We start from the raw sequence: 65,192 nt of genomic DNA, 5'->3' as shown, positions 1-65,192 counted from the left end.
AAAAAACATAAAATAATGTTATTAAGGTTTTAGTTTTCCTGATTAGGATTAAGTGGAGTGATTATCTTAAAAGAGATACATGATACTATGTGGTGGGGGCTATACAAATATCATGAATCTAAACAAATCAATGTATGTTATATATTACATATAACATATATTTATATATGACATGTACTATAGAGTCGGGTTGGCTAAGGGGTCAATCCTAACCCAACCTGAAGTAAAGTCGGGTTCATGAATTTCAACCCTAACCCTAACCCGAACATCAACCCGGCCCAACTTTTTCAAGTTGGGTTAGGGTTGGGTTCGAGCCAACTCGGCCCCAGTTGCAACCTTACTTCCGATTAAACGTCATATGCCAAAATCAAATTTAACTTTTATGATTTATATACCAAAATCAACACAAACATTTGCTTTATAATAGTATAGAACTATAGATGCATGGGTGTTATAAACTATTTTTAGGTATCCCCAATTCAATCATCTCATGCACTTTTTGATGGTTATAAACTATTGCATTGTTTTGCAATGTACTTTGTGTCAAAACATCCCATATTCTCAATTCCTGGTTTCATGATTTAAGTTCAAATATTGTCTCAACATCAACTTCTTTAGGCTTTTATCATCACAAAATTGAAAAAGGCTATCAGGTCATGGGTCAAAGACAGGTTAAGGAATTTAATAAAGTTCATAAACCTAGTATATGCTTTTTGATGGAAACCAGAATTAATCCAAATAGATCCAAGAATGTTGCTAAGTCTTTTTGTTTTGATGATTTTTCTCTTGTTGAATCAGTAGGATTCTCTGAAGGTCTGTGGGTTTTTTGGAACAAAAGTGAGTACAATCTCCAAGTTATTTTCTCTAATGATAGAATGATCCATGCAGTTGTGGCTGAAAATGGTTCTAACAAATCTTGTTTTATCACCTTTGTGTATGCCCCTCCTAGTAGGACCGAATGACACATTTGGAACTGGGTAAGGGAAGTTTCTAATACTATTAATGGGGCTTGGTACATTATTGGCGATTTCAATTCTTTTAGAAATAGCAAAAACAAGAAAGGGGGGAGACAAGTTTGTGTTAGTCAAATAAGAGATTTCAATGATCTTATTGATGATGTAACCTTATGGACTTGGATATGAAAGGCCTCATACTCAAATGGAAAAACAAAACCACATGGAAATGCTTAGATTGGGCTCTAGTTAATGAGGAATGGAGGGTCCTATTTCCTAATACAAGCCTTGTTAATCTTCCATTTCTTGCATCTGACCACACTTCTCTCTTGCTTAATACTGATTTTATGATGCCTTGTGGTCCCAAACCATTTAGGTTTGAGACTATGTGGTGCTTATATCCAAATCTAGAGGAAACAATTAAGCATGCCTGGAATTTCGAATCTAATGGATCTAGAACCATGCAATTTGTTAAGAAAATAAATAATATGGTTCAAACGCTTAGAGAGTGGAATAAAAAGAAATTTGGAAATATTTTTAAAAGAAAAGCATAAATTATTAAGAGGCTTGAGGAGGTTCAATAACAACTAATTGAAAATAGTGAGAATGCTCATGTATCAAACTTAGAGAGGGCTCTCCAAAAACAATTGAATAACTCCTCTAAAGATAGAGAAGACTTGTTGAGACCAAAAATCTAGAGTCAATTGGATCAAGTTAGGAGATAAGAATAACAAATTCTTTCATACAATGGCCACCATTGGAAGAGCTAGAAATAGGATAATTTGTATCAAAGATGATGAGGGGAATTGAATAAAGGATCCACTTGAAATCTCTAAGAAGTTCCATAGTAAATTTTCTCAACATTTCTATATTGGGGGCATAGGAAATAATGAAAAGGTCATTAGTGTTATTGAAAACCATAAAAGTGAAGAGCAGAATTTTGACATTAATATAGATGTCTTAGATGAGGAAATCCTAAATTCCCTTCGTTCAATGAAAGACCTTAAATCCCTTGGGCTTGATGGTCTTAATGCTTTTTTTTCTTTAAAAAATATTGGTCAATTATAAGTGAATCGATATGTAGGGCTATGAAAGCTTTCTTCTACTCAGGGAAGTTGTGTAGGATTTTCAATAGAACATTTATAGCCCTTGTTCCAAAAAGAAAACCCATAAACTGTGGACAATTATAGGTCCATAAGTCTTTGCAAAGTCATATATAAAATCATTTCCAAGATTCTTGCCAACAAAAATAAATCTCTATTGGACAACATGATCTTTCCATTTCAAAGTGCATTTGTTCCTAATAGGCAAATCAATGATATTATTTTGACTGCCCATGAAATGATCCATTCCATGGGAAAAAGAAGGGTAAGAGGGAAATGATGGCTTGTAAAATTGATATGGAAAAGGCCTATGATAGATTGGAATGGGATTTCATTGAGAATGTGTTAAAAATATATGGTTTCCATAAGAGATGGGTTGGATGGGTCATAGAGTGTATTAGATCTATATCATATAAGATTCTTATCAATGGAAAGCCTTCTGATGAAATTGTTCCATCGAGAGGCATAAGGCAAGGTGACCCCCTCTCTTCGTACATATTTGTTCTATGTGCTAAGGCCCTTGCCAAAAGACTTGAACAAGAATCTAATGAGTTGGGAAGCCCTATTGGAGTCAAAATTTCTAAGGATGGGCACAAGATTCCTATTTTACAGTTTGTTGATAATTGTTTTATATTTACTAAAGCCACTATTCTAGCTGGCCTTAAAATTAAAGAAATTCTTGATGAATATGCAACTGCTTCCGGTCAATGCCCTAACTTTGCTAAATCTACAATCATGTTTTCCAAAAATATGCCTGTAAGATGTAGAAGAATTCTTGCTAAAATTTTAAAAAGTCCAATTGAGGTTAACCCTTAATCTTATTTAGGGGCTTCCATAATTAATGGTAGAGTTTCAAGAGATATCTTTAAGGACCTAAGAGAAAAAGTTATTGGTAAATTGGCTAGTTGGAAGAACACTCTTTATATGGTGGGTAGAACTACCTTGATTAATTCTATGGCAAATATGGTCCCTCATTACATTATGAGGTCTTTTAAAGTTCCCAAAAATGTGATAGATGACCTAGATAAATGTCAAAGAAATTTCTTATGGACCAACTCAGAGGATAGAAAACCAATTCACCTCTTGAGCTGGGAAAGGGTTTGTACCCCTAAGAGTCAAGGTGGTATGGGTCTTAAAAACCTGCTATGGGTAAATGAAACTAATTTAGATAAATTGGGATGGAAATTTCTCATTGAAAAAGGGTAACTTGTGGGTTAAAGTTGTTAAAAATAAGTACATCAAGCAACAAAAAAAAAATTGGGACTTAAAAATTAAAAAAGGGGATTCATGGGGTTGGATAGGAATCTTAAGTCTAGGGACCTCCTAAACAAGGGTATTGGATGGGAGATTAGTGATGGTAAATTAGTGAGCTTTTGGAATGATAAATGGGTGGGGGATGGGGAGGTATTTGAAATGATCCCTCAAGCTACCATTGAAAATGAGAGGCTGATGGTCTATTATGTGCTTGACCAAGATAGAAAGATTTGGAATAAGGAGAAAATCTGTAGTCTTGTTCCAAAAGACATTTGGTTAAAGATTAAGGCTACTTTCATCCCTTCTAGTCTTAGGGATGATCGCATGATTTGGTGGTATAATAGTAATGGAAAGTTCTCCACCAAATCTACTTACCATCTCAAGTGTAAGCATGTGGTGAATCTGGTGAGTGGATTGAATTGGAATTAATAATAATGTTGGGAATCTTAAATGCCCACTAGAATTACAGTTTTTTTTCCTATACCTTTTTTTAAATTATAGGTTCCCCTTGGAATATCTTCTTAGGAATAGAGGTGTCAATGTTGATGGTGATTGTAAGTTTTATAGGGAAGAAGAAAATGTTAATCACATAATTAGAAGATGTGATTGTGCTAGACAAGTTTGGTTGATGGTAAATCCATCTATTCAAGGTTTAGATGATTAAGAGAAATCATTTAGGGATTGGTGGTTAGAAATTTAAGGGAACCAATTGTGTGAATAAGGGTGTTTAAGAGAGAAATATGTTTTCTTGTTGTGGCATCTTTGGAAAAGAATGAACCTAAGAGTATTTGAGGACATTTCAATCCCCATATCTAAAGTTGTAAAAAATGCCTTTTTCTCTTTTGTTGAATACCAGGAAAGTTTTTCTAAATCCAAAATTCAGCAAGGCTCTAACTGCTATAAGTTGGTTAGGTGGAACCCTCCCCTCAGATTGAAACAATTAAGATTTGATGCATCCTGTGGAAATGGGGGCTTGTGCACCATAGCTACTCTAGCTAGAAACCATCTTGGTGAGGTGTTGGATTGCAAAGCCTATAAACTGGGTATTACATCCATTAATAAGGCTAAGGCTCAAGGATTTCCCTCTAGTTATTGAAAGTGATTCCAAGCTCGTAATCTCCTGCCTTAACCGTGTGACAACGGCCCCATGGAACCTTAGGAGGATCATTCTCGACTGTTGGGAGCTGAATGAGAAATGCGAGGAAGGTATCACCTACAGACATGTCTACTACGAAGTGAATCAAGCTGTTGTAATTGATCGGCTCATAGAGCCCATGAAGCTCAAATGTCTGACCTAGATTTTGTTTCAATTAATCACTGTAAGCTTCCTTTGCCTTTTGCTTTCATTTGTTCTAGTGATGTGGAACATGCTACCCCCATCTTGTGTATCCCCATCTGGTTTTATAAAAAAAACTAGATACACGAGGATAAACATTTTCATTGGTAGTGTTGTGCATCCAGAAAAGCTTTCTCTTATTTTCTACTTCTAACAACCGTTTTATTCTTCCACATAGAAATATGGTAAAATCAAAATACCACCAAGTTTTGGCTCTGATGTTTGATCTTGTGGGCTCTACAGTTGGGCTTGAAAGTCTTGAATGGGCCCAATGCTATTGCTAACGCATGGTTAGTTGGTTAAACATATTACCACCCCAGTGTGCCAGTGGATCGACCACATCCCATGTTAGCTAATGGCTAGAATCACGTCTATCAGAGACAAAAGTAGCATGGCCAAAAAAAATTCTTGTTTCCATTGTTTTTCTACAAGTAGCCACAACAATCATGTCTATCAGAGACAAAAGTAGCACGATCAATGTTGGTTGAGCCATTTGGGAACTATAGAAAAATAGCTATAAGATCTCATTTTAGAACCCATTGTTTAAAAAAAAATTATTTTAAGCTAATTTTAGAGCCACTGTTTAGAAAAATGGCAATAAGATCACATTTTGCAATATGTATAACTAATGGGTTTGGAACATTCAAGCCAGATGATCATATTGTTGAAGTTGAACCATAAAAAAAAAACAATCATCTACTTGTTTTTAGAGTATATTGTGTAACTAATGGCAATAAGATCTCAGTTGCTACCTGGATCGATTTTTAGAGCATTACCATAACAAAAAACAATGAGGCAGTCATATACTTGTTTTCAAATCATGGGGGATAGAATGTCAGTAACAACAATTGAGGTCGATTCTAACAACTGAGAAAATCCAACATATCGACGGTAGATAGCTGCGTTAGAGGAGAGATGCGGAGGAGGAGAGCTTCGGCGGTGGAAAGCTCTGTTGGAGGAGAGCCTCGGGGGAGGAGAGAGGCAGAGATCTTCAGCTGCCGGTGAAGACCTTCAATAGTAAACTGATAAGCAGAGTAGGGTTTTGGGTTTTGGGGGAGTGTGTGAGGCATGGGATCAAACTTAAACCGTGGACCAAAACAAATTGCATGAATATGCTGTGGCTGAGAAATTGGGGTGCAAACAGGGCCAGTCCATGATATAGTATGGACTAGTCCTGTCCACGACCAGTTGAACATCGTGTTTCATCCCGTGGTGTGGACTGAAATGGTCCATCCACGAGATGAACACGGTGCTGAACACCGCCTTTGTCTTTGATAAACAAGAATTTTGGACATAGAATGGATGCATGGGTTGAATGAGTAGTCTTACTTAAGTTTTATTTAAAAATTAATGAATAAAACAATAATAACAAGAGGAAGAAGAACCATTACTTAATTGGAAGCCATGATATTGGATGCTTAAACATGCTTGGCTTATTGCCATGTTGAGATAACACAATGATATAGGTCGAGTAGGGGAAACCTCTTTCTATCCAGCAATGGTGGACTAGAAGTATGGGTAAAGAAGATTTCAGATGTGAGAAAGGGTTAAGTCCTGGACTAGCTGTAGATTTGAATATGGATTTCATATCTGATCACTTGCAAGTAAAATTCAAGAAAAATTACAAGGCAACAACCATTAGGAGAGAACGAGGGTTTGTGGATTAAAGAAGCAGCAGGCTGCCTCCCTATCTGATCTCTTGCACTAGTGCAGCAGCCAATAGGGATCTTCACTCTGCAGTAAAATTCTAGTCTAAACTTAAACCTTTTCTCAATATATTTATCATATAAAGTGCAAAAATTAAATATTTATAATTAATTGTGTAGGTCATTCATAAAATGTATATGAAATACATGAATTCAAAAAGTGTGGTGTGGAATGGTCTACACTACGCCTACAAAACGCCACTGTAGATATAGACTGATCCAATCTACAGTCTAAAGAGTCTGTCCACAATTCAGAATAACTATAAACTATGATATAGTGTAAATTAATCCTTACCACAATGCACACCCATCAATTTCTCACCTAAAGTGACTCATAAATATCCAAAACCAACAAATATCTACATGATTCGGTTGCATTCCTTGCATAAAAAAATATCTTACATCAAAGTCGGGTCGAGAATGGAGTGGGAGATAAATCCAAGAAAGCCACTTTCATTTTATGGGCTTGGGCTTCGACTCCGGGACTGTTGGGGTGAGGGAGCCGGTCATTGGGCCAAATGTAAATTGCATTTTGTTTCAAATCAAGATGCTCAACCCAACACCGTCGGATTGAATTTGTGAATTCATCGTATAGATGCTAATCGGAAGGTTGAAAACGCGTGCTTTTAGAAAAGCACATAACCGCAGTAGCATTATCGTTAAACATCATGAGTTCATGATATATCTGTATTTCAATTTGTTTGTTTAGTCACTACTAGATAGAAGCCTGTCGATTCGATCCTGACTTTAAGTAACTGTCTCTCATGGATGATAGTTGTTCTCTGCGTGTTTGATGAAATGGAAGACGGTGAAGAGAATACCCAAGTTCTGAAGGACTGGGAACAGGTCCAGCACTTACCTCTCCATTCTTCTTCTTCTTCTTTGAACCAAGCCCGGATTGTCTCCGAAGCCGGAGCGGAAGCGCAGACCCATTCCATGGGATGGGAAATGGTGGTGCTTAGACAGACTCTATACGGCGATGATTGCACCGTCTTTCCTCCAAGAAAACACGAAGGTTTATTACCCGACGATCAGCGCCAAGAAGAAGAAGAATTGGAATCAGAACCGCCATCGCCACCGTCTGGTGCTGATGTAGAGGACCTTACACATCCGCGCCAGCCGTCCGATTCCCGACTCCGAGTTGTGGAACACATTGTGAAGTGCTTGAATTTGGGGTTTGAGCTCTTCTATTACAAAGTTTTCAGCATCGTTTCTTCGGTCCGCACTTCTTGTAGTGCCGGTAGTCGGGCAATTTGGTCATTTGCTTCGTCGACTGGAGCCGCTGCGACCCTGATGCTGTCGTTGTTTTTCTTACGGGTGCACCAGCGGCGTCGAAGGTTACGGCAGGAGAGGAAGGATCATATCATTCTTCTCCTAAAACAGCAGGATGAGGTACGTGTGAAATGTTCCCTTGTGGTCGCCGCTTAGCCTGTTGTGCTTTTCATGGAGATTTTATTACTGAATATTACTTCTTTGGACTCGTTTGGTATTTCCAACATTTCAAATCCATGTCATATACTGGACACCGGCCTTCTTGTATACTGGCTACTATACTACTGATTTGATTCTTCCATATGTTTGTGGAAATGCCAATCAGAGACAATGCCCAATAACCTGGCTTAAATTTCCAACTATAGAAACCAGTTTGTATTTGCCTTTCGGGAACCACCAAAACTTGATGCAACGCGGTGAAACTAGTGAGAATAAATTATGTTTGCTAAAGTGCAGAAAACAGAGAGACCATTCAGGCAGAGTAAAGCCAGAAAAATTGAATTCTCCACCATTAATCTGGTTTGGCCACTAGAGTGTTGGTTTCTCTTAGTAAAAATGCACGGTGGCGTTATGTTAGATCAAGGGGATTAATTCAGCTGTGTTTGTGACGTATACTGCTATTTCTTTTACATAGCTTCCTATTTACCAAGGAAAAAGAAACGAAAGAAACTGTTTACCATTCTGTTTTTCACCCTTTTCTTCCAAGTGGGCAAGTGGATGCTTTATATATAAGCTGGTATTGTCTATTACCAACAAAGCAAACCGGCCAGGTCTTTTAGGCTGTGTTTGGTTTGAAGGAAAAAGTAGGGAAACCTTTACAAACCTTGTATTAGGTTTCCCTTACTTTCCTACCTTTTCCTTCATACCAAACATAGCCTTACTTTAAAATTTTTGGGTATCGACCATCAGGGTAAGTTTGGTTTTAAATGGTCTGATCTTCTAGTTCCGGAGCACTTGAATAGTTGTTTTGTTGGAGTAGGTTAACCTAAGTCTCAATCTTCCATGGGTGGGACAGTGAAAGTCTCTTTTCTCTCCTGCTTTTGATGTTAAGCAAGCAGAGGAGGGTTTCTAAGCTCATACTGTTGACTGTAAACTGACATGTAATAAAGGTCCCAGAAGGAGTAAAGGGGATGCTATAAAGGTGTGCAACTTTGAGCTGACAGAATGAATTGAGATCTTTCACCATGCGCTTAATGCTTAAGCTGTAAATTATCTTAGTAGTTGAATTTTCTGCTTGGGTTCTGATAGTTACATTCTTCTACTGGTATTGAAGTTTAATTTGCTTCGTTGCAGAAGCTGAGCCAGCTCTTGTATCAAATTGCCCAGATAAATGAAGCATTATCAGCCCGTCGCAGGGTTCCAGTGCATAGAATTGGTTGATGGATCCTACAGAGTACTCCAGTTGGAGGACATTTTAATTGCTTACTCTCTGCTGGAGTCTGGAGCTTTACTTTCAACAATAGCTTATTTATTGACAGTAAAAATTAAAAAAAAAAGTTGTATAAAGTTACTATGATATAGGGTTCAGAAGAAATTTGTGACTGTTTTTCTTATTCCTCTAGTATAAAGTTATTATGCTTTCAACGATCACTTAGTTGATTGGTACAACCTATCTATGTAACCATATGCATTACCAAGTTTTGGGTCGGATTGCTGGCTGGTCACAAAAGGAAAATGCCCAAAGGGATTAATCGTTAATGCCTGGGCCAGATCTTGTTCGGGCCCCACTGTTGGGTTTGGTGAAATTAATCCAAGATCTTGGCCATCAAAGTGGCCTATTAGGATCGATGCATTAATCTCAACCATCCAAGTGATATATCAAAATTAAACCGATTTAGGACATCTGAAAATGGAGTGCAATTCGGGTTAACATTTTACACTATTTCCGTATTTCGGGCTTGGGCTTCAATCCAGGCCCATTCAAAATTTGGCAAAAGCCCAGCCCAACCCGAGTTCGCTCATATCTATATTTTACGAAGTAAGGTATCAAAACTTAGAGTTACCGTCCATTTGAGTAATGCAATAAAAATTCTGAAAAACATTTCTTTTTGAAGAGAAAAAAGTTGTGGAAATATTTAAAACCAAGTAAAATGACGTACCAGATAAGCCTAACATCTATTCTATGCCATCAAAATGGCCTCAGCTCAGTCAATTAATTTCAGCCAGTTTCATGGGTTCAATCACTTGCCATCATTGGTTTTCACTATTTTCCAATACTTCCCCCATTTAAGCGCTGCTTATCAACCCATGAGAAGTATTAAAACTTACAGTGATAGTAATAGACTGACATTAACCTACTTCTTTATGAAATTATTAGTTATGACAAATTTTCTTGAAGGGGACAAAAATCTGCGATGCACGGAGGTTAGGGGACATGCGAGCGGGGAGGGATAAGATTGCTGTGTGCCTGTGTCAGATCAAGGCCCTTGACGGGTTTGGTCATTCAGTCATTGGTAGCTCTCAACTCTGATGCAGAGTGGGGTGGGGTAGGGCCACCAAAAGTAGATTCTCCAGTTGAAGGAAGAAGGAAAAACTCGTGATCATAACAATTCATTGGTCCTTTCCTATATAAAGAAAACAAGAATAAGTCTTTATTGAGTTGTTCATGGTACCGGAAAAGCTTTGACCACTGTCAATTTTGATTATTGGTCGCCCGTTTTATAATCCCAATTAATTGGTTGGTGGTAAATTTTTCCTGTATCAGGTATATATATTAAAAAGATATATTTAACCAATATGCATTGATCTTTCTAAATTTACAGTATTCTTCTTTTTTTTTTTTCACAAATAAAATCTGGGTGTCCAGAAATATGCATAAGTTTGTTTTTTTAATTAACAAAATAAACTATTTCTGCAAAATCATAGTGGTGAGCAGCTGGTTATCTGATAACTCGTACCTTAATCCAATCAATATGCGGTAATATCTGATTAACGTCTAAAAAGATTGAAGAAGAATTTCTGATCATAGTAGGGGGGGATGTGTAACATACCAACAGTTTGTAGTATCATCGTTTGATGGTTGTCGTGCCGTCGTTCCTCAGGCACAGCTGGTAAGCATTTCTGATTAAGTGAAACAGGTGATGTCAAACTAGATTTTTGTTTTACACAAATCATTGATGCGACAACTTCATACAACATGGAGTGTAAGTTTGTTGGTGAAAGTCTCTGGACTCTGGCTGGTTATAGCGGAGACCCAGGATGTGGATGTTTTCTTTGGTTAAAGGTGCCAATTGGGCTTAAATGATGAAATAGCAGAACTTCCAATTCGGATTTGCTCCTTAAACTCTCACAGAATGTGTCTCACACCGATCTCACGGCACCTTGCAGTTATACATTAGGAATATCTCCCATACTGTGAGGATATGTTTAAGGATGCAAATGGATCGGATCGGATTCTAATCAAGGTCGAATCTGATCTGACACTATTCATTTTAGTTTTGATTCGGTTGGATTTGATAGATCTTGATTTAAATTTAAATCCTATCGGTAAGTAAGCTTTTTGGATCTAATCCGATCTGATATGTTATTTTAAAAATTAATAAATTATTAAAAGAGAAATAAAATATACCAATTTAAATAAAGAAAAAACAAAAAATATAAATATTTTTTATTATTTTCATCATATATACATGTTTTTTTTAAAAGATAAATAATATATATGTATTTATATATATTTATATTTATAAATATATAACATATATTGGATTGGATCTTCTCGAATCGGATGAGGAGGGGAGATCCAAATTTGATCCGATTTATGATTGGATCCTATTATCCGATCCGAACAGGAGTGATCCAAATTCGACCAAATAGGATTGGATCATGCCCTGATCCATTTGCACCTCTACATATGTTCCCACTTGCTGAGATTCAATTCCATCTTCACCCCTCCCTAGCTCCCTGTCTAAATCAAGTTTGATTAGGCTGTGTTTGGTCTGATAGAAAATAATTTGGCAGCTGTTTTTATTAGTGTTTTTAAAATGGATACTGGATGGTCAGACCAGAAAAATCAGGAATCAATCACTTAATCGGTTCCGTTTCACCCTAAAATCATCTTTTGGCCAAAAACCGTTGATTTAGTAAGCGAATTGCTGACCTGAACGGTCAAACTGTTGACCCAGACAACAATTTTGATCGTTTTTTATTATTTTGTCAGAGCAAACTGTCTGTTTGATCCAGGAACCGGACCTCAAAATGATTCCCTGTTCGGTCTGATTTTAAAAACCTTGATTTTTATTTTAGCAATAACAAAAACCATTTACATTAACGAACACCCTTTTATAAGTTTTATAATTTAAACCATGGATTTCTCCTCAATTTTCCGCTTATCTTGTTTTCCACCAAACCAAGCACAGCCTCAGCGAAAAGTATATTAAAAAAAGAGCCTTCTTAGGTTGTTCCCTCACAAAAAGCCTTACATTTCATCTCAGTTTGAATTTTGTGATTCTAGAACATCCGGAAGAAATGGTGCAATTGGGTTTCCTATTCTTCGCTCGGCAGTAGCTCAGGGAAAAATGAACCCATAACCAAATGCATCATCTAGAGACATGTATTACTACCGTAGAAGGATAACTTAGCTAAATGCACTTCCAATATAATCAACAAACTACTCTTTATTCTTACCATATGTATACTCGACTCTAATTAAACTCCTCGTAGTCGTAGGTATTGAGATGTTATTTCCAAGTATTAATTCAACCCCAATTATATATGTCAACATATTTTAAAGACACAAGTTGGACAAATTTAGGGGTGTTCAAGAACATGGTTGGTTTTGTTTTTCAAAACAAAAACAACTGTCACATGAGCAAACAGTTGTTTTTGTTCTGAAAAAACAAAATCATAATGTTGAATTTGGAAACACCCCATTAGGCTCACATCACATGTGCCTTGCTTGAATTCAGATGCACATGCACCTCGTCTGGCTTATTATCATGTTTCAGCGAATTATATTTGAATGTTGATGTTGGATGTGTAATTTATTGTAGGTTATATCTAAGGTTGTGTTTGATACAATTGTTGTTTCTACCTGAATTGTTTTTGGTTAATCAATACACTGTTGTTATTTGAGTTAATGAAGGCATAGCTTAAAAATGCATGTGTAGGAAGAAGCTGTTTGTAGAAAATGTCATTTTGATCTTGATCTAGGGTCGGGCGGGTTCAGCAGCCTTGTCTATGGCCTATGGGACTTTCGCTTGAAATGGAAGATTAGAAGCGTTGAGCTATTTAACACACCATTCTTACCAATTAAGTAATCAAGTTTTTGAAATGTTTTAATTTTCAAAGTTACCTCTATAAAATTTCTGTTTTTTTTTTTTATCTCACCTTTGGAATTTAAGAACCCCTGTGCTTCAGTTTCTCTTTATAGCCCTAAAACACTGATTACGGGGAGGGGGGTGCAAACAAGCCGGATTATGTTCTGATCCGAATTTAGATTCGATCCAATGTATCGGATTTTTTTTGGGTCGTATCAGATCACAATACATTTAGATGGTTAAAGTTCCACTTGCAGAAAAGTGTAATGCAAGAACTATCAAGGATATGATTTTTCCTGTGGTTAATAGCTCTTATTATTGATGGAAAAAAATCTAAGCATATTGGATTTAGCTTGCAATACAAGTCATGCTCTTAACCTTTTTTTCAATCATTATTATCCCAAATAATGTTTGTTGTGTGTATAGAAGACCATCAATAACACTGAAAAGTGTGTTCTGTTGCAAGTAAAAGGGTTAGGGTAGAGCAAAATAAGAAATGATTTAAGTATTAAAGGTAGTTAGTTATTAGAGAACGGAACGGTGAAGCAGCATTCGTGTAAACGGCCCATATATAATTGGGATAAAGGATTTGATGATGATGATAAAGGGTGGTGCTGTTCATCCGAGAAGACATGAATAGTGATGAAGCGCGATTTGGCCTGATCTAGCAACAGGGGGACACGTGGATGCAGCCTAACTAGTAAGATGACAGTTCAGCCTGATATGCCGAGTCCGCAACAGATCGAGCTCGGATAATCAAACCACCTTGGGACGAGTTCATCTCGGTATAAGGTCGGATCAAGACTACTTCGATCCCAAGGCACTTCGGCGTTCGCCCCAAGCCGGATCTAAAGAGCGGTAGCTTGGGTAATGTTAACCGACCACTACGTGGCAACCCCGAAGATCTTGCCATCAGATTCCGGGCCTCGCGGGATCACGCCACGTAATAGCTAGCGTTATCTCCCTCGACCGATTCGGGCGGACTCGATAAGCCCCATCAATTATCCCCATTATCGCGAAAACGGATCTCATCGTGTCGAGGACCCCGAAACCACTCCGCGAAACCCGCAAGGACTCCACTATATAAAGGCTTCACCCCCGGGGGTGCAGGGTATGCGTGATTTCCTGCTCTCAAGCTCTCTCATTTTCAAGCAATTTTAGCTCGCTACTAGCCTACTGACTTAAGCATCGGAGCGACCTCGCCAGGTTAGCATCCCGGGGTTCTCTGATATCCTTGCAGGTTCAGTTTGCCATCCATCTGGAAGCCAAGTCACCTCCAGCTAGGAGCAGCCAGATCGCGCTCAATCAATTGGTGCTGTCTCTGGGAAGCGCTACTAGAAGCCTCTTTCCACCAAAAATCTCAAACTTAGAATCAATGGCATCCTCCAGCAACGCCGGACAGAACGGAGAAATGAATGTCTCTGGGGGGCAACCTCAGATCCCGATTGTGTGCATCAGTCAGTTCACCAAACTGCTATCCGCGGGTGGGATCCCAACGCTGACTATGCCTCAAGCAACTGTGCCCATGAACGCCCCACTTCCTCCTGTAGTGGGTGCAACCTTTGCTAAACCATTTGTGGTTCCCCCTAGAGTTGGACAGAATTAGCTCGATGACCTGGTACACTGCGTGCGGGCTATTCAAGCCCAAATGCAACTGGTCCAACAATTTTAGCATTACCAGTAACAGGTTTTGCACCACATTTACCAGCAGTAGTTCCCACCGCTGCAGCAGAATCAACAGCCGGTTCCACCTCGTCATTTGGCAGGACACCAGAACAAGTCTTGTCGTCAGAACAATCGCCCTCCTTGCCGGGGAGAGACTTCCCAGATCTAGAATCCTCTTGGGAGCCAGGTCTCGTCTCGCGACAGGAGGGAAAGACAAGTTACCCCTCCTGCCTCACAGCAAGTGAACAGGTCGGGAGACACTCTGCTCGCCAGAGCTACTTCACCTCGGCCCTCGCAATTAGAAGGTTCGCTTGTAGGGAACCAGTTCGGGGTTCTGGCCGCGGACTCCAAACGAGGCCCCTCTGTCCACAGCAGCCAACGTCAACAGTCCGAACCACTCCATGCCAGGACATTGCCCGACAACATGGAGGTCAGTAGCACCAATGCAGAGCCAGTCAGGAAGCAGCAAAGGCGGCGTCCTAAGGCACGTCGAGCAGTAGCTCCAAGCCAGCTCGCTGGACCTAGTCAGCTCGAGCAGCCTAAAGGAAAAGAGGAGGTGAGCTCGGAAGCCACGAAGACCGCTCCCCTCCTCTCAGTGTCATCTCCTTTGTCCTCCGAGCTCCTGGCCACCCTGATGCCAAAGGACTTCAAAGTACCTCCGTTGGATAAGTATGATGGGTCATTCGACCCAAATGATCATATAGACTTCTTCCAGTCCCAGATGCACCTAGCTGGGGCTGAGGAATATTGCATGTGCGTTGCCTTCTCTACGACCTTCAAAGGGCTGATGAATCGTGCAGATGTTCACCTCACACTTAATCACCAGCAAGAAGTGTCTGAGGTCACAAGAAAGCCTCCTCAACATAGTCTAGAGGGAAGGGGAGTCGATTCGAAGCTACATCAAACGCTTCAATGACACTTGTTTGCAGATCCCCGACCTGGATCCCGCTGTAAGACCCACGGCAGCAAAGAAGGGTATTACCCATAGGGAATTCAAGTGGCACGTAGTGGCAAACAAGCCCAAAGACATCACTGAATTCCTCAAGCTCACTGATCAGTTCATCAGGATCGAAGAGGAGATGAACCATAAGATTGAAGCCCCGACGGAGAAGAGAAAAAGGGAGGATGACAACCCGAACAACGGTGGCAGCAAAAGAAGAAAAAGCAAGTCCCCAACCAGGGGAGGAAACAAGTCAGATCAGCGTTCCCGAACTCCTCCGGTTGAAAGGACGAGCTACACGCCCCTCAATGCGAAGCGGGGAGAAATCCTCATGGCGATCAAGGACGCCTCTTATGTGAAGTGACCACCTCGGTTGATGGGAGATTCCGCCACTAGGAACAGAAATGTTTATTGTCATTTTCATAAAGATCACGGTCATAGTGTCGAGAATTGTAGAAATCTCCATGACGAGATAGAAGAACTCATCCGTCGCGGATACTTAAAAAATTTTGTACAAAAAGAAAACAAAAACCAGACAGATTGGCAGGGGGAGCAAAGGAGAAATGCTCCTGAGTCCAGCAGCAGACAAAGTGAGTAGCCGTAGAGACAGCTGACCGAAGAGAGACCGATCCGCGGAGTAATCAATATGATTACTGGCGGGTCCATTGTCCCGGGCTGCACCTCAACAGCAGGGAAAGCCTCAGTTCGCGAACTAGAACGTGAGGAGCAGAATCCACCGAAGCGACCTAGGCTTGAATATCCAATATTCTTTACAGAGGATTATGCACGCGCGGTTCAGTATCCCCATGACGATGCCCTAGTCATAAAGATGAGGATCAATGACTTCGAGGTGAAGCGCGTCCTGGTCGATTCAAGCAGTTCAGCGGACATCCTATTCAAGGACGCATTCGACAAGTTCTAGCTCCAGGAAGGCGATCTCAAGCCAACAGATACACCCCTGGTGGGCTTCAGCGGAGAAGAGGTCAGGCCGCTAGGTCGAGTCTCAGTACCCGTAGAGGTCGGCACATGGCCCAACATCGCGAGGTTCGAGCATTCATTCTTGGTGGTCGCGACTCCCTCCCTGTACAACGCCATAGTAGGTTGGCCTATTACCCATGCACTTCGCACAGTGGTTTCGACCTACTACCTGGCCATGAAGTTCCTTACGGACTACGGAGTAGGGGTAGTGCGAGGCGACCAGCTCGAGTCACGCAAGTGCTATGTCGCCGCTCTCAAGGGGAAGGCTAAGATAGCGGTTGATGTCGAGCTCGAGCGACCTGTGGAGTATCCCGAGGAATGAGATACACCAACTGAAGAGACGGTCCACATCCCGGTCTCAAAAGAAGATCCAACCTGAACTCTCCAGATCGGTGCATCGATCGAGGAACCACTCCGTTCTCAGCTGGTATGTTTTTTACTTAAAAATTTAGACGTATTTGCATGGTCCGTGGCAGAGATGCCCAGAATAGATCCTAGTATTATAATTCACAAATTGAATACTGATCCTTTATTCAGGGCAGTTAGACAGAAAAAATGCAACCTCGCCCCGGAGCGCTGGAGGATAGTCGATGAGGAGGTTGAGAAGTTCCTTGCAGCCGATTTCATCAGGGAGGTCCATTACCCGAACTGGGTGGCTAACCTAGTTCTGGTAAAAAAGGCCAAAGGTAAATGGCGCATGTGCATCGATTATACCGACCTGAATCGAGCTTGCTCGAAGGATTGTTTCCCACTCCCTAAGATTGACCATCTAGTGAACGCGACCTCAGGGCACGAGTTGCTGAGTTTCCTGGACGCGTACTCAGGATATAACCAGATCTGGATGGACCTTGCCGACGAGGAAAAAATGACATTCATAACCGAACTAGGATTGTACTATTACAAGGTCATGCCCTTTGGGCTAAAAAATGTCGGGGCGACATTCCAATGACTTGTAAATAGACTATTTGAGCCGTTGATCGGCAATAAGGTTGAGTGCTATGTTGACGATATGGTCGTCAAGACCCGTTTTCAAACTGTTTAATAAATGATTTGCAGTGTGTTTTTGAAATTTTGTGCAAGTATAGTATGAAGTTAAACCCTAACAAGTGTGTCTTCGGTGTCACCTTGGGTAAATTCCTGGGTTACATAGTCAACCGACGTGGCATCGAAGCCAACCCTGAAAAAATAAAGGCCATCCTAGATATGAGGCCACCTCGTAAATTGAAGGAGGTTCAGAGGCTGAACGGTCGTATAGCTGCTCTGAGCCACTTCATGTCTAAGTCGGCAGATCGTTGCCTGCCTTTTTTCAAGGCAATTAAGAAAAGTAAGGACTTTGAGTGGACCGAAGAATGCCAGCTCGCCTTTGACGAGCTGAAAAAATACCTAGCTAGCATTCTGGTTTTGACGCGACCTGAGGAGGGAGAAGTTTTAAAGCTGTACCTCTCCGCGAGTGATGATATAGTCAGCTCGGTACTAATAAAGGAAGTGGATCGAGTCCAACGACCTATCTACTATGTCAGTAAAGTTTTGCAGGATGCCGAAACAAGGTACCCAGAGATCGAGAAACTGGCGTACGTGCTGGTCATAGCAGCTCGGAAGCTTCGTCCGTACTTCCAAGCCCACACCGTCGTCGTCCTCACCAACAAACCTCTGAGGCAAATCTTACTCAAGCCCGAGGTATCTGGCAGACTGACGAAGTGGGCCGTCGAACTCAGCGAGTACGACATCCGGTACGAGACTCAGACGACGATTAAGGCCCAAGCCTTGGCCGATTTCGTTGCAGAATGCACCTTCCGCACCGCAGTTCTTGAGTTGATCGAGCTCGAGCACAGAGAGGAAGCTTCAACCAGTACGACACCAGTCCCAGTTAGAGAAAGGCCGACCTGGGACGAGGAGCCCTGGATCCTCCACGTCGACGACTCATCTAATCAACAAGGAAGCAGAGCCGGCATTATTTTATATGGTCTGAGTAGGGTGAAGCTAGAGTACGCACTTTGGTTCGAGTTTGTAGCATCTAATAACGAAGTAGAGTACGAAGCACTGATAGCCGGGCTCACTCTAGCGAACGAAGTACAAGCAAAACACATTATCATCTTCAGTGATTCCCAGCTCGTTGTCAACTAGGTCATTGGCGATTATGAAGCTCGCGACCCCACCATGGCTGCTTATCTAGCCAAGGTCCGGGAAGTTCTACGCAGCTTTCAATCATACTTCATCAAGTAGATTCCAAGGTCCGAGAACACTGAGGCCGATTCCTTGTCCCGGTTAGCCAGCACGAGCAGCAACACCATGAGGACCGTGTATATAGAGAACTTACCTCAGCCCAACATTCTCGGGGGGGCATAAGAGGTCGCTCCTATTGCACAAACAGAGCCAAACTGGATTGACCCACTCGCGAGCTATCTGCTTCACGGGACCCTCCCTGCAGATCGCAATGCGGTCAGAAGGGTAGAGCGCTAGGCAGCCAAGTATGTCATGATGGACGGACGGCTGTACCAGAAATTCTACACGCTCCCCTACTTGCGCTGCTTGCGACCCTCAGAGGCCGAGCTCGTCCTCCGCGACACTCATGAAGGCCTGTGTGGCGAACACTTGGGGGGCAAGGCTCTCGCCTAGAAAGCACTGCGGCAGGGGTACTACTGGCCCACAATGAAGGCAGACGCACTCGAGCTTGTCAAGAAGTGCGATAAATGCCAAAGGCACACCAACATCCACCACCGACTTGCTGTCGACCTAAAGTACCTCACTATCCCATGGCCCTTCGCATAGTGGGGAATCAACATTCTTGGACCATTCCTGCCAGCGACAGGACAGAAGAGATTCCTGGTGGTAGTAGTGGATTACTTCACGAAGTGGGTGGAGGCGGAACCCCTAGCAACAATCACAGCCCGAAGCATACAAAACTTCTTTTGGAGGAATATAGTATGCCGCTTCGGGCTACCTCGGGTGCTTATCTCTAACAACGGTAAGCAGTTCGAAGATATCAAGTTCCAGAGTTGGTGCACCGAGATGGGGATACAATAGAACTTCACTTTGGTGGCACACCCTCAGGCAAACAGGTAGGCGGAAGTCACGAACAGAGCTATACTCCGTGGACTAAAGGCCCGCTTAGCCCGAGCTAAAAGACTATGGGTAAATGAGCTGCCTAGTGTACTATGGGCTTACCAAACCACCGTCAACACTGCCACAGGTGAAACCCCCTTCAACCTCACCTATGGCACAGAAGCGGTAATCCCAACCGAGACCGAGGTGCCTACATTACGCCTGTAGGCATACGACGAAGAAGCAAACGATGACGAGCTCCGTACCAACCTCGACCTGGTGGAAGAAGTATGGGACCTAGCGTACATTCGGATTGCAGCCTACCAGCAAAGGGTGACTCAGTACTATAACGCCTGGGTCAAGAAACGACACTTCCGTGTCGGCGACCTGGTCCTTAGAAAAGGCATGGTACTTGAGCCCGGTGTTGGTAAGCTCGGACCGAACTGGGAAGGTTCATACCGAGTAAGATGGGTACTCGGGGAAGGTACGTATGAGCTCGAAACCTTAGAAGGAAAGCAGGTACCTCGAGTGTGGAACATCAACAACCTAAGGTGATAGTACTTGTGATTGCCGAATTGGAGAGAGGACTACGAGTCACACCCAGGAGTCCAAGGACTAAAAGTGTCGAGCTGATAAAAGACCTCGGCGCTACGATAAGTCCCAGTCGCCTCCTCGGCATGGGCATACAAGTCCCAATCGCCTCCTCGGCATGGGCAGACAAGACTTGGTCGCCTCTCCGGCATGGGCAAAACCAAGGGTAAGGAGAGCGAACTGTGAGTCGCTCCCAAAGCCTAAGGGTTAAGGTGTCGAGCTGACAAAAGACCTCGACACCTCATAAGTTCCAGTCGCCTCTCCGACATGGGCGAACTAGTCCCAGTCGCCTCCTCGACATGGGCATATAAGTCCTAGTCGCCTCTTTTGCATAGGCAAAGTACCTCTAATGCCTAAGGCATAGACAACTCGGGTATGAGCCCTACAATGTCTAGCCCACTTCGGCATATAACAACAGGTTGGGCCCGTTAGGGACAATCGACATTTAAATGAGTAGCCCGTGTGCGGACAGGTCGGGTATATACCCTGCAATGTCGCCCACCTCGGTGTAAATTACGTAAAGTTGCCCCTACTAATAGTCCTAGCAGACAGTTCAGGGTGACAAACACTTAGAAAAATTTTTACTTTAGTTTTCCTTACTTGTTGTCTAGCTCAGTAGCCCGACAATTCAGGGTAACCTATACACCTACTCCTACCTCTGTCTAGTTTAGATCGCCAGATCAGGAGTCATTTACACTTAGAATATTTTTGCACAAGGATTACTCAAAAAAAGTTCGTATTTCATTGATGGAAAGATTTTAAGTACAAAGATCTCATTATAACCCGAGCTCGGTGGCCTCGGGGTGTACATCCAAACAGTAAAAAGAAGAAAAAACCGGGATCATGCATGCGGACTACCAGGCAGGTCGGTCTCCATATGCTCCTCCGCGTCCTCTTGACCCGATGGGCCCACCTCTAGGACTTCCTCGTCACTCTCTTTTTCAGACGAGCCGGGCTCTTCGTTCACCGTCTCCGCCACCTCGGGAGTAAGGTCAGACATAGAGACGACTTTGAGGTCAAGATCAGGGAATTTCTGCCACATTAGGTACTTGCACAACTTGAAGCCAGAACAATAGGAGCTCGATCCATATTCGACCTAGAGATCGTGGAACTCCGAGAATTCCTTGAAGCAGTCAATGGCATGGTTTCTTTCTTCAGCCCACGCCTCTTGGATGGCGGTCTCGAAGATCTCAGTCTTCTCTTGGATCATTGCTTTGAGGTTCTCGACCTCTCGTTGAAGCTTCACTTTCTCCTCGGTCATTGCTGAGATCAGCTCCTGTTGTTTCGCCTTCTCCGAGGTTAAGGCCATGATCAGCTCCTGTTGCTTCGCCTTCTCCTCGGTCATGGCCATGATCAGCTCCTGCTGGCTCCGAACTCCCTTCTTGGCCCGAAGAACCTCACCCCGAGTTATGTCCAGCTCACGGTAAAGTTTCTGCGCCTTCTCCTCAACTTCCCGAGCTCTCTATAGGCGGACTTCGGACTGGTAGACCAACGAGTGAATGGCGGAGTTCACCTAGCAAAGAAAATCGAGGTAAGTACGTTTGAATGTTTGACAAGGAAATAAAATGTAAAGTAGGATACTTACCACCATGCAGTAGCTGGCAGCCCGGCCTCCGCGCTGGCTTTTAGGCATGTCAGCCCATTCCGCAACCTCGGCAGGAAAGACGACACCCTTGCTCTTGAGCAGTCTGATTCGAGGCGTCATTACGCTTTCCTTGGGAGACTCGGGCTCCGACATGGATGTTCTCTCCGGTTCATGAGGTTGAAGGTCTTCCTCCTGGTCCTCGTCCAAGTCCACTGCAATGGGTTGAGGTCAGACCTCCTCCTCGGGGAGTTCATGAGGGCGGACCTCCTCCTCGGGGAGCTCGACAGAGATCGGCTCCGGAGCAAGGACTTCGGATGGGGCGGGAGTAGAAGAATCGGCCTCCCGACGAGATTTCTTCGAAGCCTTCCTCTTCTTCCCTCTCTGAAAGCTCTTACGAAGGTCCTTAGCATCGACCTCCGGCATGGTAACTGCAAGAGTAAGAAAAAGGGTTAGTCGCGAACTAAAGAAAACCTTAAAATAAAAACCGAGGTGGAGACCTATCAGGAGGGCTCAGCCCAGCTCGCACAAGCTTCTCCTCGGCCAAGAAATTCTTCATCTCCAGGCCGAGGTCCCTCCAAGAGTTGATAACTGCCCGAGTCTCCGCATCTAAACTCACCCCAGGATCCTTGATAGCCACCCTCCAATGAGTTGGAAAAGTCCATCCCTCAGGATGTCGGACAAGGAAGTATCTCCTCTTCCAGGCCAGAACCTTGTTCGGGCAGCCGAACAGGATTTTAAACCCGAGCCGAGGAGAGATGTAGTAACTTTGTCTGACGTCCCCGCGCAGACAAGCGGAATTCTTTTTGATCGAACAGATCGAACTGAAGACGTCTAGGGACAGAGGTTGGTTATACTCGTGGAACAGGGAGATGGTGCCTACTATGTTCCGGATAGAGTTCGGGTGTAATTGGTCAATGGTGATGTTAAAGAATTTGACTATCTCTATATTGAAGGGGTGGAGCGGGAAGCGCAGCCCGACGACGAGCTGCTCCTCAAAAACCGCAAGCTCGTAAGGGTCGTGATCCCAAGGATACTGACCTAGAGGAACACTGAAAACTAAGCTATCGGGAAGACGATAGCGGGCTACTAAGTACATTAACCTATCCGAGGTCAGGGTAGAAGGACCGAAGTCGTCCGGATCCCGACCCCGGGAAGAAGATGGGACCTCCATCCTAGAGGTCGGTCCCTCCTCCCGTGCCTCAGGCTCGCCAGACCGAGATGGCCCAACTTCAGGCATAGAAGCTCCCTCTAAAAGCTGAAGAGGAGAGTCGCCCAACGACGAGCTGGCCTCCCCAGCAGGGGCCAGGGACTGCACCTCGGCGCCCCGACCTCACTAGAATCACCTAAGACCCTATCTATGCTAGAGCTAGACATGATTAAAAAACAAAGGAACGAAGGAAAACACGAACTCACCAAAAGAAGGACGACCTCGGAATACAAAGAGAGAGCGAGCTGAAAGACTCCGACGCGACCTCAGGAGAGCTCAATCACAGAATTTTTGGCAAAAAAGAGGGGTCCCTCGGCCCCCTATTTATAGTTCACTGCGAGGCGATTAACGACTGAGATCTACTCGATCCAACGACTCACATGAAAACCGACTGCACGACGCCCGAGGACGAAATCGGTTGAGTGCGTTTTTGACGTTCACGGAGTCCATAAACAGTGTGGCATCCGCGTGTACACCCAACGCGACCTGGGCTACGGCCGGTTAAACCGGAGGTTTAAACAGGTCCGACTGGTTGATCCGCTCGACAGACCGCCTAAACCTCGTGCCAAATCCATCTGGACCCATCATGAACTCCCCACACTAGGTCGGGATCCCCGGCTCGGGGAGTGGGGGGCAATTGATGAAGGGCAATTTGGCCCGACCAAGCAACAGGGAGATATGTGGACGCGGCCTAACTAGTAAGATGACAGCTTAGCCCGACATGCCGAGTCCGCAACAGATCGAGCTCGGATAATCAAACCACCTCGGGACGAGTTCACCTAGGTGTAAGGTCGGATCAGGACAACTTCGATCCCAAGGCACTTCGGCATTCGCCCCAAGCCAGATCTAAAGAGTGGTAGCTCGGGTAATACTAACAGACCACTACGTGGCAACCCCGAAGATCTCGCCATCAGATTCCGGGCCTCGCGGGATCACGCCGCGTAACAGCTAGCGTTATCTCCCCCGACCGGTTCGGGCGGACTTGATAAGCCCCATCAGTTATCCCCATTATCGCGGAAACAGATCTCACTCCGCGAAACCCACGAGGACTCCACTATATAAAGGCTTCACCCCCCGGGGGTGCAGGGTATGCGTGATTTCCTGCTCTCAAGCTCTCTCATTTTCAAGCAATTTTAGTTCGCTAGTAGCCTATTGACTTAAGCATCGGAGCGACCTCACCGGATTAGCATCCCGGGGTTCTCTAGACCGCCATTACCCATCCTAATGTGTCTGTAACAATACATAAATGTCCCTGTCTATCATATTTGCTAAATTCTCTGTTCCTATTGATTCTGTTCGTTCAATGCAGACTGTTGCACTCTGTCTGGTATTGAATGGGAGGGGAGGAGACACAACCAAACCATCAAGATACCCAAAAAGAGAGCTTCATGTCCGTTTTCCAGTTTATAAAACAGTGTTCCTTCTTCCTTGTTGGGTAATCCGAATAAAATGGGCAAGAAAAAAAATAAAAGAATCTACTTTTGTTTTCTCAAAAGCAATGTCACAGAAACAAAAACCCACTAACACTATATTTGAAGCCTGCATTAACTAAGAATTACATTACATTTGGATTATGAAAAAGGAGGAAGCCTGCATTACTCACGGGCTCTTTGAATCAGTTCCTCCAACAACTGAACGCCTTATATCAAACTGATCTACAAATTCCAAAGGGGTTGCCGTCTCATTCCTGATTCTCTTGATCTTGGGACTCAACAAGCCTCTGTGCCTAAACCCATATAACTTGAGCACCTGGTTGTCTGCAAAATTAAACGCTCTCTCCATGCTTTTCAAGCACCTCTCCACGGGATAATCCCCATAGCTCCCACAAGGCTTACAACCCACAAAATGGGTAACAAATGGCCATCTCTCATCTCCCAATCCAGGATGGTACTTCTCCATCATCTCCTCATACCGGTCTACCAGTCCAGCCCAGTATCCATGAAGGTAGTAAGAATTCTCAAGAAACACCTTATTCATCCACTCCTTCTTCGATATCAACAAGTAAATCAATGCCGACTGGTCATCAGCCTCGAATGCTGGCCGCCCCTTCAAATTTGCAGTTAAGATCTTTCCCGCCTCGTCACGAATCGGACCCTTCGGACCCATGGGAGCCCAATCATCAAGCAAATCCAAAGACCACTGGCAATTCCTGAACAGAAAGCTACCGGTGTTCAAAGCAATCCAGGATTTCTGCTCAAACATCAAATCTGGGTACCCATGAACAACGAAGTTATAGTCATTATACTTGGAAAGAGGAATCTCAAACACCATGTCGGTGAACAACGCATCACTGTCCATCCACCAGATCCATTCCACCTCCGGATGCGACAGCATAAGCCGCCGTATCAACGGTAGCTTTGCCCAGTACCCGGCGAGCTCCTTATCAAGATGTGCCAAATTATAAACAATCTCTATGCCGTGAATTCGACAGTAATCAATCTTGTTCTTGATAGCCTTGAGAAGGTAATGATCTCCAATCGGGTTGTCACACGGATTCGGTGGAGACCCAGTAACGAGCAAGATTCGAGCTTTTCCATTGATGTAGTTGGGGAATTCGGGATTGCGGTCTAGCCAGGCCTTTCGCTCTTCGTCCCAATTTGAGATCTTGGGGCCAAGTGTGTAAGTGACGTTCGGATTAATCTCGACCTCGGCAGTATCATCAGGGTCGGAAGGGTCACCGTCAGATCGGATCTCAGCGAGGATGCGGTTGGTTTCTTCGATGAGGTTCTGGTTCTCGGCTTCGGCGTCAGAGCCGCCGAGGTTGCCTACGCCGATGGTGCCACGGAGGACGAGAATAGTGACGAAGCCACAGAGAATTGTTATCTTGAGGTTGTTGAAGGTCTTGTGGATCTGGCGGCCGCGAGGGATGCCGGGAAATGCACGACCCCCGGAGAGCCTATTGGTGGTGGGGATCGAACCGCCACCTGCTCCGCCTCTCTTGATAGCGGTAAAACCTTCTTGACCCATCTCCCTCTCCCGCTCGCTCCTTGTACGTATCTAGAGAATGTAAAACTAGAAGACAGAGACAAAAGCCCTAGGTGACGTATCGCTAGTTCCTCATATTCTCGAAGAAGAAAGACAGTACAATGAGTTGTCCGCAGAGAGGGAAGAGAGGGAGAAAGAGAGATGGAGGAAACAAATCAAGTAGAGATAGAGATCTGAGATTTCTCTCACTAAATTAAAACAGAAATATTTATAGATTGTCATGGATGAATCACTGTAATTAATATATGGTTTAAAAATTTGTATTGTTTAGTAATTTTGCGTCGACCCCGCTGTTTCCGGATGCTTGCTGACGATCTTTTCCGTTTTTTTTTTTTTTTTTCTTATTTACATGTAAGAAAGAAAAAGTAACGCGTACACAATTAACATTTGTAGAATTGTAGTTAAGATCCTATCTTTGACAAAATTTCTCTCTCAAAGACAGCGGATGTCAGCTGTCCATGATGACACACGAAACATCGGTCGTCTTGAATTCGAATAATATCCCGAAACGTGATTTCACGATGTGGGGTGGGACCAGAAGGCCCGGGCCCAGTCACGAATGGGCCGAACCAAAATCTAAGAAAACCAACAACACTGTTGAACTCTGAACATGTGTGTAAAGCTGTTTACGAATCGGGCTTGGGTTATCTCCAATGTGAACCCATATCTGGAGCCCATTATATGCACCCTTAGTCCCTTATTATGTATTGAGGGATATGACATAGGTAGCCAGGTGGTTCCAGACCTTAACCCATAAAATGATCCAAACTGTAGAAATTGACTAAAGATATTGGATAATATTAAAATATAAAATTAAATTTATCGCTTGCATACAGCCAATAACAAAAGTTAACAAGCAGATTCGCCGTCTTCCCTTATATAAAATTATATATATATATATATATATCTGATGGCAAATGATATATATATATATATATATATAGGCAGAATTAATATAGGAACGCGGCATTACCATTGAGCTAAAATACAACATTAGGCTAAAATGTCATTTCAACCTAAAACGCGCGTCAAGTTGACACAAACTGCATAGGCCTCTAAAAAAGGGAATAATGCAAGGTTGGGTTGGTTGAGGACACAGTTAAAGGGCAATATAGGACGGAGTTATGTAATGTTAGACCACTAACACTAACCCATCAGATGTAATTAGGATCCAAGCCTCCACAAACTCTGATGGGGGATCATCAAATGATATATGGCCCAGCCCAATTATTGAACGATGTGGGCTTTGATTTGTGGCGTTTTGAGGATTAATGATGAACCGTGAAAATAACCTGGGCTTACGGGTCATCCCTAATAACAAAATAAATAAAGGTGGAAATTACAGTAGAGACAAAAGGCATTCGCAAGACACGTGCTATGCTATGCGTTTCTTTGTCCCATCCAAAAGGCATTTGTTCTGCTTTCCCATTTCAATCACTTCGACTTGGGAACCGGAATCAATGCCGCTGAAGCCTGCAGGCTGATTAGTTGATTTAGTTCAGATTAAGGACAAGATCTGAGTAAAGACTAAAGACCGGATAAATGACAATTTCCCATTTCGATCGGGTTATTATCACAGGTGAACCCAAATTCTTGTTCGTTTGTGAATAGTTCATGGGCGACTGCTAGAATCGGACTACCTGACCTTGAAGAGCAAGTTGTAAGACTCCTACCCACCCGTATTCGTGTTTTTCTTTTGTGATAAGATTCCTGAAACAGAAACTAGCATTGCTCTTGATCGTGCGTCACACTATTTCTCTGTTTCGGCTACGTTGAACCAGAGGATGCAGACGAATCCTAAAGGCCCGTTTGTTTTTCAGATTTTGAGAGGACGTGGGGGAAAGTCAATCTTGGTTTTCATTGACTGACATACAGATGAATCCGGACTTGATCTCAAAACAGAAGAATTTAACGACTCTATGAGGAAAATAGCCGGAAAACGGCTTCTTTTTACAGAATTGGTAGAGCTGCTTCAGAGTTCCAATCTCCAGCCGAATGGAGGAACAACAAGCTCGCTTCCGAGCTGAAGATAGTGCTCTGAACAAATATGCAAACAAGGTTCTAGAATAATCAGCCATTCCAAAATCAAATTTAAAGAAGGATTTGTGTTTGGGTAGTGCAAATATGGATTGAAGGTATGCTAGGATTAGGATTGAAAAGATATGAATCGAACTTAATTTTGGGTTGGGTTGGATCTTGTACGAAGCATTGGGCAATTCAACCCCGATGAGAGATGACTTTTATGCCCCGTTTGCTTGTCGAGAAGTTATTTAACCGAATAAATGCATTTATCTGGGTAAGTATTTTCTAAGAAATACTTTCCATCAGGGTAAGTGTTTTTAAAGTTTTACCCATATTCTTTTACTTCTTAGGTAAATAAGACAATGATTGTTTTAGTTATAAAAATCCATTATTAAAAAGGTCAATTTTATTCCATCCAAGTTTTGATAACTTTTGAATATCATTTACACTTAGGGGTAATAAATTTTCTATAATCCCCACATAAATATAAAAAAAGAACATAAATATCCTAATCAGTGGAGACCCAAATCCTATTAACTAACTTCCCCCTCTCAAAATCCCAAAAACAAATGAGCCCTTACTATGTTAATATATATAAATACAAATATCAAATATTTATGTATGTACATATGCATGAATGTACATTTTTGTCAAGGAAAAATTATGAAGTATGATTTCAATTTCCTATACCAATTAAAAATAATACAAATTACAAAGAATTTATTGCATTAATTTTCCTTATTTCTAAAGTATTTTTTGGTCAACTCCTTATTTTTAAAGTAACACGCTAAATTCTGAATCTCGTAATCCCAATTTTGTGCTAAACACTTCTATGAGACTTGAATTTATGATTCCATTATCAAAAAGAAAAAATAAAAAGAAAAAGGAAAACTTTGGACTCTGACATACTAACTCAAACAAAATTCACGATAGATGTATATTAGTATAGACCCAAATTGTAAATGGATCGGTTTGATATTGCCTTAATTCAAATGGAATACTTTGAATTCAAATTCGGTGAAACAGCAACTATTTGTTGCAGCCCAGCCCTATTATGATTTATGGGCCAGTCTGGCCCTAAGCCCTACCCACCATAGGAAAGGCCTAGGTTGTAATTTTAGACAGTGGACTGAAAGAGGCCAATTCGAGTCCTGGCTTATTACTAAGGTCCTACAGGACATTTACATTGGTTATGTCAGTTTGGTGGGTCAGAATAACAGAATAACAATGTAGCCTAATACCATTCATATCTTAATTGCATCAAATAAGGAGAGCTTCCTTACGTGAAGCAACCTGTTTCTGTCACTCCACCAGATGTGCTGCATGTTCTGTCACAATGCAAGAGCAAGACATGAAGGACCAAAGGGCCCAAATCAACATTTTTTCCTACAAAATTCCTCCTTTTACAATACAACGGACTGATAATACCAGTTCAGCGTTCAATAAAGTAATCTGGATTTGCTCTTTGCTTGACCTTTCCTACGCACATTGGAAATGTGAGAGAGGATTGGATGAAGTTGGAAAAATTGGGTTGGATACAAATACAAATTTATAGAGTACAAAACCTTGTATTATTTATTTTATGTATTCGACGATGAGACGATCTAAGGATGGCATGTTTTGATCCTTGCTCCAAGTCAAAATTCAAATTTAAAAATGGGTGAGTATAGGAGAAGAAGGAACTATTACTGTATTACATGTATCGCCTTCCGTACAAAGTAATTGCTTAGATAACAAACAAGCTGGATTGCTTATTGACTTTGTTTTCTTATATATGCACAACAGTTCCAAAACACTTTTTAAAGAAAAACCATAAGTCGAAAGTCAAATCAGACTTGAGGCTTGATTATAAAAATAAATAAAAATGTCAATTGGGCTTGTTTCGAAAGAAGTATGATGATATGATCATAACCTAGGTTGTCAATGGACCGGTTTTGGGTTGGAATTCGTCCAAATCAAAATTCATTTAGATGAATTGGATGGACTGGATGGACCAATTGGATTGGACCTGATCCGTCCATAATGAATTTATATTGAACTGAGCCAATATCTGATCCATTGATAGAAAATAAAAACATAGGTATCAAAGGACTAGTTTTGAGTTGAAACCAATCTAAATTAAACAGGAATTTGAACAGATTAGACAGTCTCTGGATTGGTCCAAAATATCCATTGAACTGGATTGAACCAGGTCCATTTGTAATGGACTCACATTGGACTGGTCTGGATTGGACCAAATCCAATCCAATTAACACCCCTAATCATAATCCAATCTCCCCACCTTATGCACATTTCACTATTTCAGTTTTCAATTCAAAATATAAGAAGTGATTTTTTTTTTAACAAAGCATTTGGCTGAAACCTGAAACTTGGCTTTGGAAATTAATAGAGGTTTGAAGAGAAGATGTGGTAACAAAAATGTTCCATATGGCAATTTATTTTGGGCCAAAAAGGAACCTTGCGACCTTCCATTTCTACCTTTTTGCTTAAAAGCAGTTTTTAGGCTAAATAAACTTTGCCAAGTGTCAAATGTAAGTCCCTCTTTTTGTCATTTTTAAGATAAAAGACTATAAGATATATATAATATAGGCAGAATTAAGATAGCCAAGTTCCTTCATTTGGCGCGTATATAGTTTGTATTGACTTTTCATTCAAGCTAGTTACTTCTGATGAGTTCTAACTATGACTACATATAAATATTGTATCGATTTATTATGTTGATATTATGATAATTAATGACAACCCCCTACCAAACCAAACAATTCCCATTATATGACCAAGAAATTAAGTAATTGTTTGACTTGTGATCCCCTCATTTTCTGGAAACTACTAATGCATTTATCCATATAAGGAAAAGAAATACAGCGATTTGTAGAATGCCAAAGGCAAAATATAAGGTTAGACTCTGCATCCTTACTCTGGTTTCTATTCGTGATATTTGCAGTTTATTTGCTCTTTCAGTTTCTTGTTCTCTGAATCTGTAACAGCTTGGTGAGGATCAGGTTGGAGGAGTTTGATATCTACAACCTCGGCTTGATAGAGCTCTGATTTGTCTTAATTAAAGGTGAGTTTCAGTTTGTTGATATATTTTCCTCTTCCTTGATTTCGTCATATAGTAAAAGAAAATCTCAAAATTAATTTCCTTCCTCGAACAACATAAGAATATGAGAGATCCTCTCTGGGATAAGCTGAGGTAAAGCATGCCTCTCTTTTCTGCATAAACTGGGGTAAAGAGGGTCTAAAAACACTCTGTTTTATCAATAAAAGAAGAACTTTTAAGCTTTTACGTGGTGTCCAGTCCTGCCAATTTGGAGATTATGCCCCATCTAGTCTCGACTATTATAATTTTTCTTTTTGTAGATACTGGGGAGAGATCAAATTTAAGAGCAAAATGGGGGTGTTAAGCATGTCTTCTGAGAAGGATAAATTCAGCAGGTCGGGACACTCAGATGATATTGTTGCTGATTGGTAAGACAATTTCCTTATAAATAAAATTCATGTATCAATCAACCTATCCATCTATAATTAAATACGGGAAAAGTGGATCATTAAGTCAGTATTGGGCGATGCTAATTTTCCATGGTTTTAATTTTTATAACAGTAAACATAGAACGTCATTATCCTGCACTTCACCACATATGATAAGATGTTGGAATCTGGAGAAAAAGTTCCCAGACTCCAACATCTTATTATATGCAGATCTGACTCAAGGTCAAGGAGGGTTGAGTCAAAATCTGCATATAATAAGATGTTGAGTCCAGGTTTTCTGAGAATCATATCGTTAGTGGGGCTTGAGCTCGGCCATTGACCCATCCCCATGTATAGCTTTAAGGTCTGATCGATCATTCACTGCAGAAGAGGGTTAGAGGGTTTTGGCAGTTGGATCTGCATAAACAATCGGCTCATCAACAAATAATTCTTCTTCTCATGAACAGGACAAGCGCAGATTACCGAAGAACAGTTTCAGCTAGCTTGGTAAAAGGTGTGTATGTTCTAGAGAGAGACCGGCAAAAGGGTCGACAGGGGTTGGAAGGACTCCCACCATTAGCTCTCGCACCCCAATGGTGGGAGTCCTTCCATTTTAAATTGCAGGAAGAAAATAAGCTCATCGACAAACGTGGTTCCATTTTTGGAGCTGTATATGAATTTAAACCTCCGGTTTCTGATCGCAACCGCCCAATACAGGATGCTCCAAGATACATTCTTGCATTTCGAGGAACCATACTCAGGGGAAAACCATGTTATTCGATTTGAAAGACGACGTGCGGATCATCTTCAATAAACTTCATGAAGCTTCACGCGCAGAGCTTGCAAGAGAAAGAGTGGCGGAAATGGTTGCCAAGGTTGGAGGTTCGAATATTTGGTTGGCTGGTCACTATTGGGGTCTGCCCTTGCACTGTTCGCTGGAAAGCACATGGTCAAGACTGGCGTTTGTCTTGAAACTTATCTCTTCAATCCACCATTCTCATCTTTGCCTACAGAAATGATCAAACATGAGGGATTAAGAGATACGATTCGGAAAGTTAAAAACACTTCGAAATTCCAACTTGTTACGAATCTCCCCAGCACAAATCATTCGTTCGTGGAGTTGTCCAAATGGGTTCCACGTCTTTTTCTGAATAAGAAGGATCCCATCTGCGTGGAGTATAAAACGTATTTTGAGAGTAGGGATCAGATGGTGGTCGCCGGAGCTGGAAACGTCGGGCATGTGGTGAGCCAATATACTGTTATCGGGGTTCTGCTGGAGAATCTGTTTGACAAGAAGACGGATCCTTTGCACCTCCTTCCATCAGCAGATCTCATCATTAACAATTCAGATTCTCAGGAAGCTCATGCACTTCAGAAGCGGTGGTTGCCCAACTTGCATCTGGAGCCCATGCCATACCGCTTTGTAAAAAGGAAGTAGATGATAGATCATTTGGTATGAATCTGTCTGGATGGTTTCTCAAATGCTTAGTACTTATTTCTGTACATTCCCCCAAAATATCTGTAATTTCTTCTTTCACGAAGTGAAAGTTGTGTGGTTTTTCATGTTTTCAAACACGTCTCTAAATTGCGATTGATTTCATATTCTGATTCTCTTCTATTTATGTTACCTTGTTGGCTGTAGTTTCCAAATTTCTTGATCATGCATGTAATTCCAGAAACCTTGTGCATTACTACTTTTCTAATAACAACCAAACTTGCAGTTCAGTTTATTTTGCATGTGCAGGGTTAAAGTTTTTCCCACAATGTCTTCTCAACCAATTCTAGATAATTCCACATCATGAAACAAAGAAAAAAAGAGGGAAAATGCTGGTACTTACCATTAAGGGTCTTGGGAAGGCTGGATTAGATAGAGGAACCTATCTGACCTCGCATTTTTATTTCGGTTGCATGACGATCCAGAGACCCTTAAATAAAATGCGTTCACCTAAGTGTTTGCAATAAATTTATTGCGCAAAACCCAGAAATACAGATTAGAGAGAAAAAAGAAACAAACATGCAGGTGGAAGGCCGGCTCAACAAAACAGGAGCTGGCTGTGTAGTTATCGTGCTCACTTCTTCTTTCTTCTTTTTTATCGCTACTGCTAGGGTTAGGGGTGTTAACGATATTCAAAAATCCAATTTTGAATTTGATATTCAACATTATCAAATTAAATTCGAATAATTCGAATATCTAATCGTTCGAATTCGGATATCTTATTCTTACCAAATAGTTAATCGGATTCAAATTCAGATATGACCTGATTCGATTCGATAAATATCTGAATTTGATCGATTATTTAATTCTTATGTATAATATATAAAATATTTTATAATTTATATATAATAACTAAGTTATATAAATAATTTATATATTTATATACTTTATATCAATAAAATATTTATTTTATATATTTATTAATTATCTAAAATAATTAATTAATCGAATTCGAATTCGGATATTAATTTTCAATACCCGTCGGATATCAAATCGAATTCAGATATCGAATTTTCTAATTAGATTCGAATTCGGATATTGCTTGATCCGATTTGAATTTGATCCGTTTACACCCCTAGCTAGGGTACTGCTTTTTGCCGAGGTGTGGCGTGCTCTGTGACGGCGTCGCTTCTTTGCTGCTTCCTGATTGGTGTTGTTCACCTTGGTGCTAGCCGGTACCTCGACCTTGGTGTTCTCCCAATATTGGATGCTGCTCCGAGGAGGGAGTTGATCTCTGTTGCTGGCATGCTCACTGACGCGGGCTAGATCTTGACTATTATGGGGAATTGAGGGGTCCCAAGCTGGGGCTGAGCCTCTTATCCCAGGTTGTTGGTTGCTGACCTGCTGTTTGTCATTGCGGTGCTGCTGGTCATTACGCGACCGTTGTTGTTGATCGCTGTGATGGCTATGCTGTGGCCAATTTCTCTAGTCCACAGCCTGTCGGGGTGGTGATCGACGCCGACCTAGCGAGGGGTCATGAGGTGGTGTCTGGTTGCGGGGTGGAGTTGGGACCCAAGGAGGTGTTCGGCGTCCGTTGAGGTACTGATTCTGTTGGTTCGACTGAGTCTACTGGAGAGGGGGAACTGTTGTTGATAATATTGCTGGTACTGGTACTGTTGGAATTGCTGAATTTGTTGCATCTGGATCTGCATAATCTGTACGCTCTGCATGAGCTCATGGAACTGCTGTGCTCCAACCCCCGGAGGAACCACTGAAGGCTCTGCGATTGGGATGGCGGTGCTCACATGTGGTAGAGGTGCGCTAACAATTTAAGTGTTGAAGGTTTGGTTCTGAATTGTTGGTACCCCCGAACTAGTGAGGGGGATAGTGAACTGTCCAATAGTTACCGAGGGGATCTTAGGGTTGAGTGGAAGCTGATCCTGCCCCCTAGTAACAGTGGTCATCTCAACACTCTTGATGGTGTTGCTTGAAGATGCCATTAGTAGAGTATCGTAGAAAGAAATAAGGTAACTAGAAGTAGGAACTTAGCTTTTGTGTAGTGGTTCCCACAGACGGCGCCAATTGATGGTGCGCGATTTGATTGCTCCTAGCTAGATGCCAGTTCGGATGTCGGTTGTTTAGATGGTCGTTCGAACTGCAAAGAAGGAATGCTCAGAGAACTCGGGGTGGATCACCCGACATGGTCACTCCGATGCTTAAGTTAGTATCTTAATGTGTGCAAGCTGAAAGCTTTAGAGTAAGAGAGCTAGAATCCACTAAATCGCATGTACCTTGGGTCACTGTGGTAGGTGCCCTTATATAGATGAGCTACCGTGGGTCTCACAAAACACCTCTGAGATCCTCGGCCCGCATTGTTAGGAGTTCGTTCTGCACCAGGAGGTGGATATCGTGCTAGCTGATAAGGCTTATCGTGTCTGTTTGATCTGGGCGGGATGAGGATAAAACCTACAGTCGTGCGACGTGATCCTGAAGATTTCAGAGACAGTTGGCTTGCTTCTAGAAATTCGCTATGTGTCACCTAGGTAAGTTGGGCCATCTCGATCTACTTGGACCTTGGTTTGGCCGAGGTGACCAAGGCACCCGAGGTGACCTGGCCTACTGAGGTGGTAGGAAATGCTGAGTCACTGTCCAGTCATCGGGTCGCATCCACGTGTCGCTATTTAGTAGGTCGGGCCAAATCACCCTCATCAATAATGATATTATTAAAAATTAAATTAAAAAATAAAAATTATAATATTTTAAACTAAAAAATATGAAATTGAAACCGACCCAACCTCTGGGATTAGCATAAAAACTAAACCAAACCGACCAACTCGGGTTGGGTTGATTGGTTTGATTGATTTAATCAATAGCCCTAGGTGGGAGAGTAAACAAATATTGTATCAACACACCAAGCCATTGAAGAGGAGTTCAGATCTGTGCCCCACAACGTTCCACAACACATCTTGTCGTATATTAGGAACATCTCCCGATGAAAATACCAGAAATGATGATGTCATCATCGAAAGATGTTTCAGATACAAGAAGATGTGCTATGGGACGTTGTGGAGCGCCACCTCGGGCGAACTCATTGAAGAGACTCTTTCAACTTTTTGCTTATTATTAAAGTCTGTACATGGATATGGCTTTTTAAAAAAGTTTTTAAAAAGTGATATGCATATGGTTTTTTTTTCAGCACTTTCTGAAGAAGTGCATCTTCATTCGAATGGGACAAACCTGTCCCTTTTTTTCTTTAATGACAAAACTACCCCCGCTCGAGTTTATCATCTTCTTCTTCCATTCGAAACCCTGCAACAACAGGCAGCGGTGGCATTTGGTTGCAGGTCCACCGACGGTGTTTGATTGTAGGTCCACCGGTGACATTCCACAGTGAACAAAAGCCACCGTTGATGAAGAAAGAAAGAAAAGTTTATCATCTTCTTCTTCCATTCGGTCTCTCTCTCTCTCGTCTCTGGTAGGGACTGGGGACCCCTTTTTATCGCCCGCTTTATTACCCTCCTTTTCAGGACTATCTTTCTGGTTTCTAGGGTTTTTGATTTTCATTTCCTTTTTTTTGAACCCAAAACCACCAAATCCATTTCTTGTTCTTCGTCATCTGTGTGATTGAATTCCTAGTTGCAAATAATTTTTAGTTTCGGCAGCATCTCAATGATGACTTCTGTGAAGAACAACTTTTTACCCCCATTCCTAATATCTAATCTACAAGACGTTCTAACTAGCAGAAAAGGTGGCGGCGACGAACAGTCGAAGAAGACTGACAAATCCACAGAACCTTCTTCCTCTTCTTCCCCTCCCTCCTCTTCCGATTAGGATTGCTCCAATCCTGTTGTGTTAGTCACTAATGCGGATGGAATCGATGCCCCGAGCCTAACCTTCCTAGTCGAGGCTCTGGTCCGACAAGGTGAATACAATGTTCATGTCTGCGCCCCCAATCGTGGGTTCTCTTTTTCTCTCTATTTTTCTTCTTGTCATTTTATTTCTATCTGACCATATTGGGACGTTATCTGATTTTGTTCATTTCTGCACTGCGGTGGCTTAGTGGTAAATCTGTCTCCGGTCACTCGGTCACATTTTGCGAGGCGCTTGCCGTGACTTCTGTTGAAATTAACGGCTACAACTTATGAAATTTCCAATAATGCTGCATATATGTTTTCTTCCTTTCAAAGTTGTTTCGACACTTTCTTAACTTGAACAGGGATTTGGGAGTTTTTCTTAAGAGTTACAGTTGTTGTTGATAAGAATTGCTAAATTTTCTTAAGAGTTATAGTTGTTGATAAGAATTGCTATTTTCTGGTTTATTACCGATTGAAACAGAGTTAAAGAGGAACAATCAACTTCCCCAGCCAACACTTGATGAAGAAAGAAGGAAAAGTTACCGATGGCGAACATATATAAGAAGTTTTCAAATGGTAACTCCAATTGTGGAATCACATTTGGTGGAAAACAAATCAAACGATATCAATTCTGATAGGTGGCGCTAGTATCCATAAGTATTCAAATCCTTCATCGGAGATAAAAGCAGAATGTATCCATAACAATAATTTCACATCCATTGATCTAAGAGAGAGAGAATCAGAAGAACGATTAAGGAATATTGAGGAAACAGGAAGAGTAATAAAAAATGGTTTTCAGTAAAGGAGAGAAGCAACAAACCGAAGATGAAGTGGCGCGATACAGAAAAATTGCAGAATTAAAACAATGTCTTCCAAGAAATCATGGCAGAATCATCGTGGACTGGTCCAAAAATTGTCAGAATCTACAGTTTCGGTGAAGAAAATGAGAGGAGAGGGAGAGATCTGAGTGGAGGGTAAAATTGTCATTTGTGTCAATATAAACACTTATGGGGAAAGTAACTTACCAAACATCCCCACCCCAATAAGTGCTTAAGAATATAATAAGTGATTTGAAAAGTGGGTTATCAACAACCTTAGTGGTTGTTAAAATAAGTACTTCTAAGAAGTACTTGTTATACAAGTACTTCTTTTAACAAGTACTTAATCATCAAACAGGGCCTTAAGCTTTTAGGTTGAATGGTTTGTTAGATTGCGTTTGGTTGGAGTGTAATTTTATTTGCATTGCTACAAAAGTACAAATGAAAAAAATGCAAATTCTTATTTAATTTTGTTTTGTGATTTACTTTATCCTGTTTCATATTTTAATTTACTTCATTTGCAATTCAACCAAACAAAATAAGCTAAAATTTGAAACAATAATAAGTCAGAAATTTCACTTAAATCATTTGCACCGACTAGGCGGTGTTTGGAACTGTGGGCGTTCATTGAATAAACGTTGTCACATAGGTGTCATTTCAGCATTTCCCTCAATATCCAGATCTGTATGCATAGAGATTTGTAAAAGCAAGCATTGATTTATGTGCACGCCTACTGATGAGGGCGGATTTGGCCCTCCAATGATATTGTGACACATGGCACCTTGGAACAACTAGGTGACACCTGGAACCACTTAGGCAACAACTTGCCTTAGCCAAGTTGATGGTGTCCCACCTGGCGGCCTGGCACAGGCCCCGACCTGGCGGTCTGGCACGGGCACCGACCTGGCGGCCTGGCCCAAGCGCGAACTGGCGGCCTGGCACAGGCGCCGAATTGGTGACTTAGCACAGGCACCGACCTGGCGACCTGCGAGACGTGCTTGCCGACAAATTCGGCATGCATATCCTAACACTCCTACGATCCTTGGAAGTTGACTCATGTGTCGAACGATCCGGAGGGTGGTCAACATGCATGGTGGTTGCCTCAAGGAATCTCGAACCACTTAGACAACTTCTCAGAAATCTCGTATGTGGTGCGTGAAGCCCACGCCAAACAATGCATTTATAAAGGTACCAACGCCAATGACATGGGGGGGGGGGGGGCAAGTAAGCATATTCCAGCTCTCATACTTTGTGATTTTTAGCTTGCAGTATACTATGAGAGTACTGACTTAAGCATCAGAGCGACCTCGCCGGGTTAGCCACCCTGGGTCCTCTGACATTGATTCCTTGTAGGTCTCTAAAGAACTACGAAGCTCAACAATCAATCTGGCTCGCCACCAGGCAGCTCGGCCCTCTGGTCAGCTCGGCACTCTGGTCAGCTCATCACCTAACCTGCCTAGCTCGGCACCTAACCTGCCCAGCTCGGCCCAGTTAACTCGGCACCTAATCTGTCCCCAGCTCGGCATCCAGGTCCTCATCCAGCAAAAGTTCACTTCGGCTTCTGAGTCATCGGCCACTTGGTAGCAGACCAAATGACGAGGTACTTAGCACAAAAAATTGATACATCACCAAAAATTGATTCATCACCTACCATTTGAGAAAACTTCATTTTGGCGCTTCCTTCAATGGGTAGGCATTTATTCACTGTTTTGCTGATGTGTGGTGCTTAATGGCACCTAAGTGTTAATTAACATATTCATTATTATTTTTCTCAGTTTTACAAACAATTCAAGTACAAACATTTAATGAATAAATGCCCATAATTCCAAACACATACATAATTGTGCATCAGTGCAGATTTATTTGCATTGCAACCAAACTAAGAACAAATTTCTCTTGGCTATATGGGTTTGCTTTTAATCCTACTGAAATCACAACCCAAAGATTTGTTTTTTATTTTTATCAGTTGGTAGTACTGATTTCTAATTTATTTGACTAATGCGAAAACCCAGAGTGGGGGAGGGAGATACGAAGAAGGGACGGTCTGGTTTCTCTAGCTGCTAATGTCGACCTCCCGGGGCCTTCGATATCAGTCACCGATGCCATTGCAGCATTTGCTAAGAAAGGACTCACTGCCACAGACATGGTTCTTCTTATTTACTTCTTTCTTGCTTCCTTCTCCTGCTTCGTTATATATTTTTAATTTCACAGATTAATTTGTTCTTGATTACTATTTTAGGCGGTCACACTGTTGGAATCACTCATTGTTCGACCATTAGTGATCGTTTCTACAATTACCAGAACACCGGCGGACCTGATCCAGAAATGGATCCTGCTCCTGTTTCCATTCTGAGATCAACGTGTCCTCAGAATGCAGCAGTGGACAATGCAGTCGCCGTGGACCAGATGAGTCCGCTTGTTGTGGACAATTCTTTCTACAAGCAGTTGCTGATGAGGAGAGGGATTCTTCCGATCGACCAAGCACTAGCTCTGGATTCTTCGACGAAATTCACAGTTATTTCCCTAGCCAACGGCGTCAAATTTCCTGCAGGGTTGGGGAAGCCATGGTCAAGCTGGGGGCTGTAGAGGTGCTTACTGGGACACAAAGAGAGATTAGGAGAACCTGTGCAGCCATCAAAGTTCCTTATTATTAGCAGATTGAGTTTTTGAAATAAAAGACCCAAACCACGTTCCAATCTTTCATCAGTCAATACAAAAAAAAAAAAGAACAATTATTTCTCAAGTTGATAGCTTAAAAGACAAATTGGAAAGATAAGATGGAGATGCGAGGTATCGATCCCCGTACTTCTCGCATGCTAAGCGAGCGCTCTACCATCTGAGCTACATCCCCTTAATAAAAAAGAACAATTATTTCTTAAGTTGATAGCTTAAAAGACAAATTGGAAAGATAAGATGGAGAGCGAGCGCTCTACCATCTGAGTTACATCCCCTTAATAAAATCAATGTTTTTTTAATTTAGTAATTCGTAAGATGACAGATAACTGCTAAGTCTCTCTAACTGGGTTTAGAAGAGACATGGGATTGAGTCCTGCTGCCTTCACCCGGATATATTATTTGGTAAGAAAACGTTTCTTAAAAAAAAAAACATAATGTAAAAGAAAAAAAAAAAAGAGCTTGCATTATTGGTAACCATGGTCTACACAACAATTTGAAGACTCGAGATTGTTCTACAATAATGTAAGGTTCTAAATATCGATACGCCGGTAGGGGCATATTGGACAGTATCGATACTGTTTTTTTTTATTTTTTTTAACTTTTTTTTTTAAATTCGGTTTAAGGTTCCTCCACCCTTGAACTGGTCAAAACCCCAATACACCCTCTATAGGGGCGTATTGGCCAATATAGGCCGATACATTTCAATTTTTTGAACCTTGCAATAATGTTTTTCTCCCAAAAAACATAATGCATAAAATTGAGTCTTTTTGGTAGGAAAACGGCAAAAATCAGTTTAATAGCTAATCAAGGGGATACAACTAATGATAATCAACTTCAAAAAGTGGTCTAATATCTGATGGCAATCCCACATGGACCCATGTGCACAGATTAGGGGTGCAATTGAGTTGAGTCTAGTTGAGTTTTGGGTGGTTTGAGCTCAAGTTTGACTCAAACACTCAGAACTTAGAACTTGAAACTTATAAATAAATAAATAAATTGTTAGGGTTTAAGTTCCATATTCGAACTTGACTAGTCAATACTCACGAGCTATTCAAGTTCAATTCGTCTCGAGTCAATTATAAATAAATTGTTATTAAAAATTATAAATAAATTAATAATTAAAATATATTAGAAAACTTGATTATATATTAAAACTTATAAATAAATAAATATTATTAAATATTATAAATAAAAATATATTGAAAAATAATATTTTATTGGAAGCATGATTAGCCTCACGAGCTACTTGAGGCAGGTATTATGAAGCTCAAACTTAGCTCAACTAACTACTCAACTCTAGTCAAGTTCGATTCAACTTGATAGTTTTCAAGTTGAGTTTGAACATTTAGTGAGCCAAGCCCGAGTAGCTCAAGAGCTGGCTCGGTTCCGTTTCACCCTAAAACCACTCATGGGCCAAAAACCATTGATTTGATTAGCCACTTGCTGGCCTGTCGACTCGGACAATAGTGTTTGTCCGTTTTTATTTTAATTAATTTTTAAAATTTTTAATTTTTTAAATTAGAATGGGCCATTTGTTCGAATCGGATGGTTAGACCGTTTAACTTGGAAACCAATCCCCAAAACGGTTTCATGTCCGGTCCAATTTTTAAAACCTTGCGAAACACTGATGTGTTTACTCATGATAGGTTGCCCAGCCTGGTTTGCAAGTTTTTGTCTCTAGTCTATCCGATTACCTCTCAATTCTATCCCTCTAAACTATGATCTTTACCATTAGTTCGCCTGAGACATATTGAAACTTTGTTTGGACGAAAGATATTGCCCAAGAGTGAATATTCCCAAGCAAAGAATTTCCCAAGAGTGAATATTCCCAAATGCAACCTTAGCATTCGAAAAACAATAAGTAACTTTTGTCGATGTAACACTTATGGTTTTTAAAAATAAAAAACATGTATATTGGCAACACCCCGTTATTTATTGTAGTTTGTAGGCCTACACCTGTTATGTGGGTTCATTTGACTAGCTACTTTTCAAATTTGAAATAGTGACTGAGAGTTTCTTCTAGTACCAAGCAATCCCCCTTCGACTGAAATTGAAAGATCAAATAAAAAAGCGAAGCATTTACCAAAAAATTGAGGATAAATCTCTTAAATTATCCTTACTATTTATGAAATTGACAAACTGTATCCTTATTCTTTACACTTGTCTTTAAGTTATCCTTTAAGTTTTTTAACAATTGACATGCTGATAAATACTAACATAAAGAAATAAAATATCTATTTATCCTTCACTATTCATCAAAATTTCAAAATAAAACCCAAATGACTGTCTATACCGATTCATTCGAAGATTCTGGTGTTAAATTCTATCATTACTGTTCTTCTACACCGTCCGTTCTTTACAAAAATTTGTACAGACCTTGGCTCTCAGTTTTATACAAAGTACCCTAATTCCTAAAAATTCATTGTCGCAGGCGACCCTTATTCTTAAAAATTAAAATACCCTTGTCATATGGGGAGGAAAGTGAAGAATCATGCACCCAAGGAATTGAATGTGCCGCACGAATGCATGATATTTTACGATATGGTCGCCGATCTGTACAGCGAGTTCCACTCCCCTGCCTTTCACTGTGAGAGAGGGGCGTTTCGAACTCACCAGTTGCCGCGACAGTAATCAACCAGTTGTCGTAGCTCGTAGCCCGTATCAGAACCCTGGCCTAGGGGCATTTCGAACTTACTAGAAAATGGCTGTTTCAGCAGGTCGTTGTCGCTGGTTAGGTGTGTGTGAGAGAGAGAGAACCATGGGAGTGGGGTTGGATCGCACCTCCTCCGCAAGTCGGACTGATTTGCTTGGAATTGGAATGAATTGGATACAGGAAACCATAAATGTTATTGTTCGGATAGATACAAGGTTGAAATGCAATTTAATAGACTTCTCAATGGAATTTTATCAAATAGTTGAGGAGTGAAAAGATCTTTGTGACTTTTGTAAAGAATAATCGAAAGGAATTTTCCACCTTCACCTATAAATCAAAGGACCAAAAACGTTAGATCGCCGACAACATGGATATGCAGCGGTTGGATGGTCGGCCGTTGCATAGAACAATAACCAGGTCAAGAAAGAGAGACAGAAAGTTACAAACGACAAGTCAGTAGCAGTGACATGCCGGAGCAAACTGCAAAAGGGGAAATTAAAAGCAAAAACGGAAACCCATGCTCGATAAAAAGGGGAAATTGGAAAAAAAAAAAAGCAAAAATCGAGTACCGATGCTTTGGGCCACCGACGATCAATCCAAATTCTCGATGGCCGATCAGTTTCCCGCCATCGTGTCTATTTTTTTTCTCACAAAGCATTTATGAGTATTGTTGATGCTAGTATTGGTCAAGGACAACATAGTAAATTCGCTCTTGAACCGAGGTGGTTAGCCGAAGTGTCTGAGGTGCAAGGTGTCCGAGGCCCGAGGTGGCCGAGAATGGGGGACAGATCCTACGAGGAGCACAATGTCAGAGGCCTCGGATGAAAACCCGAGGCAGGTACTCTGACGGTCAAGTTAGTACGTTGGTACGAGGTGGTTGAGGCTTGAGGTACGAAGGAACTTAGACGAGGCCACAGGGAAGGATATAAAATCTCAAGGAGAGTTTGAGTCTTAAGTTCTGAATCCTTTACCTTAGTGGAGGTACCTTCTATTTATACTTGAGGTCTTCAGGTTATGGCAGAGCTTGGGCGGTCGAGATAAAGCCCGTATGCAAGGAGCGCGGTCATCTAAGGCCGCCAGGTGACGCAGCATGATTGGTTTCGCAAGACCCGCCAAGCTCATCCCTGAGCATGCCTTGATTGGCCCTGCGAGGTCTACTAAGCTCGGCTCTGCCTGTTCTCTGATTGGCTTCGCCCTGAGACGCGCTAATAGGCACGTGTAGGCCCACCATTGGGCTATTCGAATGCACCTACATCAAGTACTACCCCAGCAAAGTTTGAGAACGCAGGTGTCACCTAAGTCTTATGATGGATAATTGCTTCAATAGGCTCTTGATTCTTATGATGATATCGTCTCCTACATCGACCTTGATATCTCCTCCGATGTCCCCGCCATCCGACTCGCCACTCTTGTCACCGAACAACCCATCAATCAAATGGCTTTTGGGTTCCAACTCCATCAACAATGTTGTCACGTCCATGCATCAGTTGCAGCTTTGTAAGGTGAAACTATACCCTCATCATGGAGTGTGCAGGTTGGTTATGGGTTTGGATGGCGAGGGGCTCGACCCTTCGCCTGGGGTTCTTTAGCTTGCCATCAACTCCCACTCGGACCCCGACTGCATGTGGATTGGGGTACCTTGATACCTAGGATAGGGGTTCCATCATCTAGGAGCAATAATTGAACTCTAAGAAGTTTCGGCGACGTTCTGGTAGTACTTCACATTTGGGGTAAGGGAACACCACCATCTTCATTGTCTTCAGATGGCGAAGCACACAATTTTTCGGAAACAAAGAAATCAAAATCACCGCCACCGCTACAACTTCCATTAGCGGCGGTGAACAATAAGGGTATTTTAGGAATTTTAAAATAATTAATACTCACATGATGTCACATGTGAATGGAATGTGACAGAAAATTAACGACAAAGGAGATTTTAGACAATTGTCAAAAAACTTAAGGGTAGCTTAAGATAATATGTAAACAGTAAGGGTATAATTTGTCAATTTTGTGAACAATAAAGATAATTTAAGAGATTTATCCAAAAATAATAAAAAACGAAAGCAATAAAATGCTAATGAAAAAAAATAAAGAAGAAACCAAGAATTATTTTCCTTTGTGGAATCAAATGGGAATGATGAAATGGAATATGTGAAGAAGGAAATGAAAGGGGGGGGGGGGTAAATATGTGCAAACTTGGAGTTGTTTTGACGCTGCCATAATTTGAGCTTTAAAACCATATTGCTGGGTATTAACCTGTCTGTAAAGGCATGTTGTTTTTCCTAACCAAAGAAACTTGGAAATCATTTTTTTCCATAATTAACCAAGCAGATTCAAGGATGGATGTTTATACAACATCTAACCATTAGTTGTGTTGGGATTCACATATGATTAGTTGAAGAAAATCTCACATTGGAAAAGAATGAGAGGTGTAAGGGACTTATTATATAAAAAAATGGCCCATAACCTAATTGCTTAAGCTTTTGTGTTGTATGTAGTGTTCCTCTTTTGTGTGTACAAGTCTTATGCATGTGTACATGTACAAGTTACTTCTTGAAAAAAAAGGTCCACTTGTCAAAACTACACATGTAATTTATTGCAAAGCCAGGAGTGCAGTGCTAAGATAGAGAGGAAACAAGGCAGTTGAGGTATGTTTGACTTTGTTGATACCCACTTTTATGATAAAGAATTGAAGTAGGACTGTAAGAGGAAGGTGGTGCAAATTTTTGCATTCAATTTTTGGGATGCAAAATTTATATAGCTAATGAATGCAAAAGAGACAAAAATACAAATTTCGTATCATGTAAGAATGCAAATCATAATTACAAAAAGGGAAAATTATAATCAAAATTGACTGTACATTTAAAATTAGGTTGTTGCCAATATGGGATTCTTAATTCATGTTGGACACAACAAAATGCTTATACCCAAATTGCTCTTAATGTTGGGTGATTTGAAAATAAACAAAAAGGATTTATTTTCAATTTCTTTCCCACTCCCTCATCTCTTGATCTCCCTAACACTCTCTCACTCTCACAGGCATCTCTCTTTACTCAATGATTGTGTGATTTGAAAATAAATAAAGGGTTTTTAGTTTTTATATTTCCATTCTCTCTCATCTCAATCGTTCTCTCTCCTGTTCTCTCATAGTCACACTCTCTCTATCAATCTCTTTTTTTGTCACTCCGTCAATCTCTCGTTCTTCCTCAATCTCTACCATTCTCTTTTTTGATCAATTTCTCACTCTCCCTCAATCTCTATTGTTCTCTCTCATTTTCTTGTTCTTTTTATTTTTCTTACACACTTATATGGTATTAATTAAACCGTATAAACATAGGCCAACTTGGTATGGTTTTAAAATCATTACATCAACTTGGTCAAGAGTTTCTTGTAAGCTTTTGTCAAATTTGTATAATGATTTGTGAATTTTATCAAGTTGGTCTTATGTTTGTTTATACTGTCGGATTAATACCGTGTGTAAGTTGTTAAGTTAGTCAAGGGGCCAACCACTTGTATAATATTTATACAGTTTGATTAATCAAGTTATAAATTTCTATCAAGTTGGTGTAAATTTCATAGCCAAGAGTTTCTTGTGAATTTTTATCAAATTGGTGCAATGGTTTTAGAACCATACCAAGTTGGTATTATGTTCTTTTATATAGTTTGATTAATACCATATAAGTGTGTAAAAAAAAAAGAATGAGAGAGAACAGGAGAGATTGAGAGAGAATGATAGAGATCGAGGGAGAATGAGAGATCAACCAAAAAAGAGAATGTGAGAGATTAAGAGATTGACCGAGAAAGAGAATGAGAGAGGTTAAGGGAAAACAATATATTGATAAAGAGAGAACGAGAGAAATTGACAGAGGGAACATAAATATAGAAACTGAAAACCATTCATTTTTGTTTATTTTCAAATTACATAGTCATTAAGTAGAGAGATAACATGACTATGAAAGTGAGAATGGGAGGGATATTAAGAGATAGAGGGAGTGGGAGAGAAAATGAAAACCCTTTTTGTTTATTTTCAAATCACCCAACATTAAGGGCAATTTTGCTATAGGATTTTTGGCTGTATCCAACATGAATCAAGAGTCCCATATTAACAATAACCACATAAACCTTTGATGATATGGTTAGGATTTTAATAATTTGAAATGAAGGGCTGGTTATTAGAGTTTTATTGGTTTTTGGACCAACCTGCAATCTAATTTCAAGTGTGAGCTGGCTTTGAATATAATTTTTCATGAATGGCATATTGAACCCAATGCAACATTTGTATCTAATTTAGATTCACATTGCAAACAAATAGAAACATAGCTACAAAGCTTGGGGGTATTAACACCATATACTTTGGGAATCCAACACAAGGACAAAATGGGTAAATTATAAATTAACACCATATACTTTGGGAATAATGACACTTAGGGTCGGTTCGGTTTGCAGTCAGAATCAGAATTGGAATGGTCTATTCCCATAGTTTGTTTGGTTCAAACAGGAATGAGAATTGAAATTGAACTCACTTGGAATGAGATTTCATTCCAAACGAGGGGTAGGGAATGGCCATTCCCTCAAATGGGGAAATGCCATTCCAATAGGAATGGGAATGAGATTCCAATTCCACCTAACCAAATAGTTGAAATTAGAATAACCCACTCCGATTCCAATTCCAATTCCAGACCCCTATTCCTATGAACCAAATAGGGCCTTAGCTCCTTAAGCCTTCATTTGTGATAAAGGCCCTTTTAAACTTTCATATTTCAACACTTTGCCCTCTCCTTTAGCATTCCAAGTTTCAACACTTAATTTTTAAATAAGAATCTCGTATGATTCTCATGTACTTGTTAAATATTTCTAAATCTCCATGTTACCCTTTCCTTATGGGACAATTTTTCCATTTATTTATGTTTATTTCTTTTTTTTTCTTGCGGTGAGGGTTTTGTTCAATGGTTTAAAATTAAAGTGGGTCAGAAAGAGATAAATTGCTTTGTTCTACCCATTTTTGTCATTTTGATATCATACAAATCTCATGAAGGCATTTTAGTAAATTAACTTATGCCATGAATCCAATTAATAGGTAGAGGCAAAGCCTTTGGAATTTAAAATTTAGGGAAAAATCCCGATCAATATCCTGTACTTTGGATCCAGTGCTACTTTGGTCTCTGAATTTTCAAAACATGTTGATTTAATACCTAATATTAATCAACATGTTAATAAGTTGTTAAGTGGTATTTGAAAAGATACAAATGCCCTTCAAGTGTCATCTAATTTTCTTTATCAATCATCCAAACTATGATAAAAATGAATAATCCCAAATTCTTGCCTCTTCTATTAAAGAAGGTTACGATCACCAGAATACCTATTAAGACGGGACCCTGACTTTCTTGAATAGAAGAGGCAATGATTTGAGACTGTTCATTTTTTGGCAATATTTGGATGTTTGATAAAAAGAATTAGATGATACTCAAAGAGCATTTGTATCTTTTCAAGTGCCACTTAACGGCTGATTAACTAATTGATTAATAACATGTACTAGGTTGACATATTTTGAAAATTTATATACTGAATTATTACATTTTAAAGTTCTAAAATCAAAATAACACTAAACACAAATTATATGGTACTAAACTAGAATAGTCTTTGTTACAAATGAATGTTCTTGCTAAGCAAAAATCGTGTACTCACTCTGAGAAACACGACATCCAGCTGCGCGTTGAGTTGAGACCCATACTTCGTATATTAAATTCATGGGAGATATGCCCTGTGTATGGCTGGATGGCGGATGCCGATGCCGTTCTCTCAGATATGTCCACGATTTTTGTTTTTAAAGCAGATCCCATCCCATCGCATATTATTTCTGCCTTTTGTAGCGTTTGGGCAGGAGATCCGGACTCGTGTGTATGCTGTGAGCATTGAACAACAATTCCCCACCGTTTGATGTGAATCAGATTGATAGGCGAACTGAGTTCAACAGTCAACTATTCAAAGTGAAAACAATGGAATGTTCCAGGCTTCCAGCGTAGATCATGGACAATGCAGTTACACTGTTATCGCCTCCGGAGAGATCTTCCCTTTTTCAGTTTTCACCAATAACCCACACCACCTTTCCACCGAAGACTAAAAGAGAGCTTTTTCGAGCAGTGCAGATGATGACTTTATTTGCACAGCTACTCTTTCCAACCATACTCTCTTATCATTTTGCGCATTGGAGAATCCGACACGACAACGCCAGGAAATAATTGTTAGTCGCGACTCGCTACTCCGCAACAGGGAGTGAGGGTGAGGGACCCGACCCCTCGTACTGAGTCGTATCACATTCATCTGGCTTTAGGTGAGAAGGGCACTTCCGAAACTTCATCATCTCTTTGCCTGAGACACGTCGAAGAAAACAGCTCGGTCCATCCAAGCTTGGTTAGCCATATTTTCTGATCCTTCAAAAAACCCAACCCAACTCAACTTTTACGTCCCAGTTGTCTTCGATCGGAATCCGTATTTCTTCTTGGCAATTCCTGTAATTTTTGGCGATAATTTCAGTTTCGGATTGTACTCAGGTGCTTTTTTCAGCGTTCATTTTAATGTATTGCCCCTAAATTCTTTTTTCCTTATATCGATAACTTCTCTGTCTATTCATGAATCATCCTATTGTTAGAAAATTATTGGGTTTTGTTTATATTCGGCCGATCTATCTCTACCACGATAATACCCTCCAATCTTTCGTTGCTTTTTCTCGGCGAAATACAGAGCTTTGCTCTTTCAATTGCTCAACTAGAGAGAACTAGGGTTCTGCTAATTAATTAATCATATTAGAGCAATTGCAAGGCAGTATAGATGAATCCAACTTTTTTTTTTTCTTTCTTAAATAATATTTGTTAACCAAGTTCATTTCATTTGGAAAGGTTGCAAAGTTTCGGCCTTTTTATAGGTATAGACACTGCTAACTATCTACGATTTATTAGTAAGAACTTCGAGCACGATGAGTGAGGTGTTTGAAGGATACGAGCGCCAATATTGTGAACTCTCAGCGAATCTGTCCAGAAAGTGCACCTCTGCTGGTCTCCTTGATGGTGGTAATAGATGAGCTCCCTTCTCCGTACACAACCTTTTTTTTTCCTGAATTTAGCTTAATATGAATATCCCTTTTGTCTTCCCTTCATATTCCGTGCCTTCATTTGTAGGATATTATGTGATGGGTACGCACATTGCTTGATTTCTGTTATTGAATTTTTTACTATGACTGTAATGATTAATGGTATTTGTATACTTATTTATTTGTAGATGTTTTTGATTGTTGAAATTAGTTAGCCTCTTCTCTGCTACCTCCCCAGGTTCCAGTGTTTTAAGGGGTGTTTGTCAATATGTATTATTTTGTTTTTCAAATCAATAGCAACTCTGCAACTGCTGCATCAACAAAATCATATTGTTTTTGCTGATGTGGTAATTTATTTTTGTTTTGAAAAATAATATCATGCATATTGCTGAAGACTTCCTTAGTTTGCTTTGATGTTCTCATTTTTTTTTTATTTAACTGGTAAACAATGCTTGGAATGATCCACCCATAGAGGCTATGCATCTGCTTTGATGATTAGTTTTGAGTTCGTTTGAGAGATTATTTTCTGCTTTTAGAAGAAAACAAAATCGATAATACTCATATGTTTGCTTGCTTTTCAAAGAGAAAATGAATGATGATACAAACAAAGCTTAGAGAGAAATATGGAGCCACCGAGCCAGTAGGTTTTATTCTTAATGCTGTTAATGTGCCTCTTATGTCCCTGAGGGAGAAACAATTTAATAGAACTTTCGTAAGAAAAAGAAGGTTGCTAATTGCCACTATTAGTTTCCCATTATAAAAGAGACAATGGAAGAAACTATGTTGGTATTATAACATTTGAAGTAGCATAAAGTCTTCTAAGTTCTAACTGGCAATTTAAACCTATATACTTATAACTTGTTGCTTATGTGTAATCCTTTCTCCTTTACTTTTTATGGATGATAATTTGTTTGTTTTGATTTGCAGAGCAAAAGAAACAAAAGGTTTCTGAAATAAAAGCTGGATTGGATGATGCTGAGTCTTTGGTACTGATCAAATTATAGATACACATATATTTTACAATTCTAGACCTGCTGTTTCTTCAGACTTCTTATCCTTATCATTGTTTTTAATTTCGAGCTTTGTCTTTCTTCAGATTCGTAAGATGGACCTTGAGGCAAGAAGCTTGCAGCCAAATGTAAAAGGCATGCTTCTTGCAAAGTTGAGAGAGTATAAGTCTGATCTGAACAATTTGAAAAGTGAGGTTAAAAGAATCACATCAACTAATGCTAATCAGGCTGCACGGGATGAATTATTGGAGTCAGGAATGACAGATACACTGATGGTATGTCTGGATTAATATAGCATGTTTTCTGTTGCCCTGTATATTTTTCTTAAGCTTGATGAGAACAATACTTATTTCTGGTTAATGCTGTTGTGCATTTCAGTTGCCTTACTCCAAATTTAAATCTGCTGCCAACTGAAATGTTTATTGTTTAAACTTCCTGTTTTCCGAAGTTTTAGATGCTCATATTCATTGTAGCTTTTCTTTTCTATATTGCCTTTGGAGCATCTTCTGTTCTTGAATTTTTGCTACATTTCCATACATACCATCATGGAACATCTTTCCTATTACCTTTTGGGGGATATATTATCTTAAGTTGATTAGTAGAAAAATCTTTTTGCATCAATATAATTTGATGGATTATGTACAGGCATCTGCTGACCAAAGAACTAGATTATTAAAGGCAACTGAGAGATTAAACCAGTCAGGTGACAGAATCAAGGAGAGTAGAAGAACAATGCTGGAGACGGAAGATCTAGGTGTTTCTATCCTTCAAGATTTGCATCAACAACGCCAGGCTCTCCTGCATGCTCATGACACTGTATGTATTTCAGCCTTTTCTTGGTTACAGTTCATGCTTACTTTCTACAGTGATTTATCTCTGCTTTTCCAACGTTTTGTTTCATTGCTTAACACATGGACTGGCAATTTGATTAATGTTTTTGATGTTTTTTAATCCCAGAGTCATAGACAGAAATATTGCCAATGATCAATGTGGACTCTGGGGGGCTAGCTTTTGGATGCCAACCAAATAATCCATATGCCAATATATGATTTTTTTCTGGTTTAGATATAGTATTATTGGTGTGGCAATGACATGACAGGTTTTTCTTTTTTTGGTACAGGCATTACAGGATTCAGAATCCGACATGTAATGAGTTTGGGAGTCATTCAAGGCTAAAATTCTAGATTCATTTATGGGATTGAAAAAAGGGGGGGGGGGGGGAGTACAGTGTGTGTCATGTGAGTTTTGAAATATTATGCATATATGTAGAGATTCTGCAACAAAGGCCTACACAACCACATGTTGAAACAATCTTGAGTGCTGATGATGACCCTATTCTTTAATTAGGACAATGAATGCCTAATTCCCTAATAAATATAGCCTAGCACAATCTTTATCCCTGTATATCCCTGTAATAGATAAGACATGCTCTGATGGAATTATTACTTGTATTTTTAGTATTGACATATATCCTCTGTAGACGTCAGTTGTATAACCATTCCATTTTTTAGTATGCTACTTGGTGCATTAAGCCAACCAAGTAGACAGTTTCTGGTGTTTGACATGTGCAACTGACTCATCGAGTCTGACTTAGGAATGCGGCAATGGTATTTTATTAGCAATTCAGATGGATAACATTGTATGCTATTTTGGTTTTTCATCCAAGACCTGACTGGTGCATTATGTATTAGACAGATCTTTTGTACTCAAAATTGTTGAAAGCACTAAGATGTGGATTTGTGTATGTATTCTTATCTTGTATGCTATTTTGATTTTCCATCCAAGACCTGACTGGTGCATTATGTATTAGACAGATCTTTTGTACTCAAAATTGTTGAAAGCACTAAGATGTGGATTTGTGTATGTATTCTTATCTATATATTCATATGTGTATGTTCTTTCTTTGCAGCTTCATGGGGTTGATGACAATATTGGCAAGAGCAAGAAGATTTTGACTGCCATGTCAAGAAGGATGAACAGGAACAAATGGATAATTGGCTTCGTAATTGCAGTCCTCGTTATCGCAATCATCTTGATCTTGTATTTCAAGCTCTCCCACAAGTGAGATATGCTTGTTCGATTCTGTTGTGGCTGACCTTCCACATTGTCTATAATGATTTTGAATGTTTATGATTCTTCTTGATACCATTTGGAGAGTTCGACACAAAAGTGTTAATAAGATGTTTTGGCGGTCGTATTACCTTTTTCCTTTACAGTTTGAATCTGTTAATCTTTTCCTCATCTGGAATGAAATGTTGAGACCCTTGGTGTTGTTCATGGTGTGGATTCTTGTTTTCAGCAAGTGTTAACCAATCCTTATTTCATTTGTTTTCAACATTTGACTGATGCTATATCGGAACTGCCCAAGTCATGCTTGAGAGTTGAGATTGCTGCACTGATATACCAAATCTGAAAGTACGCTTGAGAGGCTTATAAACGCCATACCATACTTGGCTGAAGACGTGATCTTCAGGAGCAATATTAGATTAACAGTTGACAATGCGTCCGGGAGGGCGAGGTACCAGTGGTCCAGTACCAAACCCTAGACCTTGTCTGCGGGTTAGTGGGGTTGGCCTTGATCTAGAATTCTGTTATCTTTTTTCTTCTTTTTTTTTTTGGGTAAATAAAAGTCAAAACTTCTGATAAGGGATTTCAAATTCTTCGGTTAAGTATTTTCAGGCTTAGGGCTTAGCTCTAAAATTGGGCAGACAAATCAAAAGTTGACAAGCAGCTGGAGGTAAGTGGGACGCCATCTTTCTTGGTTTCTACGTAAAAATGTCAGAAATCAACGACTAAAGTGGACATGAATGAAATCATATTCTACCGCTTGTCAGCAGACGCAGCTCCATGAATACGTAGAAAGGACCATCATCTGGTCCAGATTGCGAAGAAGGGCATCATCATCGTACATATTATTTGCTGTTCATGTGAGAACATTATTATGGGGAGCCGTTATTACGTAGGAACTTTGAAATTTTAAAAATACACTTGGGTTCATTTGTTAGCACTCCGGCGGTTAAACATCTTGTGTATTTTTGAGATTATTCTGTAGAGTAAAAATCATTACTATAGAATGTTTGTCAGAAAATTTCAATATATTATTTGCTATTCATGTGAGAACGAGACGTTCAGTTGCCTGAAAATGTTCTCAGAGATACATTCGAAGAATATTTTTAGTATTATATTAATGATTAATTGATGAAATAGTCCCAAGTGTATTTTTGAGGGTTCAAGTTACTCAAGTATTGTATTGTAATTGAAAGTTCAGGTAGTTATATGTAATTTATTCTATTTTTTATAATAAAAAAATAAAAAGTATAACGGCAAATTTTTTGAATTGTCCCTACTGTTTAGTTAATTGATAAACTGTACCCTTATTATTTAACTATTGTCTTAAACCACCCTACTATATCTAACAATTACCATTATCGTTAAATTGTAATAGAACATATGAATTATCTGTTTGTTTAGGCTGTGTTTGGTTTGAAGGAAAAAGTAGGGAAAAGAAAGGAAAGGTAGAAAAACCTTTACAAACCTTGTATAGGGTTTCTTGCCTTTCCTTTCCTTTCTTTTTCCTTCAAACCAAACATAGCCTTAAGTTGCAACAGACCTCCCCCCTTTCCTTCGGTCTCTCTCTCCTCTCGTCTAGTTATCTTTTTTTCTCTCTTTATTTCGGATTCGGGATTCCTGTAACAACTAGCAGCTATGGTGACCACTTCCTACTTCATAAGTTTAGATTTTAGGTGCGATGTTCAATCTCGCTTATAGGGCTGATTGAACATCGTAGAAATCCCTGAAGGCGGTGAACTGTTAGAAGATGCATCGCATCGGCATGATTCATATTTAATAATGAAATTAAGCTGAATCCTTGAGAGTTCAGTCATTAATTTTGTGCCTAGCCTCAGAACCACGATTTATAAAGTCCGAATTCTGGTTTATGGATGTTTGCAAAAACCTCACAACCACGTCATTGTATTTCCTTGAGAGTGTCTATGTTCAAATATTGTCCCATAACTGCTTTGGCCAAGGTGAATTTCCCTGAAGAGGCTCACCCTACTGCTCCAAAGTGCATTGCTAACCCAAGCATAGAGAAGCCACTTCCTAGGCCTAATTTGGTCTCTGTGAATCAGAGTTTCATTTTTATGAACCATGCAAATTCAAACTTTTACAATAATCCAAGGTTTATGGAAGAAAAGGCACCAGTTAAAGCATCTGAATACTTGAATTCCGTCCCCATTGTGGAAGACCAAATCGGTTTCAAATCATTTTCCCCTTTCCGATGGTACCATCATGTGCTTTAATTCAGACCAAGGAAGTAACTCCTTTGATTGCTCTAACTTTCGCTGGGGAGAATGTGAGCCCAAGACACCTGAAATTTCATCGGTTCTTTCCTCGACAATGGAAAGTGGTGGTTCTAAATTTATTGAAGATGCTAATCCAAAGAAAAAACTGAAGACCATATCTGAGGAAGCAGTGCTTAACGAAGGAAATGCTCCTAAGAACTGCCGGCGCTTGAGTTTCAAATCCCATATCTTGAGGATAGTTGGAATGCATCAGTAGATAGCTTCCTTAGCAGTGAGAGACAACTCAAGATTTTGAAAGTTCGATGGATCTCTGGCTGGAGATTTGATGACCTCCTCCCACCAATAATGGGAAATGTCTTCTGAAGGATATGCCTTTGTGGGGAGGGCTTTAATGTAAATAAGACATGATTGGTGTTTGGAGATGGAATGCAGACAAGACATGGAGAGCAAAACAATTGGAACCTACATCTAAGACCATGAATGCACCGTTTGCAGGCAGCTTCGGGACCGAAGAGCAGATAGGCCGTCAATCTCTGCTCCGAATCACTTTTTATGTTCGAAAACTGATTCAGGCGCGCTAGAGTTGCTATAGCGGCTTCCATCCTCCTTTCGGAAATGATGGCGATTATGTAGCATCCAATGACCATCGCCTCCACTGATCTCACTGCTGCAACTCAATCATTATTTGTAGAAAGCAGGGGGCAACCAATCTCATCGAATGCAGCTTATGACCACTTCCCACTTCATAAGTTTTTAGGTGTGATGTTCAATCTCGCCTAAAGGGCTTATTGAACATGGAAGAAATCTCTACGGGTGTGAACTGTAAGTGTGCATTTCGTTCGCAACTACATCATAGTAATGTGATCGTCACGGATCCTTCGCTCATCGTCAGAATCTGCCACTTCGGTACTGCTGAACTACGCAGAGAAATCCCTCAAGACGAGCCAAAAGAATAGAGCGGGGAGATTACAAAGGAGAAACCATCGTCAAAATACAAAAGATCAAACAATCGGGTGATGAAAATCAAATAGACGAGAGGGTACATCATATGTGAGCGCCCCACTTCCCCCACCGGTAGGCACAACTTTTTCTGAACCTTCTAACCTTCTGTGGTTCCCCCTCGGAATCGGGCAGTCCCAGTTCAACGACCTGGTTCAGTGTGTCCGGGCTATCCAGATCCAAATGCAGCAGGTCCAGCAGTTTCAATAGTACCAGCAACATTATTTCTATCAGCAGTACCAACATCAGTTCCCTCCACTACCGCAGAACCAGCAGTCGGTTCCACCTCGGCACCCAGGGGCCCATTAGAATCAAAACCGGCCTAGGACTAACCAGAACATCAGCCGATCTCCACATCGGGGTGAAGAGACCTCGCAAGTATCGATTCCTCTTAGGAGTCAGGTCTCGTCCCGTGGGAGAAGAGACGGTTAGCTTACTCCACCGGCCTCGCAAGGGAACCTCGGAAACAGGTCCGGGGATACTCAGCCTAACAGGACCAATCCTCCTCGGCATTCACAGCAAGAAAATGACGGTTTTCTAGCAGGTAACCAATTCGGGGTTCGAGGTGCGAACTCAAGACAGGGCCTCTCCGTCCCTTGTGATAGCTAGCCCCAGAATCCCACACGGAACCAGGAGTTACCTCGCGACAGAGCGGTACCGGAGCACACCAAAGTCAGCAGCACCAACACCGAGCCAGTAAAGAAACAACAACAGAGACGTCGCAAGGCATGTCGTACCTCGGCTCAGAATAGCCAGCTAGCAAAGCCAAGCCAACGAGAAGGGCAAGCCAAAGGTAAGGAAGAAGCGAGCTCGGTGGCTGCAAATTCCGCTCCTCCACTACTTTGCAGGTCATCTCCCTTGTCTCCTGAGCTCTTGGCGACTCCAATGCCTAAAGAATTCAAGATGCCTTCCTTGGACAAGTATGACGGATCCTTCGATCCTAATGACCATGTGGACTCTTTCCAGTCCCAAATGCACCTAGCTGGGGCTGATGAGTTGTGCATGTGTGTAACCTTCTCCACCACCTTTAAAGGGGTAGTTCAAACCTGGTATCGGAACCTCGCGCCGGGATCAATCAAAAGCTGGTCGCAGTTCGCAGACTTATTTACCTCCCACTTCATCACTAGCAAGAAGTGCCCGAAGTCATAGGAAAGCCTTCTCAAAGTAGTTCAAAGGGAAGGAGAATCAATCAGAAGCTACATTAAGCGCTTCAACGACACATGCTTACAGATACCAGACCTCGACCCGGCGGTAAGACTCACTGCAGCAAAGAAAGGAATAACCCACAGGGAGTTTAAATGGCATGTGGTGGCCAACAAAACAAAGGATATCACCGAATTCCTTAAGCTAACCGATCAGTTCATCGGTACCGAAGAGGAAATCAATCAGAAGGCCAACAATCCACCAACAGAAAAGAGGAAAAGGGACAATGAAGAAAAAAGTAATGGCAGACAAAAAAGAAGGAAGAGCAAGTCCCCGAGCAGGGGAAGAAACAAATCCAGAAGCGATCTCACTCGCGAACTCGCAAGTCAGGTCGGCGCTCCAGGACTCCACCTGTCGAAAGAACGAACTACACGCCATTGAGCTAAGCGAGGAGAAATCCTAATGGCCATTAAGGATTCCTCCTTCGTCATATGGCCTCCCAGGTTAAGGGGAGATCCTGCAACAAGGAACCGAAATGTCTATTGTCATTTCCATAGGGACCACGGGCACAAAACAGAGAATTGCAGGAACCTCCGTGACAAGATCGAGGAGCTTATCCATCGTGGATACCTAAAGAATTTCATACAGCGAGAAGAGAGAGGCCAAGCAGATCAGCAAACAGATCGATAGGGGGACCAGAGAAGGAATGCCCCCGAGACCAATAGGTAGAACGAGCAACCGTCGCAGCAATTGCCCGAGGAAAGACCGACCTGCGGGGTAATTAATATGATTACCGACGGGTCCATCATTGCAGGGTGTACATCAGCAGCCGGAAGGACCTTAGTCTGCGAGCTAGAAAATGAAGAGGAAAACCCGCCAAAGCGACATAGGCTTGAAGAACCAATATACTTCACAGAGGACGATGCACGTGGGATCCAATACCCTCATGACGATGCCCTAGTGGTAAAAATGAGAATCAATGACTTCGAAGTGAAGCGCATCCTGGTGGACTCAAGCAGCTCGACAGATATATTATTCAAGGAAACTTTTGACAAGCTACAACTACAGCAGAGCGATCTAAAACCGACAAACGCTCCTCTGGTAGGCTTCAGCGGCGAGGAGGTTAGACCTCTCGGACGAGTCACGATACCCGTAGAGGCCGACACGTGGCCAAATATCGCGAGGTTTGAGCACATGTTTCTGGTGGTCGCGACTCCCTCTCCCTATAACGCCATAGTAGGTTGACTCATTACGCACGTCCTACGTGCAATAGTATCCACCTACTATCTAGCGATGAAGTTTCCAACTGACTATGGAGTAGGAGTTGTGCGAGGTGACCAACTTGAATCTCGCAAATGCTACGTAGCTGCTCTCAAAGGGAAAGCGAAGCTAGCGGATGATGTCGAGCTCGAGCGCACAACGGAATATGCCGATGAGCGAGTTGCCCTGATAGAGGAGACGGTCCACATCCCGGTTTCAGCTGATGACCCGGCCAAGACTCTCCAGATCGGGGCCTTGATCAACAAACCACTCCGCTCCCAACTAGTAAGTTTCTTACTAAAAAACTTGGATATTTTTTCTTGGTCCACGGTAGAAATGCCCAGAATAGACTCCAAGATTCTAACTCACAAATTAAATATCGACCCCTTAGTCAGGCCGGTAAGACAGAAGAAGCACAACCTTGCCCCGGAACGTCGAAGGGTAGTCGATGAAGAGATCGGGAAGCTCCTAGCGGCAGACTTCATCAGGGAAGTCCATTACCCGAGCTGGGTGGCTAACCCAGTTCTAGTAAAAAAGGCCAATGGCAAGTGGCGCATGTGCGTCGCTTACACCGACCAAAATAGAGCCTGCCCAAAAGATTGCTTCCCGCTGCCCAAGACCGACTACCTAGTGGACACGACCTCAGGGCATGAGTTGTTGAGCTTCCTAGACGCCTATTCCAGTTACAACCAGATTAGAATGGATCCTGTTGACGAAGAGAAAACTGCTTTTATAACTGAGCTCGCGTTGTAGTGTTACAAGGTCATGCCCTTCGGATTAAAAAATGTCGGGGCAACCTTTTCGCGCCTTGTAAATAAAATTTTTGAGCCGTTAATCGGTAATAAAATAGAGTGTTATGTTGATGACATGGTCGTGAAGACCTAGTTTTCAAATTTCTTGTTGAATGATTTACAAAGTGTTTTTTAAATTTTGCGAAAATACAATATAAAGTTAAATCCAAACAAGTGTCTTTGGAGTCACATTGGGTAAATTCCTAGGCTATATAGTCAACCGATGTGGCATCGAAGCCAGTCCGGATAAAATAAAAGCCATCATAGATATGAGACCATCCCGCAAAATAAAAGTGGTTCAGAGGCTGACTGGCCGGATAGCCACCCTAAGCCGCTTCATATCCAATTCGGCAGATCGTTGCTTACCCTTTTTTAAAGCCATAAAAAAGAGTAAGGACTTCGAATGGACTGAAGAATGCCAACTCACCTTTGACGAGCTGAAAAGATACTTAGATGCCGCCCCAGTTTTAACTCGACCCAAGGAAGGGGACGTATTAAAGTTGTACCTCTCCGCGAGTGATGAGGTGGTCAGCTCGGTACTAATCAAAGAAGTAAATTGGGTCCAACGACCCATCTACTATGTTGGTAAAGTTTTGCAGGACGCAAAACCAGATACCCGGAGATCGAGAAATTAGCGTACGCGCTAATCATCACAGCTCACAAGCTTCGCATATACTTCCAGGTCCACACTATCATCGTCCTCACCAACAAACCTCTGAGGCAGATTCTACTTAAACCCGAGGTGTCTGGAAGATTGACGAAGTTGTCTATCGAACTAAGCGAGTACGATATCCGGTATGAACCTCGGACGCCAATCAAAGCCCATGCTTTGGTCGATTTTGTAGCAGAATGTACGTTTAGTACCACGATCTCCGAGCTGGCCGAGCTCGAACACACGACAGGAGCTTCAACCAACGCGGCACCAGTCCCGGATAGAGTGGGACCGACTTGGGACGAGGAGCCATGGATTCTCCATGTCGACGGCTCGTCCAACCAGCAGGGAAGTGGTGCAGGACTGATTCTGTATGGCCTGAGCGAGGTGAAACTGGAATACGCTCTCCGGTTCGGATTCACGGCATCAAACAACGAGGCAGAGTACGAAGCATTGGTCGTCGGGTTAACCCTAGCAAGGGAAATGAAGGCAAAGCACCTCGTCATATGCAGCGACTCACATCTAGTAGTCAACCAAGTCACCGGTGAGTAAGAAGCCCGTGACCCCACCATGGCTGCTTACTTGGCCAAAGTCAGAGAGATCATGTACGGCTTTGTCTCCTACTTCATCAGACTGATTCCGGGGTCTGAGAACGCTGATGCCGACGCCTTGTCCCGATTAGACAGCACAAGTAGTAACACCATGCGGACTGTGTACATAGAGGACTTACCTCGACCTAACATTCTTGGGGGGGCAGAAGAAGTCGCTCTCGTAGCACAAGCGGAACCGAGCTGGATTGACCCACTCGTAAGTTATCTGCTTCACGGAACCCTACTTGCAGAATGTAATGTGGCCCGACGGGTAGAGCGCCGGTCAGCTAAGTACGTCTTTATAAACGGACAACTGTACAGAAGGTCTTTTATGCTCCCCTACCTGCGCTGCTTGCGACCCTTAGAGGCCGAGTATGTACTCCGCGACACCCATGAAGGCTTGTGCGGCGAACACTTTGGGGGTAGAGATCTCGCACAGAAAGCGTTGCGGCAAGGCTATTACTGGCCCACGATGAAGGCAGATGCAATCGAGCTTGTCAAGAAGTGCGACAGGTGCCAGAGGCACGCCAACATTCACCATCGACCTGCTGCTGATCTGAAATACCTCACTAGCCCATGGCCATTTGTGCAATGGGGAATTGACACCCTAGGCCCTTTCCCGCTAGCAACAGGACAAAGAAGGTTCCTGGTTGTAGCAGTAGACTACTTTATGAAGTGGGTGGAAGCTGGACCTTTGGTAATGATGACAGCCCGCAACATACAGAATTTCTTTTGGAAAAACATAGTATGTCGCATCGGGCTACCTCAAGTACTCATCTCTTATAATGGAAAGCAGTTCGAGGATATCAAGTTTCAAAACTGGTGTGTCGAAATGGGAATTCAGCAAAATTTCACCTCGGTGGCACACCCCCAGGCGAACGGGCAAGCAGGAGTCACTAACAGAGTGATACTTCGCGGACTGAAAGCTCGCTTAGCTCGAGCCAAGGGGTTGTAGGTAGACAAACTGCCTAGTGTCCTTTGTGCCTACTGAACTATCGTTAAAACCGCCACAGGTGAAACCCCTTTCAACCTCACTTACGACACAGAAGCGGTGATCCCAGCGGAAATTGAGGTGCCCACACTATGCTTGGAGGCTTATGACAAGAAGACGAATGATGACGAGCTCCGTACCAACCTAGACCTGGTAGAAGAGGTACGAGACCTGGCTTACATCCGGACTGCAGCTTACCAACAAAGAGTAGCTCGGTACTATAACACCCGGGTCAGAAAACGACACTTCCGCGTCGGCGACCTAGTTCTTCGAAAGGTTATGGTACCAAAGTTTGGCGTTGGTAAGCTCGAACCGAATTGGGAAGGTCCGTACCGAGTAAGACGGGTGTTCGAGGAAGGCACGTATGAGCTCGAGACTTTGGAAGGGAAATAGGTACCTCGAGCATGGAATATCGACAACCTGAGAAGATACTACTTGTGACCACCGAACTAGTAAAAAAGGATCACCAAACTGGAGAGAGGACTGCGAGTCACTCACAGAAGCCTAAGGGCCATGGTGCCGAGCTGACATAAGACCTCGGCACTACGATAAGTCGTAGTTGCCTCTTCGGCATAGACAGATAAGTCCTAGTCGCCTCTTTGGCATAGGTAGACAAGTCGTAGTCGCCTCTTCGGCATAGGCAGATAAGTCCTAATCGCCTCTTCGGCATAGGCAGACTAGTTTTCACGCCTGAGGCATAGACAATTCGGGTACAAACCCTACGACGTCTAGCCCACCTCGGCGTATAACAACAGGTTAATCCCATTTGAAGTCAAGCCCGGTGGCTCGGCACTAAGGGATAACCAACACCTAAGTGAGTAGCCCGTGTGCGGACAGGTCGGGTATATACCCTACAATGTCCACCCACCTTGGCATACAATGATAGAAAGTTATCCCTACTTGGAGTCCAGCTCGTTAGCTTGACAATTCGGGGTAACCTACACTTGGAAAAAAATCACTTATTTGGTCTAGTTCGCTAGTTCGGGGGTTATCTACACTTAGAAGAAAAAAAAAAGAAATTCTTGCACGAAGATTGCAAAAAACATATGTATTTCATTGATATGGAGTTTTGGATACAAAAAAAAAAATTACAATAGACTGAGCTCGGTGTATTATAGAAAAGGGGTCCAAGAAAAGAGGCATCTAGTCACTTCGGGGCTCCTCATCCTTGCTGGAGGCTTCAGTAGGAGGATCCGTCTCCATGCGGATCTCGCCAGCACCAGTCTCCTCATCTTCATCAAGCAGGTTGCCGTCACTTTCTGCTTCGGACTCCGGATCCTGGGCAGCTTCGACGACCATCTCCTTTGTGTTATGAGCACCCACACCACACGGCAGCAGTTGAGGCAGTAGCGCGCACACGACCGGCACCGCACGGCAGCGGCACCATGAGCCGCGCGCACGCACTGCACAGTAGTGGCACCGCACGCGCCGCGCGGCGGTGGCACCATGAGCCGCGCGCATGCACACCAGCAGCAGCAGAGCGGGGCCCACACAACAACTCATAGGGTGGGCCCACCCTTATCTGGATACGTCAAGAGAACGCGCCTTATCCCTTATCCCCTATTCTTAGAAGGAATTGTAGTACCATTAAAAGTAAAGAAGTCTAAATAGAAGTAGGAATTTGAGTCCGTTTAGGACTAACCTAGCCAAAACCAACAAGGAACCCTCCTCTTGTAATCTCCTATTTAAGGAGACGCCATTATTGAATGAAGATATCGAATATTCAGTTAAGAAAGAGAGTAAATGAGAGTTCGGTGATCTCTTGGACAAATCACCCACGAGATCGTCAAAATAGGGCATGTACACAAGTCCAAGGGCAAGGAAAGATCTAAGGTTCCTGCGGCGGAGCGACCTGTGATGCGATCCTACGCTCGGGCCCATAACATGTTGGTATCAGAGCCTACCGTCATGGGGGAACAGGAGCTGCTATCTTTCAGAGTCCATGAACTGGAGCATAGGCTCGCAGAAACCAGTATAGAGGTCCGAGAGGTCAAAGATGACGTTCAGGAGTTGCGTCGCCTGTTAGAAGCGTTCCTCTCCAACAAAGAAAAGAACTCGGAGGGACTAGCCTCTATCAGCAGTCGCCGCACGGACGGGACAGAATCAGCCAACGAACATCAAGCCACAACACCGACGACTGCAATTGTCCCCAAGTACAGCCGGCTTGAATTTCCATCTTACGACGGCACCGGAGACCCATTAGGTTGGTTGTACCGCTGCGAGCAGTTCTTCCGCAACCAGCGCACGGATGACAGAGACAAGGTCAGCCTGGCAGCCTTCCACCTTACGGAAGAGGCACAACTCTGGTTCTATTGCGTGGAGCAAGAAGAACCCGGGCTCAGTTGGGAGCAGTTCAGGTCCTATTGCCTCCTCAGGGTTGGACCCCCGATGATGAGCAACCCGCTGGGTGAGCTAATCAATCTCAAGCAAATGGGAACCGTGGCTGAATATCAACGCCAGTTCCAAGCCTTGCTTGCCAGAGCGGCCACGGTTAGACCAGATCAGCAAGTGGACATGTTCACAGCAGGGCTGATAGAACCCTTAAGGGTAGACGTAGAGATGCAGCACCCCCCAAATCTGGTTACGGCGATGAACCTCGCCCGCGCCTTTGAACGGAAGATGCAGCTTACTCACGGACCCTTTAGCATTGGACATCAAGGCACCTTCGAGGTTTTAGTCGAATGGGAAGGACTACCTCCAGCCGAGGCAACTTGGATCCCCTGGACCGATCTCCACAACGCCTATCCAGACCTCGAGCTTGAGGACAAGCTCGTAGTCCAGGAGGGGAGTGATGTTATGAGCACCCACACCACACGGCAGCAGTTGACGCAGCAACGCGCACACGACCGGCACCATGAGCCGCGCGCACGCACTGCGCAGCAGCACCGCGGGGCAGCGGCACCGCACGCGCCGCACAGCGGCGTCACCATGAGCCGCGCGCATGCACACCAGCAACAGCAGCAGAGCGGGGCCCACACGACAGCTCATAGGGTGGGCCCACCCTTATCTGGATACGTCAAGAGAACGCCCCTTATCCCTTATCCCCTATTCTTAGAAGGAATTGTAGTACCATTAAAAGTAAAGTAGTCTAAATAGAAGTAGGAGTTTGAGTCCGTTTAGGACTAACCTAGCCAAAACCAACAAGGAACCCTCCTCTTGTAATCTCCTATTTAAGGAGATGCCATTATTGAATGAAGATATTGAATATTCAATTAAGAAAGAGAGTAAAGGAGAGTTTGGTGATCTCTTGGACAAATCACCCACGAGATAGTCAAAATAGAGCCTGTACGCAAGTCCAAGGGCAAGGAAAGATCTGAGGTTCTTGCGGCGGAGCGACCTGTGGCGCGATCCTACGCGTGGTTATGACACTGAGGTCGAGCTAGGGGAACTGACGTCGGATCAGCCACCTGCTAAGTTTGAATCCTTTGCGGTAGTTCGCCGTCCCTACCTTGACCATCTCTTTCTGGTACTCCGTTGAGGACTTGTACTCCTCGATAGCCTTAGCCTTGGCCTCCTCCATTGCCTAAAGAAGTAGCTCGGCTCGCTCCTTCACATGAGCCTCAAGGT

General features: G+C 42.0%; 3 protein-coding genes and 3 pseudogenes across 9 annotated transcripts; 5 read left to right on the top strand and 1 right to left on the bottom strand.

Annotated features, from left to right (window-relative positions):
* The first annotated feature begins 7,036 nt into the window (after nucleotides 1–7,036).
* Nucleotides 7,037–9,214, top strand: LOC104598054 (uncharacterized). Its single transcript, XM_010259946.3, has 2 exons — nucleotides 7,037–7,744; nucleotides 8,918–9,214. The coding sequence occupies exons 1-2, from the start codon at nucleotides 7,121–7,123 to the stop codon at nucleotides 9,002–9,004; spliced, it is 711 nt and encodes a 236-aa protein (XP_010258248.1). The 5' UTR covers nucleotides 7,037–7,120; the 3' UTR covers nucleotides 9,005–9,214.
* A 15,139-nt stretch (nucleotides 9,215–24,353) lies between these two features.
* Nucleotides 24,354–26,084, bottom strand: LOC104598056 (putative xyloglucan 6-xylosyltransferase 5). Its single transcript, XM_010259947.3, has one exon. It carries the CDS (start codon nucleotides 25,852–25,854, stop codon nucleotides 24,487–24,489), a length of 1,368 nt encoding a protein of 455 aa, XP_010258249.1. The 5' UTR covers nucleotides 25,855–26,084; the 3' UTR covers nucleotides 24,354–24,486.
* Nucleotides 26,085–30,760: 4,676 nt separating this feature from the next.
* LOC104598057 (GDSL esterase/lipase At4g10955-like) lies at nucleotides 30,761–33,069 on the top strand (annotated as a pseudogene). The gene is made up of 4 exons (XR_016068515.1): nucleotides 30,761–30,958; nucleotides 31,255–31,362; nucleotides 31,830–31,876; nucleotides 32,080–33,069. The product of XR_016068515.1 is annotated as a GDSL esterase/lipase At4g10955-like (transcript).
* Nucleotides 33,070–37,196: 4,127 nt separating this feature from the next.
* LOC104598195 (peroxidase 60 pseudogene) lies at nucleotides 37,197–40,055 on the top strand (annotated as a pseudogene).
* An 8,669-nt stretch (nucleotides 40,056–48,724) lies between these two features.
* On the top strand, nucleotides 48,725–53,172 carry LOC104598058 (vesicle transport v-SNARE 13-like). Of its 6 annotated transcripts, none has more exons than XM_010259952.3 (6): nucleotides 48,725–49,129; nucleotides 49,755–49,865; nucleotides 50,813–50,871; nucleotides 50,982–51,170; nucleotides 51,541–51,711; nucleotides 52,805–53,172. In XM_010259952.3, the coding sequence occupies exons 2-6, from the start codon at nucleotides 49,772–49,774 to the stop codon at nucleotides 52,958–52,960; spliced, it is 669 nt and encodes a 222-aa protein (XP_010258254.1). In that variant the 5' UTR covers nucleotides 48,725–49,129; nucleotides 49,755–49,771; the 3' UTR covers nucleotides 52,961–53,172. The 6 variants fall into 6 exon arrangements, with proteins under 6 accessions (XP_010258254.1, XP_010258253.1, XP_088742790.1 ...); XM_010259951.3 differs by having other exon boundaries at nucleotides 48,725–49,375; XM_088886664.1 differs by having other exon boundaries at nucleotides 48,729–49,375; nucleotides 49,695–49,865.
* A 1,650-nt stretch (nucleotides 53,173–54,822) lies between these two features.
* On the top strand, nucleotides 54,823–55,562 carry LOC148792059 (ethylene-responsive transcription factor RAP2-12-like; annotated as a pseudogene).
* Nucleotides 55,563–65,192: the final 9,630 nt, after the last annotated feature.

Source organism: Nelumbo nucifera, chromosome 4 (assembly GCF_055504915.1).
Source record: "Nelumbo nucifera cultivar China Antique chromosome 4, China Antique-T2T, whole genome shotgun sequence".
NCBI lineage: Eukaryota > Viridiplantae > Streptophyta > Magnoliopsida > Proteales > Nelumbonaceae > Nelumbo > Nelumbo nucifera.
The sequence above is the reverse complement of the archived record's forward strand: the minus strand, read 5'-3'. Positions and strand labels throughout refer to the sequence as shown.

Bases quoted from the DNA above. Each gene is read 5' to 3' on its own strand.
- LOC104598054 (XM_010259946.3), top strand. From the start codon at position 7,121: ATGATAGTTGTTCTCTGCGTGTTTGATGAAATGGAAGACGGTGAAGAG. The intron at 7,745-8,917 runs GTACGTGTGAAA...GCTTCGTTGCAG, and splicing joins TCCTAAAACAGCAGGATGAG to AAGCTGAGCCAGCTCTTGTA.
- LOC104598056 (XM_010259947.3), bottom strand. From the start codon at position 25,854: ATGGGTCAAGAAGGTTTTACCGCTATCAAGAGAGGCGGAGCAGGTGGC.
- LOC104598058 (XM_010259952.3), top strand. From the start codon at position 49,772: ATGAGTGAGGTGTTTGAAGGATACGAGCGCCAATATTGTGAACTCTCA. The intron at 49,866-50,812 runs GTAATAGATGAG...TTTGATTTGCAG, and splicing joins TGCTGGTCTCCTTGATGGTG to AGCAAAAGAAACAAAAGGTT. The intron at 51,171-51,540 runs GTATGTCTGGAT...GATTATGTACAG, and splicing joins GAATGACAGATACACTGATG to GCATCTGCTGACCAAAGAAC.